Source organism: Oncorhynchus gorbuscha, linkage group LG03 (genome assembly GCF_021184085.1).
Source record: "Oncorhynchus gorbuscha isolate QuinsamMale2020 ecotype Even-year linkage group LG03, OgorEven_v1.0, whole genome shotgun sequence".
Taxonomy (NCBI): Eukaryota; Metazoa; Chordata; class Actinopteri; order Salmoniformes; family Salmonidae; genus Oncorhynchus; species Oncorhynchus gorbuscha.
In genome coordinates, this window is record NC_060175.1 from 62,053,554 (window position 1) to 62,123,420 (window position 69,867).

General features: G+C 44.8%; 1 protein-coding gene across 2 annotated transcripts; it reads left to right on the top strand.

Annotated features, from left to right (window-relative positions):
- The first annotated feature begins 28,857 nt into the window (after positions 1-28,857).
- Positions 28,858-59,098, top strand: LOC124031668 (sodium- and chloride-dependent taurine transporter-like). 2 transcript variants are annotated; one of them, XM_046343198.1, is made up of 14 exons: positions 28,858-29,050; positions 31,390-31,619; positions 31,806-31,940; positions 33,915-34,149; positions 42,926-43,058; positions 46,549-46,683; positions 47,522-47,625; positions 47,771-47,895; positions 49,427-49,539; positions 51,907-52,044; positions 56,826-56,928; positions 57,992-58,092; positions 58,233-58,403; positions 58,679-59,098. In XM_046343198.1, the coding sequence occupies exons 1-14, from the start codon at positions 29,040-29,042 to the stop codon at positions 58,832-58,834; spliced, it is 1,890 nt and encodes a 629-aa protein (XP_046199154.1). In that variant the 5' UTR covers positions 28,858-29,039; the 3' UTR covers positions 58,835-59,098. The 2 variants fall into 2 exon arrangements, with proteins under 2 accessions (XP_046199154.1, XP_046199155.1); XM_046343199.1 differs by lacking the exon at positions 28,858-29,050 and adding an exon at positions 29,062-29,170.
- The last annotated feature ends 10,769 nt before the right edge of the window (positions 59,099-69,867 follow it).

Consider the following 69,867-nt stretch of genomic DNA (forward strand, 5'->3'; position numbering starts at 1 on the left):
GTGGCAAAATGGCCTAAGGACAACAAAGTCATGGTATTGGAATGGCCATCACAAAGCCCTTCAATCCTACAGAACATTTGTAGGCAGAATTAAAAAGCGTGTGAAAGGAAGGAGGCCTACAAACCTGTCAGCGTCGTGTGTATAGGTGGCAGGGAAGTCAGGCGCAGGAGAGTCAAAATGAAGTGTAAATGGAGTCTTTTAATAAATGTCAACAGAACATGCTCCATAACACTAAAACGTACAGACATGAAAAAACATGGGTACGAGGACCCGTCACGCACCAACACAACAAAATAACAACACTGACAATAAAACAATCTCTGACAAAAACATGAGCGGAAACAGAGGGTTAAATACCCAACAGGTAATGAATGGGATTGAAAGCAGGTGTGTGGGAAGACAAGACAAAACCAATGGAAAATGAAAAATGGATCAATGATGGCTAGAAGACCGGTGACGTCGAACGCCGAGCACCGCCCGAACAAGGAGTGGCAACGACTTCGGCTCCAGCCGCGCGTCGACACCGGGACGACCCGAAGGGCGAAGTGCAGGGCGATTATTGAATTGAATGATATTATTCAATAGGATCACCAGGATCAGCGAACTCCTACTGTATATGGGACAGGAAGGTATGACCACTCTGACATGTTTGCCAAGGTAGCCCCACTGCCACCAGACAAATTGTTGATTGGCACAGTATCTGAAAGGTGCATATTGTTATATTAGCAGAATACTTTTCTATGGTATTATGTAAAGGGTTGTTAATTCTACATGGACCTTTTAATACATTTGAAAGTTATCAAAACACTTAGTTTAGAATATCTACATAAATGCAGCAATTGCATTCTTCTTGTATTTCTCTGCAGGCTATTGACCTGCAGTCAACACTTCCTCTGGTATCGCACCATACATCTGCCTGTAGTTATTGAACTCAACCTGCAGGAGGTTTTGCTGTGGTTGAGTGGGGGGGGGGGACAGCTGTGGGCAAGGTTCTGAAAGATCGGTGTGTCTTAGGGGTGGCAAGGAATTGCCCAAGAAACCCCCACGTCAAACCACACCCCCCAAGCCAACTCACATTTAGCTTCTGTCGTGGTCGCCAGCATTTCTTGACGAGCTAGCCAAAAAATGTGGCCAAATCAGAGGGTGCTTAACTATTTGACAATAGTCTCACATGCAATGAATCAAGTGGTGAATTATTTATTTTGTTCCATTTGAAAACCTTGGTTTGTCTTTTTCCTGAAATGTTAGGCTTTTCTTTCTGAGAATAAGGAGGAACTTCGCACTCTAGTTGTGTTCAGGCTCTCTCAATCTCAGCAGAAGTGAAACAATTGCCATGGCAACAGGCAGGAAGAGGGAATTGGAAGTCTGAAGGAAAAATAACACAGGGACTTCGACAAAATGTCTGCTTCATTGTCCTGATATTTCTTATTATAAATATGATTATTTCTGTACCAATATTCAGTGATGCCAGCATACAGTGCATTTGGAGGGTATTCAGACCCTTTGAGTTTTTCCACATTTTGCTACCTTAAAGTCTGATTCGAAAAGGATTATATATTTTTTCTCACTAATGTACACACAATACCACATAATGACAAAGCAAAAACAGGGTATTACATTTTCTTTTCAATTGAAATAAAAATAACAACATAAATACCTTATTTAAGTAATAATTCAGCTCAGGTGCATCCTGTTTCCATTGATCATCCTTGAGATGGTTCTTCAAATAGATTGTAGTCCACCTGTGGTAAATTTAATTGATTGGACACGATCTGGAAAGGCACACACCTGTCTATATAAGGTCCCACAGTTGACAGTGCATGTCAGAGCAAAAACCAAGCCATGAGGTCGAAGGAATTTTCCTTTGAGCTCCGAGACAGGATGGTGTCAAGGCACAGATTTGGAGAAGGGTACCAAAACATTCTTAAATGTGAACCCGATGGTCAGTCTGACAGAGCTCCAGAGTTCCTCTATGGAGATGGGAGAACCTTTCAGAAGGACAACCATCTCTACAGCACTCCACCAATCAGGCCTTTATGGTAGAGTGGCAGGACGGAAGCCACTCCTCAGTAAAAGGCACATGACAGCCCGCTTGGAGTTTGCCAAAAGGCACCTAAAGCACTCTCAGACCATGACAAAACAAGATTCTCTGGTCTGATGAAACCATAATTGAACTCTTTGGCCTTAATGCCAAGGATCACATCTAGTGGAAACCTGGCACCATCCTAACGGTGAAGCATGTTTGTTGCAGCATCATGCTGTGGGAATGTTTTTCAGTGGCAGGGACTGGGAGACTAGACAGGATCGAGAGAAAAATGAACGAAGCAAAGTACAGAGAGATCCTTGATGAAAACCTGCTCCAGACCAGTCAAGTCCTCAGACTTGAGTGGCATCGGCACAATCCTCTGAATCTCCTTGAATGTCCCAGCCAGAACCCGGACTTGAACCCGATCGAACATCTCTGGAGAGACCTGAAAATAGCTGTGCAGCGACGCTCCCTATCCAATTTGACAAATCTTGAGAGGATCTGCAGAGAAGAATGGGAGAAACTCCCCAAATACAGCTGTGCCAAGCTTGTAGCATCATATCCAAGAAGACTCGAGGCTGTAATCACTGCCAAAGGTGCTTCAACAAAGTACTGAGTAAAGGGTCTGAATACTTATGGAAATATAGTATTTCTGTTTTTTTCTTTTAATAAAATAGCAGATTTCTAAAAACGAGTTTTTGCTTTGTTATTATGGGGTATTGTGTGTAGATTGATGAAAAAACAACAATTTAATACGTTTTAGATTAAGGCTGTAACCTAGCAAAATGTGGAAAAACGCGTCTGAATACTGTTCGAATACACTGTATTTTCAATCCTTTGTGCATTTATCCTTTCACCAAACCATGTAATTGATAAACCCAAAAATGATTATACGACACTATATAAAAAAATATATATATATTTCAAACCTGTTTCTTTTACTCTTAAAAGCAGGACATCAAGACAATAATGCCAAAGTGACCTCTGAGCACAACCCTGACCCCGCTCCAAAAACATTGTGTTCTTTAAAAACAACAGCATTTTGTTTTCCTCCTCACTGTGGTGATTAATCATTTGTCCAATTAGAGAAGCAACTGAGGCACTGTCCTCGTGCATCTCCTCCATCATCTTAGGCCATTGTTTACAAGCATCATTTCCACTGTTTTTATACCAGAGAAACAGGAAGAAGCAAGGCAAAACAGACAGAGAGGAACCAAGAGGGGAAGAGGATGATTTCTGGGCCTGTAGCATGCCATTGAGGTTTTAAAGTTGGATGCAGAAGTAAGTAATGCAATGGGCCCAGACTTCTTGGCTTTGTGGCATGAAGCATAGACAACACTTAGCCCTATGCGGTTTTGGTTGCAATAACACCCTCTTCCCCTTGACAACAGAGCCGGTAGAACGTTCCCTTTTCTCATGTCTGCAGTCCCTCCTCAGAACAGTATATGGGAGAAGAGAGATATTGTTTTCAATTAAGGTACATTTCCTTATCTTCACTCTTCAGCAATAGATCCTTTGCAGAGATGTGATTCAATTGCCATGTTTTGTGTTTGGAGGACATGCAGTGCTGTTCCGTACAATACATAGCCTACCATCTGTCTGCCTTTCATGCCAGGGAACAGCTCTGCTCATTTTAACGTACATAACAAAATTAGTTCATATGGAAGCTTCAATAGACACCAAACAGATGTACAGTGCTGCAGATGGTACTGGGCTTAAATAGGGTATGGTTAGTGAAACAGCATATTTGTTGGACATGAAAAGCAGACTTCAGTGCATTATGAGTAACATTGCTGTCCCGGGATACCACCCCCCTCTTGTGCAAGCGCCACATCTGTTTCTATGGGGTGGCAGGGTAGCCTAGTGGTTAGAGCGTTGGGCTAGTGACTGGAAGGTTTGCAAGTTCAAATCCCTGAGCTGACAAGGTACAAATCTCTCATTCTGCCCTTGAACAGGCAGTTAACCCACTGTTCCTAGGCTGTTATTGAAAATAAGAATTTGTTCTTAACTGACTTGCCTAGTTAAAGGTTTAAAAAATAAATAATTAAAAGTGCTGTTCATGACACAAACTGTTCACACTCTGCTTATTTCCTGCAATTCTACAAATGTTGTCATTGGGTGCAGAGAAAATGTTGCAGTTTAAAAGCACATTTTCTCAAAATTCTATACATTTTGCCTTGTGTAATGTGTGTTCGTGTGATATTTAAGTGACTTGAACATTATGGAAAATATACATTACTATATGGGCTAAAAACCCAGCTAAGGAAAGTCAGATGACATGGGCTAGTTGATCTGGTCGTTTCTGACAAGTTATAAATAGCTCTATGGTATGCAATGACTGACATGATGAGGAAAACTGAAGATGCAGTATCCAATTTCAAAATGGCACTTTGTGCATTCTACAATTACAACTATCAAGAGTAAATTGAAAGCCGGACAGAGGTTACATTTTTTTAAATAAATGTTATTGCCACACAGTTTGGGAACCACTGGACTAGAGTAAGGGACATAAATAACATCCTGACCTCTGCCCATGTCTGTGTGTTTATCTGTCCTCCCAGGAGACATAGGGACAGGCAATAGAAATCATTCACTGCTGCTGTCAATGTCAATATCCTAATTTGCTATTATTTACGGATTACTACCAGAGAGATAGTGGTAAGCCGCCATACTTAGCCAGAGACTGACCTGGAAAGCTCTCTCTCTTCTTTACTCAGTCCCTTACCATCTCTCCTTTCTCTCTCTCTCTTTACTATGTCCCACTCTCTTTTTTAATTTATTTTTAATTTAATCTTTATTTATCCAGGAGAGTCCATTAAGATTTTTTTTAAATTTACAACAATGGCCTGTCTCCCTCACCCCTCTCTTGCTCCCTCCCTCTTGCGCTCTCTTTATTTCTAATCTGTTCTCATGTCATCTCAATCCCCTTCCAATCCCTAATGCCAATCGTCTCATTGCTCACACACAGAGACACACACGACACCCATCCTGCGACCTTGACACCACATGAACGCAGTGGCACTCTCTTTTAGAACATTTAATCAGTATTTGCCTTGAGTTTTAACGGCACAGTATCAATCAATCAGTAATCATGATCAGACCCTCTCTGTGACATCTGAGACCTGATCTTCAAACAATGTATGTTATTTTGTGATTAAATTACAATGCTTAGTGGGCACGGGTCCAGGGATTATTTAATAAAAGGTCATATATGTTGAGCTAAGCTTTTTGTCAAGAGGATCACAAGATTGTGTCCTGAAAGGCAAGGGATTTAGGCCCAAGTGTGGGGAGTCCTTTCATATTCTTTCTTTCCCTTTCCTCAATGTCAAACCATGACCAAGGCCGTGCTGAAGTTGAAGATGAAGATGTATATACAATTTCAATGACAGTGATTATAGTGTAGGAGGCTTATCTACTAGGAATTATGTTTATTTCCATGCTCTGCGATGAAGCTCCTCTTAGGCCAAGTATTATGGGATTAAACCTACATGCTCACTTAAAGCATTAGTCACCAAAACACACACATCAGGCTCCCCTTGAAGAACATCTGATATTCATGCATACAGTGTGTGTTTATATATGTGTGTTCTACATGCATGTTTCTACTTTTTTAAACATTTAATTTCCAGACAAGTGTGAAATTTCACACATTCATTTTTCAGGTGTTTTTCTTTTTTTCACACATTTATTTTTCACCACTTCCAGGTATATCTGGTCTCCCATCCAGGGACCACCAACCAGAACTGACCCTACTTAGCTTCAGAGGCAAACCAGCAGTTGGATGCAGGGCGATACAGTATGTTGCTGCAATGAATGTGTCAAAACTTGCAACTGGAAAAAAGGCAGCGAAAGCAAAGGCCAGGGTAACAACCAAAGACAAGGAAATTTGCAGGAAAGAGGGAGGAGTTTTATGTCATTGTTTCTTTTTTTAATCCATTTACAATAATTTGCTCTCGCATTTAAAATGTATTTCTTTGCAATATTTTTGTTTTGCTATCAATACTTTTGGGTTTATGTTTTGCTTTCAATATCATTATTTTTGTTTGCAATACTAATAATTTTGTCCTCGGCTTCAGAAATGTTGCTTGATATTAATGGCACAAAAATAACTAACTAAGTACCATACCACCACCATGCCTGACCGTTGGTACAAGGTTCTTACTGTGGAATGCAGTGTTTGGTTTCACCAGGCATAATGGGACCCATGTGGTCCAAGACGTTATACTCTGACCATAGAACATTCTTCCAAAAGTCTTAATGATCATCCAGGTGCCTCCAGGTGCTTTTGGCAAACTTCAGTCAACCTTTTGGACAAGATGGGTCCCGTTATGTCTGCCAGAAACCAAACACTGCATTCCACAGTAAGAACCTCATACCAACGGTCAAGCATAGTGGTGGTACTTTGAAGGTTTGGGAATGCTTTAATGCCTCAGGACCTCAACAACTTACCTTAATAGAAGGAACCATGAATTCTGCTCTGTATCAGATAATTCTACAGGAGAATGTCAGGCCATCCATCTGTGAGCTGAAGCTGAAGTGCAGCTGTGTCATGCAGGAAGACAACAGTCCAAAACACATAATAAAGTCTACATAAAAATGGCTAAAAAGTAACAAATTTGAATTTTTGGAAAGTCAAAGTCCAGACCTAATCCCAATTGAGATGTTGTGGCAGGACTTGAAATGAGCCACAAATGTCGCTGAGTAAAAGCAGTTCAGCATGCAAGAGTGGGCCAAAATTCCTCTGCAGCGATGTGAGAGACTTTTCAACAACTACAGAATGCATTTTGATAAAGTCATTGCAGCTTAAGGTGGCACAACCAGTTATTGAGTGTAAGGTGGCAATTACTTTTTCACACAGGGGAATTGGGTCTTGCACAACTTTGTTAAATAAATAAATAAAATAATTATATATTTGTGTGTAAATTCAGGTTCCCTTTATCTAATAGTAGGTTTTGGTTGAAGATCTGATAACATTCAGTATCAAAAACATGCAAAAATACAGAAAATCAGAAATGGGGCAAATATGGGTCTCAATTTTATGTGTGTACTGTACGAGTTATTAATAATGTTTGTGTGTGCATTTGTAGCTGTGTGTGTTTATGTATTTGTGTGTACATGCTCTCTTTGAAGTGAGTCACAAGTTTGATATTCGGGGAACAGGCTGGCCAGCTGTGAAGGGAAGATTCAGACAGCAAGCGTCTGCATGTGAGAGACAAAGCGGATTACATCGTCACCATGTGACTGCCCTCAGACAGACCTCTAACAATAGACAGACCTTTAGGACCAAGCTGGTAAACATAGGCAACAACCCATGCATGGAAAATCACTGGAGGACATCCCTGCCTACACTACCTCCATAGTCAGATAACACTTCTTGTCGTGACTTAACCCTTAAGTGGTGTACATCTTTTTGTTATTCACCAATGTTTGCGGGTCTGATGAACCCACAACATTATCGGGTTTTTAAAACAATACAGCCATAACAATTTACGTAAAAAATACTTAATACTTAGATGTTGACTTATATGAATTACAAACAATTATAGACAGCATACATGGTTAATATTTGCTATTTACCTCTGCTAGATCACATTTATCAATAAAGAGCTATTTATTTTTTGATCAAATTTGATTTTTGGAAATAAAAATCAATGATAATCAAGAGATGGGTGGAATAAATCAAGTTTATCTTGAACAAATATAAATTAAATAAGGTTTTCATCACTATTGATGTTCATTGTTTTGAACTGAACAAATTGGAAAGACAAATTTGACATGGTATTTTATGGAAATGATAAATGAGCCCCATTGAACACAAATTTAAGGCCGGTCTGCACACCACACGAGGGACAGAGTTTTACTGTATACTGTAAATGTATTTCTTGCACTTGATGCATGTGTATGGTGTTTTCCTGTTCCGCTTGGGTCCACAAACATTGCAGCACTTCTTGTTGCTACTGGCTGCAATCTAGAATGATGAAAACACTTTGTTCAGAAATTTTACTAACATCTCACTCAAATATATACTGTAATTATAGCTCCCGACTGGCGCTGCAGTCTATGGCACTGCATCTCAGTGCTAGAGATGTCACTACAGACACCCTGGTTCAAATCCAGGCTTTATCACAACTGGCTGTGATTGGGAGTCAAATTGAGAGGTGCCAAGTGTTGTCTGGTGTAGGCCATCATTGTAACTAAGAATGTGTTCTTAACTGACTTGCCTAGTTAAAATAAAAAATGTTTTAAAGCAGGCCAAGGTAGGAGAGTCAGACACACACGCAACAACATCACACACATTTCCGGTTTTGGAATTATTGGTTCTGTGGGTCGGGGGGGCACCAGCATCCTCCTGAATCCTCCTCACGATGGCTGCAGAAGCTGGGGTCCTTAGGATATTTTGTGTCCTCTGGATTTGAGATCTTACCAATGCCTTGCCCAGCTCCTCAAGAAAGAGCCATCTCCTTTGGAGCTTCCCTCTGTTCCAATCTGGGTTCAACACCATCCTGATGACAAACGCGTTGTACGCAGAGATGTCCAAGATGTTGAAGAATATTACAAGAGGCCAGCGTAGGGTTCTTCTTTTGCAGCTGTAGCCAGTCACCAGCTTGTCTAAATTGTCCATCCCTCCTTTTGTGGCATTGTAATCCACAGATTATCACTATGCAGCGTACTCATGAGTACCACATTTTTGCCTTTCTTTGGCACGTAGGACACTAGGGACGTGTCGGCCGTGAACACAAACTTCGTACTGTTCCTACCATAGTCAGCTTCCTCTTGAGGAGCTCCTGTCCTAGCTTGTGTGAAGGAGTCCCTGTATCATGTACAGGCTGGATCCAGGATGTCTCTAGCGGGAACCCAGTACCCCTCTAAGTCAACCAGGTGCTGTAAACCCCTGCCCCATGGTTGAACACCCAGGAGACATTTTACCGTGTAGGCCAGATGGGGGGGGGGGGGGCTGGGGGACACAAGACAAAGAACAGTGAGACACGGGCTTAATCTTAGACACATGGAAGGTAGGGTGACTACGGAGGGTACGGGGTAACACAAGATGGACAGCAGTGGATCTCAGGACTCTGTAGATGGGAAAAGGACCAATGAAATGAGAGGAAAGTTTGCGGGACTCTACCCATGTCGACAGCCATACCCTCTGCCCAATGCGGTAGCGGGGAGCTGGGGTCCGGCAACGGTCCACTTGTTGACGATACCTGGAGTTGGTCTTGAGAATAGCCTCCCCTGGCTCTTCTCCAGGTATGTCGACAGTGGTGGACAAACATCTGGGCTGAGGGTGCGCTGACCTTCTGCTCTAGTTCAGGGAAGAGTAGAGGCTGATACCCCATCGAGCACTCGAAAGGGGAGAGTCCCGTGGCAGAACTGGGAAGAGTGTTCTGGGCATACTCCACCCAGACCAGTTGACGGCTCCAGGTAGTGAGGTTGGTTGAGACCAGGCACATTAAGTTGGTCTCCAGGTCTTAATTGGCTTGCTCCAACCGACCGTTAGTTTGGGGATGGAATCCGGATGACAGGCTGGCTGACAACCCAATAAGGGTGCAGAATGCCTTCCAGAACTGAGACGAGAACGGAGGACCCCGATCGGAGACCATGTCTACCGGGAGTCCATGGTTCCGGAAGACATGCAGCACCATAAGCTGGCCGTTCCCTTGGCAGAAGGTAGTTTGGGGAGAGGGATGAAATGGGCAGCCTTGGAGAACCGGTCGACTAACATCCGAATGACAGTGTTGCCATCAGACGGAGGGAGCCCAGTGACAAAGTCCAGAGATATATGAGACCAGGGACGATGAGGAACTGATAGTGGCTGCAGGAGGCCAGAAGGAGCTTGCCGTGGAGTATTGTTTTGAGCACACACAGTGCATGCGGTGACGAAGGCAGAGTCGTCAGGGACCATTGTGGGCCACCAGAAACGTTGTCGAAGGAAGGCTAGGGACCCTGGATGACAGGTCAGCCTGGAAGAATGAGCCCATTCCAAATACCCCAATCCACAGTGGCAGCAAGGCATGAGGTAGGGAGAATGGTTTCAGAGGTCGAGGGTGTGGCAGAGGAACTGTATAGGCAGGAGAGTGCGTCGTGCTTCACATTCTTTGACCCTGGGCGGTAGGAGATGGTGAAGTTAAATCTGGTGAACCAGGAGGGCCCACCGGGCCTGCCTGGAGTTGAGGCGCTTTGCTGTATGTAGATATTCCAGATTATTATGGTCGGTCCAGACCAGGAATGGCTGTTCTGCTCCTTCCAGCCAGTGCCTCCACTCCTTCAATGCCATCTTGACTACCAGGAGTTCTCGGTTGCCAACACTGTAGTTCCTTTCAGCAGGATTGAGACGATGGGACAGGAAGGCACAGGGATGAAACTTCTGGTCCTGGGCAGATCGCAGGGACAAGATGGCCCCCACTCTAACATCCGAAGCCCCCACTTCCATCACAATTTGACACAAGGGGTCCGGATGGATGAGGATGGTTGCTGTTGTGAACCGATGCTTCAGGTCCACAAAGGCTTTGTCGACAGCTGGAGACCATTTGAACGGTACACTGGGAGAGGTGAGTGCTGAGAGGGGAGCCGCCAGGGTGCTGTAGTCCCAAAAGAAATGGCGGTAGAAGTTTGCAAACTGAAGAAACCGTTGCAACTGCACCCTGGATGTTGGTTGAGGCCAATCCACCACTGCTTTCACCTTTCCAGGATCCATCTGAACATTGCACTCAGCAATGACATATAGCAGAAAAGTGATACTGTGGTAAAATTCACACTTCTTAGCTTTCACGAACAGTTGTTTCTCCAGGAGGCACTGAAGGACATTTCTGACATGAAGAACATGTTATTGTGCAGATCGGGAAAAAAACAGGATGTCGTCAAGGTAGACGAACACAAACTGGTTTAGCATGTCCCAAAGCACATAATATAATAATATATGCCATTTAGCAGACGCTTTTATCCAAAGCGACTTACAGTCATGTGTGCATACATTCTACGTATGGGTGGTCCCGGGGATCGAACACACTACCCTGGCGTTACAAGCGCCATGCTCTACCAACTGAGCTACAGAAGGACCACATCATAAACCAAAGCCTGGAAAACAGTGGTGAGTCCAAATGTCATGACCTGGTAGTCATAATGTTCACTGGCTGTGTTGAAGACTGTCTTCCACTGATCACGTATCCGAACCAGGTGGTAGGCATTTTGAAGGTCCAACTTGTAATGGTGACCCCCTGGAGAGGTTCAAATGCCAAGGAGAGGTAGGGGGTAACAATTCTTTACAGTAATGTCATTAAGTCCCCGGTAGTCCATGCATGGACGCAGGGTCTTGTCCTTCTCCTCCACAAATGAAAACCTTGCGCCAGCAGGAGAGACAGACGGACGGACGTCCCCAGTGGCCAGAGACCCCTCTTTGTATTACTCCATAGCTTTGGTCTCTGGACCAGACAGAGAAAATAATCGACCCCGAGGTGGTGTAGTGCCTGGGAGAAGATCAATGGCACAATCATAAGGACGGTGCGGGGGAAGGGAAGTAGCACATGCCTTACTGAACACTTCCAGGAGGTCATGGTATTCTGTGGGGATAGCAGAGACATCCACAGTCTTGCTAACATCCTGAGGAAGATGACTTGAGGAAGGCTGTGTTGCTTGAAGGCAGTGGGAATGGCAAACTGGGCTCCAAACCAGGATGGAGCTTGTGGTCCAATCAATCATAGGATTGTGCTTTTGAAGCCAGGAAAATCATTTACATTACATTTACATTTAAGTCATTTAGCAGACGCTCTTATCCAGAGCGACTTACAAATTGGTGGATTCACCTTATGACATCTAGTGGAACAGCCACTTTACAATAGTGCATCTAAATCTTTTAAGGGGGGGGGTGAGAAGGATTACTTTATCCTATCCTAGGTATTCCTTAAAGAGGTGGGGTTTCAGGTGTCTCCGGAAGGTGGTGATTGACTCCGCTGTCCTGGCGTCGTGAGGGCGTTTGTTCCACCATTGGGGGGCCAGAGCAGCGAACAGTTTTGACTGGGCTGAGCGGGAACTGACTTCCTCAGTGGTAGGGAGGCGAGCAGGCCAGAGGTGGATGAACGCAGTGCCCTTGTTTGGGTGTAGGGCCTGATCAGAGCCTGGAGGTACTGAGGTGCCGTTCCCCTCACAGCTCCGTAGGCAAGCACCATGGTCTTGTAGCGGATGCAAGCTTCAACTGGAAGCCAGTGGAGAGAGCGGAGGAGCGGGGTGACGTGAGAGAACTTGGGAAGGTTGAACACCAGACGGGCTGCGGCATTCTGGATGAGTTGTAGGGGTTTAATGGCACAGGCAGGGAGCCCAGCCAACAGCGAGTTGCAGTAATCCAGACGGGGGATGACAAGTGCCTGGATTAGGACCTGCGCCGCTTCCTGTGTGAGGCAGGGTCGTACTCTGCAGATGTTGTAGAGCATGAACCTACAGGAATGGGCCACCGCCTTGATGTTAGTTGAGAACGACAGGGTGTTGTCCAGGATCACGCCAAGGTTCTTAGCGCTCTGGGAGGAGGACACAATAGAGTTAATATAATAATAATAATATATGCCATTTAGCAGACGCTTTTATCCAAAGCGACTTACAGTCATGTGTGCATACATTCTACGTATGGGTGGTCCCGGGAATCGAACCCACTACCCTGGCGTTACAAGCGCCATGCTCTACCAACTGAGCTACAGAAGGACCAGACAAGACGGGACTGCCCGACTGCCCGTTCCATGATCTCGCCATCAACCGTGATGGCGAGATCATGGAACGGGCAGTCCTTCCCCGGGAGGAAGAGCAGCGCCGTCTTGCCGAGGTTCAGCTTGAGGTGGTGATCCGTCATCCACACTGATATGTCTGCCAGACATGCAGAGATGCGATTCACCACCTGGTCATCAGAAGGGGGAAAGGAGAAGATTAATTGTGTGTCGTCTGCATAGCAATGATAGGAGAGACCATGTGAGGTTATGACAGAGCCAAGTGACTTGGTATATAGCGAGAATAGGAGAGGGCCTAGAACAGAGCCCTGGGGGACACCAGTGGTGAGAGCGCGTGGTGAGGAGACAGATTCTCGCCACGCCACCAGGTAGGAGCGACCTGTCAGGTAGGACGCAATCCAAGCGTGGGCCGCGCCGGAGATGCCCAACTCGGAGAGGGTGGAGAGGAGGATCTGATGGTTCACAGTATCGAAGGCAGCCGATAGGTCTAGAAGGATGAGAGCAGAGGAGAGAGAGTTAGCTTTAGCAGTGTGGAGTGCCTCCGTGATACAGAAAAGAGCAGTCTCAGTTGAATGACTAGTCATGAAACATGACTGATTTGGATCAAGAAGGTCATTCAGAGAGAGATAGCGGGAGAGCTGGCCAAGGACGGCACGTTCAAGAGTTTTGGAGAGAAAAGAAAGAAGGGATACTGGTCTGTAGTTGTTGACATCGGAGGGATCGAGTGTAGGTTTTTTCAGAAGGGGTGCAACTCTCGCTCTCTTGAAGACGGAAGGGACGTAGCCAGCGGTCAGGGATGAGTTGATGAGCGAGGTGAGGTAAGGGAGAAGGTCTCCGGAAATGGTCTGGAGAAGAGAGGAGGGGATAGGGTCAAGCGGGCAGGTTGTTGGGCGGCCGGCCGTCACAAGACGCGAGATTTCATCTGGAGAGAGAGGGGAGAAAGAGGTCAGAGCACAGGGTAGGGCAGTGTGAGCAGAACCAGCGGTGTCGTTTGACTTAGCAAACGAGGATCGGATGTCGTCGACCTTCTTTTCAAAATGGTTGACGAAGTCATCTGCAGAGAGGGAGGAGGGGGGGGAAGGAGGATTCAGGAGGGAGGAGAAGGTGGCAAAGAGCTTCCTAGGGTTAGAGGCAGATGCTTGGAATTTAGAGTGGTAGAAAGTGGCTTTAGCAGCAGAGACAGAAGAGGAAAATGTAGAGAGGAGGGAGTGAAAGGATGCCAGGTCCGCAGGGAGGCGAGTTTTCCTCCATTTCCGCTCGGCTGCCCGGAGCCCTGTTCTGTGAGCTCGCAATGAGTCGTCGAGCCACGGAGCGGGAGGGGAGGACCGAGCCGGCCTGGAGGATAGGGGGCATAGAGAGTCAAAGGATGCAGAAAGGGAGGAGAGGAGGGTTGAGGAGGCAGAATCAGGAGATCGGTTGGAGAAGGTTTGAGCAGAGGGAAGAGATGATAGGATGGAAGAGGAGAGAGTAGCGGGGGAGAGAGAGCGAAGGTTGGGACGGCGCGATACCATCCGAGTAGGGGCAGTGTGGGAAGTGTTGGATGAGAGCGAGAGGGAAAAGGATACAAGGTAGTGGTCGGAGACTTGGAGGGGAGTTGCAATGAGGTTAGTGAAAGAACAGCATCTAGTAAAGATGAGGTCGAGCGTATTGCCTGCCTTGTGAGTAGGGGGGGGGGAAGGTGAGAGGGTGAGGTCAAAAGAGGAGAGGAGTGGAAAGAAGGAGGCAGAGAGGAATGAGTCAAAGGTAGACGTGGGGAGGTTAAAGTCGCCCAGAACTGTGAGAGGTGAGCCGTCCTCGGGAAAGGAGCTTATCAAGGCATCAAGCTCATTGATGAACTCTCCGAGGGAACCTGGAGGGCGATAAATGATAAGGATGTTAAGCTTGAAAGGGCTGGTAACTGTGACAGCATGGAATTCAAAGGAGGCGATAGATAGATGGGTAAGGGGAGAAAGAGAGAATGACCACTTGGGAGAGATGAGGATCCCGGTGCCACCACCCCGCTGACCAGAAGCTCTCGGGTGTGTGAGAACACGTGGGCGGACGAAGAGAGAGCAGAAGGAGTAGCAGTGTTATCTGTGGTGATCCATGTTTCCGTCAGTGCCAAGAAGTGGAGGGACTGGAGGGAGGCATAGGCTGAGATGAACTCTGCCTTGTTGGCCGCAGATCGGCAGTTCCAGAGGCTACCGGAGACCTGGAACTCCACGTGGGTCGTGCGCGCTGGGACCACCAGATTAGGGTGGCCGCGGCCACGCGGTGTGGAGCGTTTGTATGGTCTGTGCAGAGAGGAGAGAACAGGGATAGACAGACACATAGTTGACAGGCTACAGAAGAGGCTACGCTAATGCATAGGAGATTGGAATGACAAGTGGACTACACGTCTCGAATGTTCAGAAAGTTAAGCTTACGTAGCAAGAATCTTATTGACTAAAATTATTAAAATGATACAGTACTGCTGAAGTAGGCTAGCTGGCAGTGGCTGCGTTGTTGAGACTACACTAATCAAGTCGTTCCGTTGAGTGTAATAGTTTCTACAGTGCTGCTATTCGGGGGCTAGCTGGCTAGCTAGTAGTGTTGATTACGTTACGTTGCGTTAAAAGAACGACAATAGCTGGCTAGCTAACCTAGAAAATCGCTCTAGACTACACAATTATCTTTGATACAAAGACGGCTATGTAGCTAGCTATGTAGCTAGCTACGATCAAACAAATCAAACCGTTGTACTGTAATGAAATGAAATGAAAATGTGATACTACCTGATACTACCTGTGGAGCGAAGCGGAATGCGACCGGGTTGTTGAGTGCGGTAGTTCTATTCTATTCGGTAGATGTTGGCTAGCTGTTGGCTAGCTAGCAGTGTCTCCTACGTTAAGGACGACAAATAGCTGGCTAGCTAACCTCGGTAAATTAAGATAATCACTCTAAGACTACACGCTCTAAACTACACAATTATCTTGAATACGAAGACAGCAAAGACAACTATGTAGCTAGCTAACACTACACTAATCAAGTCGTTCAGTTGAGTGTAATAGTTTCTACAGTGCTGCTATTCGGTAGACGGTAGACGTTTGCTAGCTGGCTAGCTGGCTAGCTGCTGGGCAGAAAGCAGTGTAGACTACGTTAGGACGACGAAATACGATATTTACGCAATTATCTTTATTATACAAAGACGGCTATGTAGCTAGCTAAGAAGAAATTGCTAAGATTAGACAAATCAAACCGTTGTACTATAATGAAATTTAATGAAATGTAATGAAAAAGTTATACTACCTGCGGACCGAAGTGCGGGTGCTACCGCTCCCTCCAACCCGGAAGTAAAATCCTAAAACAACCGGAACGTCCGGAGATGAGGAGGAACTGTATTGTTTCATTGTGGTTACCAAAAACCCGTAATTGAACGGGCACAGTACTATGGGTTATTTCCCCTATAGAGTGGCTGTCCAGTGCCCTAGCATCCATGGGCACAGAGTGAGGCTGAGCGGGAATACCAAGCTCCGAAGCTATCGTGGCATCCATAAGATTTTCATCAGCCCCAGAGTCAATGAGCACTCGGAGAGACTTAGATTGTTCTCCCCACAGCATAAGAGCAAAAACGGGTATACGGGTGATGGGAATTAGGGAACTCCCAGTCTGACTCACCATAGTACTGGTACCCACTAAAGACAAGGGTTTCCTAATAGGGCAGATAGCTATAAAATGTCCTGCCCCTCCACAGTACAGACAACAGTTACTGTTCATCCTCCATGAGCGCTGCCAAACTGATAGCCTAGTTCATCCCAACTGCAGAGGCTCAGGAGTATCCAACTCACCCGTCGTAGATTCACGAGAGAGCTTAGGTGGCTTCGACTCCTCTCGAAAGAGATTCCTTCGGAAACGTATGGATTCCACTGGAGGTGAACGCGCCATATTGAGTGCACAAGTGTGCCCGAGACAGACCTCCTCGCACTCTTGCGTTCCCTTAGGCATCCATCAATTTTAATGGTTAAAATGAACCTCCTCAGATAATCTGTGCAGAAAAGTATCGAAAAGAGACTCCTGATTCCAGGCACTCTCGACGGCCAACGTGCAAAAGTTCACCGCGTAGTCTGCCACACTACGGAGTTTTGACGTAAGTTAAGCAGTTTGCTGGCCGCCTTTCTCCCGGATACCGGAGTCTCAAAAACTTCTCACGTCTGCCATGAATTCCTCCAAATGCCATTCAATTTCAGATTGTTCTTCCCAAACTGCCGCAGCCCAGAAGAGCGCCCTTCAAGACATTAGCGTAGTTATATAAGCTATCTTCGATCGGGCTATAGAAAACAAAGATGGCTGTCGCTCAAGAATAAGCGAGCACTGAGAAAGAAAGCCCCGGCACGTACCAGGATTCCCCGAATATCGCTCTGGAGGAGGTAAGCGGGGTTCACGGGGAGTAGGAATAGGCTGTACAAACTCTCCACAAGTAGGGAAACAATTACTGGGTTATTGGAGTTTTTCAGAGGTGGCAGACAGTCTCTGAGCTAACTCCATGACTTTCTCCATAATAGCCTTTAACTCATGGTCGTTACGTTCCTTCAAGGAACTGAGCCCTTCCAAAAGGCCCTGTAGCAACTCCTGATGTCTCCCAATGGTGGCTCCCTGCTGGGAGAGCTGGTCCAAGTCTGCTGGGTATGTCATGGCCAGTTCTATCATAGCACACTATCATGACACAAGGCAAGACCCAGATGCAGACACAGGAGGCAGATGGTTGGAGGTCGGGAGACAGACAGGTTATTGGTGCTATGTTGAAACAGCAGGACCAGGGAGGAGGAAGATATAGTGAAGGCACACAGCAAAAAGTTTTGTTGTCAAGTGACGCAGTCCAGATGTATAATGGAATTTTTGTTTGGTTAGTGCACAAGGCTGCAGTACAGAAATCTATGAAACAGTTCAAGATAAGATTCAGACAGGATGGACATTTGCATCTTGGGCTGCACCACTTCCTGTGCCCCCCCTGCTTTGTTTATTTTCTTGTGTTCTTCATTTGAAGTAAAATGCAGCTAAGAAGTCATGGAATTGAAGAACTAATGGGATGGAAAATGGAAAAAAAAGCCTAAAATAAAATGTATTTAAAGTCGTTACTGAATTCACACTGCATGCACAACCCATATTCAAGAACCTGTCATATAAGCACCTTGTTACAGAACCTACAGCATGAAGCTTATTCATAATGACACCCTTGGCAGTTAAGTAAATAGTGGACTTGAACAATGTAGGCTATTACACAGCTACAGTATAAGGCTGATATGAAACAACACATATGATTTCACAAAGCAATCTCGTCAGGTGATCCAGATTCCAAATACAGCTTTAGGACTGTTCCCACCATTTTGTTTGTGTTTGTTTCCATTTCATATTCTGCAGCTACTTTAGATGAAAGTTCAGTTGCAGTCGCAGTCACAAACATCGGTACCAAACACTGCGGATCCTCTTTCTCGGCCATTTCCCTTTCGCTGAAAGAAAACAGTGGGTCCTGCAGACAGAGTGCATTGTTCTCTTATGGGAAAAGGGCGCTGAAACTCGGGACTGGTCGGACCAGCCTGACAACAGTATTTCCTTTGCAAGAGGCTGTTGCATGCTGGCAAAAAGGCTGTGCCAAGGTACCCAGAAGAGGCCACCATGGCTGCTGCCCATCTAAGGAAACAATAAAGAAAGGCTCTTTTGATTCAATTCTGAAGATGAAGAAATGACATGTAGCCTTGAACCGGCTGCTCAATGTTACACAAGAAATGAGTCTTGTTATAGAGAGCCCAAAATCACATAATTTCCTGTGATATTGGCCATATGTAAAGAAAAAAAACTCTTTGCAAACATGGAATGCTTTCCAAGGCCACATTGTCACGACATATCATGACATTCTTTGTTTGAAGAATTGAATTTGCATAGTGTAGGCCCCACACATTTGCTACACCACGCATCAAGGTTGCACTGAACCTCCAAACATAACTCTGCATGGAATATATACATTATGTCACAAACCACATAGCTACACAAAAGGTAAGTGATATGTCACTCCAAAACCAAAGTTTGTCAGATGATTGCAAAAGTGGTTTAATGCTGGGTAGTATTGTTGTGAAGATCCAGGTATATGTCTCAACCGGAAATGCATGGTATAGGCACAGTCTAAAAATTCATTACAGTCTAAAAAGCTCATTACCATAACGCAACGTTAACTATTCATGAAAATCGCAAATGAAATTAAATAAATATATTGGCTCACAAGCTTAGCCTTTTGTTAACAACACTGTCATCTCAGATTTTCAAAAAATGCTTTTCAACCATAGCTACACAAGCATTTGTGTAAGAGTATTGATAGCTAGCATAGTATTAAGTCTAGCATTCAGCAGGCAACATTTTCACAAAAACAAGAAAAACATTCAAATAAAATAATATACCTTTGAAGAACTTCAGATGTTTTCAATGAGGAGACTCTAAGTTAGATAGCAAATTTTCCGTTTTTCCAAAAATATTATTTGTGTAGGAGAAATCGCTCCGTTTTGTTCATCACGTTTGGCTAAGAAAAAACCCCGAAAATTCAGTCATTACAACGCAAACTTTTTCCCAAATTAACTCCATAATATCGACAGAAATATGGCAAACGTTGTTTAGAATCAATCCTCAAGGTTTTTTTCACATATCTATTCGATGATAAATCACTCGTTGCAGTTTGGTTTCTCCTCTGTTCAAAATGGAAAAATGCACGCACCTGGAGATTACGCAATAGTTTCGACGGAGGACACCGAGCAGACACCTGGTAAATGTAGTCTCTTATGGTCAATTTTCCAATGATATGCCTACAAATACGTCACAATGCTGCAAACACCTTGGGGAAAAATATCTTGTTTAAAACGGGAACGTTTTTCATCCAAAAATGAAATACTGCCCCCAGAGGTTCAAGAGGTTAATCTACCCATCGGGTCCGATTTTAAAAATGCTTTACAGCGAAAGCACAACATATGATTATGTTAGATCACCGCCAAGTTAAAAAAAGGCATTTTTCCAGCCAAAGATAGGAGTCACAAAAAGCAGAAATATAGATAAAATTAATCACTAACCTTTGATGATCTTCATCAGATGACACTCATAGGACATCATTTTACACAATACTAGTATGTTTTGTTTGATAATGTGCATATGTATATCCAAAAATCTCAGTTTACATTGGCGCGTTACGTGCAGAAATGTTGTGATTCCAAAACATTCAGTGATTTTGCAGAAATACTCATAATAAACATTGATAAAAGATACAATTGTTATTCACATAATTAAAGATAGACTTCTCCTTAATGCAACCACTGTGTCAGATGTTTTTTTAACTTTAGGGAAAAAGGAGCTCAGAGCCCAATCCAGCCAGAGAAATATCCACCATGTAGGAGTCAACAGAAGTTAGAAATAACACTATAAATATTCACTTACCTTTGATGATTTTCATCAGAAGGCACTCCCAGGAATCCCAGTTCGACAATAAATGACTGATTTGTTCCACAAAGTTCCATAAAGTCCATCATTTATGTCCAAATAGCCACTTGTTGTTAGCATGTTCAGCCCAGTAATCCATGTTTATGAGGAGCGAGCACTTCGTCCAGATAAAAACTTGAAAAGTTCCATTACACGTCGTAGAAACAAGTCAAACGATGTATGGAATCAATCGTTAGGATGTTAACATAAAACATCAATAATGTTCCAACCAGAGAATTCCTATGTCTAAAGAAAAGCAATGGAACGAGAGCTTACTCTGTCGGGAGCGTGCGTCACGAGCATGAGACACTCTGCCAGACCACTGACTCAAACAGGTCTCATATTCTTTATAGTAGAATCCTCATTCAAGTTTCTAAAGACGGTTGACATCTAGTGGAAGCCGTAGGGAGTGCAACTTGTCTCCGTAGGCACTGTGTATTTGGTAGGCCAAGCTTTGAAAAACTACAAACCTCAGATTTCCCACTTCCTAGTTGGATTTTTCTCAGGTTTTCGCCTGCCATATGAGTTTTGTTATACTCACAGACATCATTTAAACAGTTTTAGAAACTTCGGAGTGTTTTCTATCCAATACTAATAATAATATGCATATATTAGCATCTGGGACAGAGTAGGAGGCAGTTCACTCTGGGCACGCTATTCATCCAAAAGTGAAAATGTTGCCCCCTATCCCAAGACCAATTTTGGTCTTTAATGCAGGGCCGACAGACAAGTTCCTTACTTTTTCCCCCTTCCACTTGCCTCTTCCAATTTTGCAGTAACGCTGAAATTAGTTGGTTGAAATTTTGGGTAGTGCAGACATTTTCATATTTTTGTGTTAGCTGCTTATGTTTATTTCATTTTCAAATAATCGAAAGTGAGCCGTTGTAATCACAATAAAAGGAAAAGGCCATTCTTGAACATGGGGTGAGGCATTCCTACTAATTTGCTAGAGAACCAGTTCGTATTTAAGCATAACTTTTGTATGACTGATGCCTTTAGTGAGCGGTCTAATGCTTTTATATTTGATCATTTCTTCCCCCCAAAATCATATTCATTATATAAATATGCCCTTTTAATTTTGTCTGGAATAAAATATGGAATGAATATTTTTTGCTCATATCATTTTAAAAATCAGGTGTAGGCAAAACCATAAACACATATGTAATATATGATATGACTACAGAGTTAATCGGGGTGATTTTTCCACAAATAAACAGGTATTTTCCTTTCCATGGTAGCAAGATCTTATCTATTTTTGCAAATTTTCTATTAAAATGTATTGGAGAAAGATTCTCTTTCTTTATGGATATGTATACCGAGTATGCCCACTTCCCCATCAGACCATTTTATTGGGAAACTACACAGCAATGTAATAGTTTTATTTTTTTGTGATCTAATGCGTAATATAGTACACCTATCATAATTAGGTTTTTATCCAGAGGTTAGAAAAAGTATCTAGATCCTATTTGAGGCTGTGAAGGGATTATAATTGTGGATTTAAAAGAAAACATGAATCATCAGCATACAATAACACCTTTGTTTTTATGCCCTGGATTTCAAATCCCTTAATATTATTGATTATTGTTGGATCTGATTGTAACAGCTAACATTTCGATGGCAATAAAATAAATAAACTCAGCAACAAAAGAAGTATACTCTCACTGCCAACTGCGTTTATTTTCAGCAAAATTAACATGTGTAAATATTTGTATGAACATAACAAATTCAATAACTAACAAGTTCCACAGACGTGACTAACAGATACGGGGTAAAATCTGTTGAGAGACCGTTTGTCCTAGACTTGGCACTCCGGTACAGCTTGCCATGCGGTAGTAGAGAGAACAGTCTATGACTGGGTTGGCTGGGGTCTTTGACAAATTTTAGGGCCTTCCTCTGAAACAACCTGGAGTAGAAGTCCTGGATGGCAGGCAGCTTAGCCCCAGTGATATACTGGGCAGTACACACTACCCTCTGTAGTGCCATGTGGTTGGAGGCCGAGCAATTGCCGAACCAGGCAGTGATGTAACCGGTCAGGATGCTCTCGATGTTGCAGCTGTAGAACCTTTTGAGGATCTCAGGACCCATGCCAAATCTTTTTAGTTTCCTGAGGGGGAATAGGCTTTGTCGTGCCCTCTTCACGATTGTCTTGGTGTGTTTGGACCATTCCAGTTTGTTGGTGATGAGGACACCAAGGAACTTGAAGCTCTCAACCTTGCTCCACTACAGCCCCCAGGATGAGAATGGGTGCATACTCGGTCCTCCTTTTCCTGTAGTCTTTAGTCTTGGTTACTCTTTAGTCTTGGTGCATACTCTTTAGTCTTGGTTACTTTGAGGGATAGGTTGTTATTCTGACACCCCACAGCCAGGCCTCTGACCTCCTCCATATAGGCTGTCTCGTTGTTGTCGGTGATCAGGCCTGCCACTGTTGTGTCGTCAGCAAACTTCATGATGGTGTTGGAGTCTGGTTTGGCCACGCAGTGTTTTGTGAACAGGGAACACAGGAGGGGACTAAGTACACACCAATGAGGCGCCCCAGTGTTAAGGATCAGCGTGACAAATGTGTTGCTGCCTACCCTTACCACCTGGTGATGGCCCGTCAGGAAGTCCAGGATCCAGGTGCATAGGGAGGTGTTTAGTCCCAGAGTCCTTAGCTTAGTGATGAGCTTCGTGGGCACTATGGTGTTGAATGCTGAACTGTAGTCAATGAACAGCATTTGCAAATAGGTGTTCCTTTTGTCCAGGAGTGAAAGGAAAGTGTGGAGTGCAATAGAGATTGCAGCATCTGTGGATCTGTTGGGGTGGTATGCGAATTGGAGTGGATCTAGGGTGTCTGGGAGGATGCTGTTGATGTTAGGCATGACCAGCCTTTCAAAGCACTTCATGGCTACCGACGTGAGTGCCACGGGGCTGTAATCAGGTAGATTACCTTCACTTCCTTGGGCACAGGGACTATGGTGGTCTGCTTGAAACATGTTGGTATTACAGACTCGGTCAGGGAGAGGTTGAAAATGTCAGTGAAGACACTTGACAGTTGGTAAATGCATTTGTGTACACGTCCTGGTAAACCGTCTGGCCCAGCGTCTTCGTGAATGTTGACCTGTTTCAAGGTTTTGTTCACATTGGCTACAGAGAGTGTTATCACACAGTCATCCAGAACAGCTGGTGCTCTAGTGCATGCTTCAGTGTTGCTTGCCTGGAAGGCTGGTAGGCTTGTGGTAGGCTGGGCAGCTCACAACTGGGTTTCTAGTTTTCAAGCCCTGCCACATCCGACGAATGTTGGAGCCGGTGTATAGGATTCAATCTTAATCCTGTATTGATGCTTTGCTTGTTTGATGGTGTGTCTGAGGGCATAGCGGGATTTCTTATAAGCGTCCGGATCAGTCTCTCCTTGAAAGCGGCAGCTCTAGCTCGATGCAGATTTTGCCTGTAATTTTGCCTGTGATCCATGGCTTCTGGTTGGTAAAACATGCATTAATGCATTAATACTTAATACATGCATTAAACTCCACGGCCTCTAGGAGTGCCACTTCTGGTTGAGCATTTGCTTCTTTGCTTAGGGCCTTATAGAGTTGGTTGAGAGTGCCAGCTTCGTTCTGTGTGGTAAATAGACGGCTGCGAATAATATAGATGAGAACTCTCTTGGTAGATAGTGTGCTCTACAGCTGGTCATAAGGAACTCTACCTCAGGCGAGCAATTCCTTGAAACTCCTTTAATATTAGACATCGCACACCAGCTGTTATTGACAAATAGACACCCCCCCTCGTCTTAGAGGTAGCGTCTCTGTTCTGTCGGTGCATGGAAAATCCTGCTAGCCCTATCCTTCGCGTCGGAATTGAAAAAGGAAAAAGTTTCTTCCAGTCCGCAGTGAGTAATCGCTGTTCTCATGTCCAGAAGTTGTTTTCGGTCATAAGAGACGGTAGCAGCAACATTATGTACACAATAAGTTAAAAATAAAAAACAAGTTACACAAAACGCAAAAGAACTAACAAAATAGTACAATTGGTTGATAGAATGTAAATCGTCAGCCATGTTCTTCAGCGCCATATTCATAAGTTTGGACATGGACTCTACAAGGTGTATGCTGGCCTGTCGACTTCAATGCTTCCCACAGTTGTGTGAGGTTGGTTGGATGTCCTTTGGATGGTGGACCATTCTTGATACACACAGAATTTTTGAGAGTGAAAATCCTCACACAGCGTTGCAGTTCTTGACACACTCAAATATTTTGTCTTGCCCATTCACCCTCTGAATGGCATACATATACAATCCATGTTTGAATTGTCTCAAGGCTTAAAATACTTATTTATTAACCTGTCTCATCCCCTTCATCTATGGTGATTGAATTTGATTTCACAAGTGATATCAATAAGGGATCATAGATTCACATGTTCAGTCCATGTCATGGAAAGAGCAGATGTTCCTAATGTTTGTACAATCAGTGTACTGTACATATACCTCACATGTGACCAGTAATAAGACTATGCAATTAGCCTATTCAAATGTTTATCTGACTCCATCAAAATTATTTAGCAATATGCAAGGGACTAAAGTTGAGTTACAGTAATAGGAAATCAAGAAATGTCTGAGAAAGGAATTGTAAATACAAGTGTATTTAATTACATAGTAAAATATATTAAATCACATACAAGGCATGAAGCTTAAGTTACAAAGCATTAAACAGCATTATAAGGCATTATTCTAGGCATGATCAGAGAGGGAGAGAGAGACAAAGAAACCATACCTTGAGCCATGGCCTATAGCTCATAGGAGAGGAAGAGAGAGTGTAGGTATACCCCCAGTGCAGGTTTTATATTTTATTTTTATTTAACCTTTATTTAACTAGGCAAGTCACCAGTGCAGTTCAGATAGAGACAATGCATCTAAGACCATTTATAACATTTGATTTGAACCATACCCGGCTGAAACATAGCAATATAAAAACTGACATACAAACATAGAATGCCCACCCTGACCTGACCCTGACCATTATTCCATGGTGGCGACTCTGGCAGCTCCGGACAGGAGGGCGACTCTGGCAGCTCCGGACAGGAGGGCGACTCTGGCAGCTCCGGACAGGAGGGCGACTCTGGCAGCTCCGGACAGGAGGGCGACTCTGGCAGCTCCGGACAGGAGGGCGACTCTGGCAGCTCCGGACAGGAGGGCGACTCTGGCAGCTCCGGACAGGAGGGCGACTCTGGCAGCTCCGGACAGGAGGGCGACTCTGGCAGCTCCGGACAGGAGGGCGACTCTGGCAGCTCCGGACAGGAGGGCGACTCTGGCAGCTCCGGACAGGAGGGCGACTCTGGCAGCTCCGGACAGGAGGGCGACTCTGGCAGCTCCGGACAGGAGGGCGACTCTGGCAGCTCCGGACAGGAGGGCGACTCTGGCAGCTCCGGACAGGAGGGCGACCCTTGAGAGAGACAGCCTACTGCGTGGGGCTGCAACAGGGCCCACCAGGCTGGGGGGACTTGCCAGAGGCCTGGTGCGTGGAGGAGGCACCAGATGAACCAGGCTGTGGGGGAGCACTGGAGCTCTGGTGCACAGTCTTGGCACCACTCCTCCAGGCTGGATGACCACTTTAGCCCGGCCCCTCCAGAGTGCAGGTACAGGTCGAACCGGGCTGTGGGGGAGCACTGGAGGTCTGGTGCATACCAATCGCACCTCTCCCTTAGGCTCAATGCTCACATTCGCCCGGCATGGGCGGAGCGCAGGCATAGGGCGAACTGAACCCTCCCAACACCCCAGAGATACAGTACGCAGAGTCGGCGCAGGATACCCTGGACCGAAACGGCGCACCGGAGACCAAACGCACTGAGCTGGCACATACCGCCCTGGCTGGATACCCACTCTCGCATGGCACTTGCGGGGTGCTGGCATATAGCACTCCAGGCTATGAGCGCACACTGGAGACACCGTGTGCTTCATCGCATAACACGGTGCCTGACCAGTACCACGCTGCCTCCGGTTGGCTCAGTTCTCATGCCTGGCTACACCAATCTCCCCATGTGCACCTGCCAAAAAATGTTGGTGGCTACCTCTCGTGCCTGTTGCGCTGCCTTACCTCATATCGCCGCCACTCAGCTTTAGCTGCCTCCAGTTCTTCTTTGGGGCGGCGATATTCCCCAGCCTGTCTCCAGGGTCCCTTGTCGTCCAATATCTCCTCCCATGTCCATAAATCCAACACTCTCTGCTCCCGATTACCCCGCTGCTTGGTCTGTTTGTGGTGGGTAGTTCTGTAACGGCTTTCATCAGAAGAAGAGGAATCGTCAGAGCAAAATGCAGCAGGATACGTGTTCATCTTTAATATAAGGAACTGAACACTGAATACAAAAATAACAAAAAGAAAATCCGAAACAGTCCTGCAAGGTGAAACAAACACTAAACAGAAATACAACTACCCAAAACTAAAAGTGGAAAAACAGGCTATATAAGTATGATTCCCAATCAGAGACAACGATAGACAGCTGTCCCTGATTGCGAACCATACCCGGCCGAAACATAGAAATACAAAAACCTAGACATACAAACATAGAATGCCCACACAAATCACACCCTGACCAAACAAAAATAGAAACATACAAAGCAATCTACAGTCAGGGCATGACAAATAAAAATATTCTAAAACATGCAGTAATACTAGAACAAATCTGGCAAAGCAATCCACTTTTTTTTCCTGAATTTCCTGAATGTTCTTGAATGTTCCTGAATGTTTGGGGCACATCCAATACAACACATTACTCAGGTGCCACTTTGGATCATGTTATGGGTATGTTACGGGTATGTTAAGGGTATGCTTGTAATCGTTAAAGATTGGGGAGTGATTCAGGAATAAAAAGAAACTAAAAGGAGCTAAGCACAGGCAAAATCCTAGAGAAAAACCTAGTTCAGTCTACATTCCACCAGACACTTTCAGCAGGACAATAACCTTTAACAAGGCCTGATCTACACTGTCGTTGCTTACCATAAGACAGTGAATGCTCCCCAGTGGCCCAGTTACAGTTTTGACTTCAATCTACTTGTAAATCTATGGCAAGACCTGAAAATGGTAGCCTAGAAATGAACAACAACCAATATGACAGAGCTTGAAGAATTTTGGAAAGCTCTTAGGGACTTACACAGAAAGACTAAGAGCTGTAATCACTGCCAGTTGCTTCTACTAAAGGTGCTTCTACTAAATATTGACTCAGGGGTGTGAATACTTATGTAAATTAGACAATTCTTTATTTCATTTTAAAAACATTTGCTAAAATGTCCAAAAACATGTTTTCACTTTGTCGTTATGGCATACTGTGTGTAGATGGGTGCAAAAACAATTCATTGAATCCATTTGGAATTCAGGCTGTAACACAGCAACATGTGAAATAAGTCAAGTTGTATGAGTACTTTCTGAAGTCACTGTACTGCCTGAGCAATTCATGATGCTTTTAAATCGTTTGATCTTTACACTCTGATTCTGTCTTTGATGCTTCTATCTCAGAGAGTCAACAGTCTGAGACCACAATGCAGTTTAATATTAACCCCTGACACTGTGAAGAAGGAAATAAAATCCATTCTCAGATATGCGATGACGCCCCAACATTTCCTTCATCCTCGAGTGATATCCGGTCAAGTTAGGAGCTTACTGTTTCATATCTAAATTTGGCTTGACTTGACGCTGACGGACTATCAAAGTTCCCTCCCTACTCCTCTGTTGTCTGCCAATTTATAATGGAACACAAGACAAATCTCAACGCAACTCAATCACAGAATGCCTTTGATTTCTTTAACATTATTTAACAAAGTTATTATATTTTTCAAAAAGTGGCAAGGATATGCACAGTCAGCAAATATCATGTGACGTGACTACTTCTGTGTGAGCAAAAGTCTGCCAATAGCCAAGCTCTGTCCTCTGTCAAAAGTTTAAGACTGTATTTAATTGCCACTACCATGCCAGCAATTGTACATGTGACATCCTTGACGAGTATATTGTGTCTAAACAGAACCGGGTACAATACAGCACCTATCCCCCTATTAGGCAATGCTATACAGTAACGGTACCTGGTTTAAGTTTCAGAGATAACTCGGCACAAGTTATGTCTGAATGGAGCAGAAGGCTTCCAAATACAACACAGACACACATAGACACTTCCCTGGTTATATTCTGATGCCGATTAACAACACTTTATTTATATTCACAAATAGTTCCCATAGAGATGTTTGGAAATCTTTGCTGTGATGTGAAATGACACATAGTCATAAGGGGTTATAATAGGAAGTGTCGCACATTCCAATGCTGCTATGTGGGTGTGGGACAATAAGACAGTAACAAAATAAACTTAGCATGGTCAGCCAAGCCAGTCGTCAGCCCCTGTCCACCCACCACCTCTCACCCACATAATGATTTAAGAGGGGTCCTTTCTCCTGTCCAGAAGCTGTCCCATGAGGCTTGATTTCCCCTCCATGCTGTTGCTCACGCCCTCACGCCCTACCCCCTCCCTCCCTTGCCACCCTACCCTGTCATCTGTTTCAGTTACATGAATAAGAGGTGCCTGTAACACATGCAGGGCAAAGCATTCAGCCCCAGTCCCTCAGCCCCAGAGGAGTGTATGTGTGTGTGTGTGGGGGGGGGGGGGTGGAAGTGGTAAGTGGAAATTTACAGTCCCGAGTCAGTATCTGGATAGTTGGTCCGCGGCTATGAGGCAGTGCCCAATCTCCACATAGGATTTAATTGTCTTTATCTGAGGGGCGGGCCTCGCTGTCAACTCCACTTCTTGTGAGCTGTGTTGGCATAAAGGCATTCAGTACAGAGGAATGTAGACAGCTGAGAGAGAAGCACACTACACATAGCCGCACTATGAAGGAAATGTAAGTCCTTGGAATTACTCTAGTAGATTTAGAAAATAGCCTTATCTTAATATTTATGTCAAGTGATTATTAAGGTGTTTTGTTGGATGCTTTTTGTTTCAACTGAATAAGCAATTTCATGTAAGTACTTCAAAACCCTTGAATTAATGTAATTGAAATGTCTTTGGTGATGTTTGTGAGTGTGAAAATAGGAAAGACTATGGATTGCATTCTGTTCTTTATGTCTGTTTACCTTTTTACAGGATCTTTCTTTGTGTTTGACTGACTATCAGAGGCTAAGTTGGACATGTTTCTAATGCTGTGTTTACAGATAATGACAGTGTAGTGTTTTTAGAAGTGCTTGAGAATATCTGGTCATGGGTTTCTGGGTGGGCCACTTTGGCCATTCCAAGAACGGTTTGCCTTAAGTCTTACCCAACGGCAGACAGCATCCCAGCATCCAGCAGGTGAAAGCACAGAGAGAGAGAGAGAGATAGAGAGAGAGAGGCAGGGATAGAGAGAGAGCCAGGGATAGAAAAAGGGATAGGGAGAGGAAGATAAATAGAGTGGGCGATAGCTGATCCAGTTATGTAATGAGGTTTGCGAGTGGACGGCGGTTCAAGTTGACTTGTCATGTATAACAGAGACAGAGAGAACCTAGAATATTACAGTGCAGAATAAGTCCTGAGCGATGCAGAGGAAAATAAGAGTAGATGGATTGAGTAATGAGGGGCTGTGTTGTTGTAGCTCTAGCATCCTTTTAATAATAGAACAAAATAATAAGCAGTTATTTTACACTGCAAGACACTGTTAGACTCCAAAACAGAAGCACATAGTGGTCATTGGTCAATGTTTGCAGCTTTGCATTGCATTTTCATAATGTGGCATTTGTCTGTGAATAACTACAATGTGTGTTGAGTAGTTTTCCATCTTAAAAGCATCTCTGTTCTGTTTCTCACTCTGCCTGTACAGTTGCTACATGATGTTCCTGTATGGAGTGTTAGTCATGTGACATGGTGAATGAAGATACCTTTTTGAAGATTTATAGCTGCCTTTCAACTGAGAGTAGTTTGGATAGATTGTTCTTTAAACTGGTAATATGTATTGTCCAACTAGAAATCAACTTTGAATAATACTGTCACTTTCAGTGGCTAAAAGAGAAACATTTACTCATTGGAGAATAATTTGTTCTCCAGCTGTTCTTCTGTGAATCTTTTGGAAACCCAGCACATAGTCGACCGACTCGTAGGCTTTTGTTAGCAACGCAATCCCCGATAAAAGATTTCCATTGGAGACTGCAAGAGTAAAGGGGAAGCCTTTGATGTTTCTGTTTCTGCCAACTGCATTTCAGTGTGGGACAGCCTCAAAAGGAGAGGAAACCTTACCCCGGTACACCAGTATATCAGCCTCACGATTAATCATAGCAGCTTTCTTCCTTCTTCCTGTTTATTCATTATATTCCAGCAGTAAGTTGTACTATATTCCATCAATTTGTGTCTTTCTTACCTTCTGCCCTGCCATGGGTTGGGTGTTTTACAGCCCTTTGGCAAAGGCAGGGAAACGGCATACCTAAGACACTAATGACAAATCTTGTCTTTCTTGGAAAGGATGTTTACAATATAAACATTCAGGGAACTTAAGCTGTGGGATCTTCCTGGAACCAAGCCAAGCTTTCGGGAAAACACGGGGATATATTCTTCTGTAAATGTGGACTACATTAGCCAAACTGCTCTAAACATTAGGCAAATGATTTGAATGTGATTCGGGATATATATCCATCATGAGTTTGTCAGTGTTATTTAAGATGGTTTTTTTATTTGTTATGCTCGGTCTGAAAGGCATACAGTATATCATGTTCAAAACATTCCCTTAATGTATAAAAAATAATACATAATCAAGATGTTATTAAATTATTATATTATGTGCATAGAAATTATAGTTGTACAGTATAACTGTGCGCAAGTGAGTAATGCCATCAAGAAAAATGATTTTACCATAAGTTATCTAGTCCAACCCAGAGTGATTTTCAATGCAAGATTGAGCACAATATCCAAAGTGAAGTAATTTAAAGAGGACTGTGCTGAGGAAGTAGCCATACAGTAACTCCTGTTGCAGTTCTTATAGCTGAATAACTGTATCACACCATGGCTGGCTATACAGCACGTGAGACACCCTTATCATGCTAATGCTCCGTCCTATAGCGTTATCCGGCTCAAGTCTCTCTCTCTCTCCCCCTTCTTGCCCTCTTCCTGTTCATCTCGCTCTCGCTTTCTCTTTCTCTTGGTGACTCTTTTGCAAAAAAAATATCTTTCTCCTCTCTTTTTCCTTCTCCTTGTCCTCTCTGCTCTCTACCTCTATAGAATGGCACAGAAAGAGAAGCTACAAAGTCTGAAAGATTTCCACAAGGACACACTGAAGCCTTCGCCAGGGAAGAGCCCAGGCACTCGACCGGAGGATGAGGCAGAGGGAAAGCCCATCCAGAGGGAGAAGTGGGCCAGCAAGTTAGACTTTATCTTGTCCGTGGCCGGAGGCTTTGTCGGTTTAGGGAACGTGTGGCGCTTCCCGTACCTCTGCTATAAGAATGGTGGAGGTAGGCATTCAAATGAACATGGGCCCTTTCTCCATAGAAACCGTTCTTAAAATGTGCTGGGTCAATCAAGTTAGATATTCAACTCGGGGACTGCAATTACAGGATTTTGATTTGTGAAATGGCTGTGGGTAGGCACATACTGTAGACCCTGTAGATTAACTGTCTCTCTTTCTCTCCTCCACCCAGGTGCGTTTCTCATCCCCTACACCATCTTCCTGTTTGGTGGAGGCCTGCCGGTGTTCTTCCTGGAGGTGGCTCTGGGCCAGTATACCTCTGAGGGAGGCATCACCTGCTGGGAAAAACTCTGCCCCATCTTCACCGGTGAGTCACCGCACTTTCTATTGTCTCAATACCATTCTCCCATATTGCCCTTAGACCAGTCATCATCGGGGAAAGTAGGCAGGGAAAGGACGTGGTGTAAGCCTTCTTGGGCATGGTGTGATGTACTGTAGGTGGTAACGTCAGAGACGGAAAGAGGAATTAGTGAAGAGCCTAAACACTGCAGAGTTTCCATTAGCATTGCTTAGGCTGGGCCTGCTCTGTGCCAAGCCTGCTTAGTGATGTGTCCCATCGTAGAAAAAAATCTAAAATGAAAATGATGTTGCCAGCCCTTGATCTAGCCTTGAGGTTCTTCACACCCTGCTTTAAAAAAACTAAATCCAGTGACAATACCCAGCCTGTGGTTGGTATTGTTGTTCTGACTGCTCTTGCATAACTCACTAACAGCATCTAGCAGCACTGATTGTGTTGTCTGTCTATGGGTTGCTAGACTCAGTGTACAGACATTGTGTTCTACTGAGGTGTCCCTCGCTGGGTTCCAATAGGTAATTGGACCACACTTACTTCATTCATTAGCCGGCTCTGTGATGTGTAAAATACATTATTCAGAATAGCATGAGGAGTAGCCTAGTCCCAAATCTGGATGTCCCTCAGCCAATTTCTCTGACTATGCTTTTGTCTTCATGAGGATTTGACTGAAGCACATAAACCTACTGATCTGGGACCAGGCTAATTGAGGATTGCCTAATTTACATTAGAGACTGGACGTTGTCAAACACAAAACATTGAGACTGGCCTATTTTTGGCAGGTAAATACATACATACGTATTTTCAGCCTTGGGTGTGTAAAGGAATGCTGAGTTCTGTGTTACCATTGAGCGGAGAAGTGTGAGCGCTCCATAAATGACCTATCGATGGGATCTGTGTAGGTCTGATGAACAGACATTAGCATGATGTTGTTATTGCAGTCTTGGTGTCAAGTTATGGCCCTAAAACGTATCTCCTTATCAGTCAGGGTCCTGCCATAGATTTTCACTGTAATATACTATAGGAAGACCAGTTCTATCATGCAGACCAGTAAGTAGTGAGACAGCTGAACATAACAAAGCAGCAATAGACCCCCTTCAGATGTTTTAACACTTTAGTGAAGGCTCCCAGCCATGAGCTGCTATTCCATGAAGCCGGGAGCGACTGGTAGAAAGAGACAGCTGAAGACAAGGGCTGGGAGTGCAGCCGATCTTTAGCAGCTGTTTATGAACTTGAATAATCAAGGAGTGCTGAGGCAGCTGCCTGTCTGACTGGCAGGGTGTGTGACTGGCACAAACATGCACGTGTGCGCACGCACACACACTCACAAGTCCGCACAAGCTCACACACAGACTACAGAGAGACAGACACCCACCGGTGGCCTACAGGTGGCTTCAACTCTCCCTCTTAGTAATTTTTTTACACATTCAGAAGGCCTGCCTCACCCACCACACACACAAACATGGATTCATTTGTCGAACAGTTTGTCTGTGGAATGTGGGGGCTGAGAAGGGAGGAAAGGGGGAAGAGGCGGGAGAGAGGGGGTTACCGGAGGTGACGCCAGTCTAATAATAGTTCAGAGGAGTGGAAGAGTACAGGGGATTTCTGTATCTAGGTGGGGACCAATGTCATATCTAAAAATAACATACAAACACTAAGGTCATTATAACTGTAGTTAGTACACTCAAGCCAGGGAAACATCCTCTCTTTGAAATAAGTCGCTCTGGATAAGAGCGTCTGCTAAATGACTTAAATGTAAATGTAAATGTAAATAGGAGTGAGCTGAGTTGTGAACCATCTGAGTCAGTAGATTTGTTTCCATTGGTTATATATAAATCTCCTCAAAAGGCACTAGGTCAGTGTTCACTGAAGTGCTTCAGCTCCAATGTTGGCTTTACATTTTGTCGTTTACAAGGGGATTCAGTGTCACGTACTGTAGCCCCAATGACATTGTTTTGCTAGAGATTACATGTTTTCTCTTCTCTGTAGGTATTGGCTACGCCTCCATTGTGATCGTCTCTCTCCTGAACATCTACTACATAGTGATTCTAGCCTGGGGACTCTACTACCTATTCCAGTGCTTTCAGCCGGAGCTGCCATGGGCCAAATGCAATCAGCCATGGAACACAGCCCGGTGTGTGGAGGACACATTCCGCAAGAACAAGACCCTGATGCTTGCTGCCAACATCACCAACTTCACCTCCCCTGTCACTGAGTTCTGGGAGTGAGTACTCAATGTCCAACAGTTGGAATAACTCTGTTCTGACACACACACAGACAAACACACACACAGAAAAGCAGAAAAGCCTACACACAACATACACAAATCAATACACACACATGCAACTACGCACACACGCACACACGCGCATAAACACACACACATTCTGTCCACATATACAAGGTCAAAAACAAATTCAAATAAAACAGACAACATGAACACTACAGATACTGTACCTCTTCCTTGTTTGCTGTAAACATATGTTTGGATTGGCTACATTTCCAGAGCAGAAAGCACACTGAACTTTAATAAACTCCCCGCTTAGTCATGGGGTTCATTCTATCTAAATTGGATCTTTCACTGCACTATATTTGGATCAATGGGTATTATCGTTTTCCTTTCCTTTTAAAAGTACTGGCAAATATGTGTCCTTTTGGGGAGACACAATCACTTAACTTCAAATCCCAGTTCACTGTAAAATAATGCTTACTTACATTTGGTCAACACAAAATCCAACAGCATAGATTGTATCTACTTTCTACCACATCCATGGGCCAGACACTGATGAGGTAGAATATCCCACAGAAATATAACAAATAGAATGAAAATAACACAATGTCATCTCTTAATATTCTCTCAGGGCACAGCACATTCAGGCCCAGGAGGAGCTAGAGCAGAGGGGGGTTTGTGAAAACTTAACCTCACCAGATACATTATTTCTCCACCATCATATCGTCTGTCTATTTGCTTTTCACTGCTATGATGTTACCTCTGTTGGCATGAAACCTTGGTCAGGACCCACGGGAATTATGAGATGTCACACTTGCCCTACTTAAAAACTTCTTGATGCACCCATCCCGTTAGCGGGATCATTTCTGTCAACATCCGCTGAATTGCAGAGCGCCAAATTCTAATTAAATTATAAAAAATATTTAATTTTCGTGAAATCACAAGTGCAATATAGCAAAACACAGCTTAGCTTGTTGTTAATCCACCTGGCGTGTCAGATTTCAAAAAAGCTTTTCGGCGAAGCATACCAAGCGTTTATGTAAGGACATCTCTCTCAGCAGACAAAACATTACAAACAGCTAGCAGCCAAGTAGATTGGTCACTAAAGTCAGAAAAGCAATAAAATGAATCTTTGAGACTCACAGTTAAACAATAAATGTTCCTTTTGTTCCATAAATATTATTTTTATATCCAAAACACCTCCATTTGGTTGGCGCGTTATGTTCAGAAATCCACAGGCTCGAGCGGTCACGACCGGGCAGACGAAAATTCCAAATAGTATCCTTAAAGTTCGTAGAAACATGTCAAACGTTTTTTATAATCAATCCTCAGGTTGTTTTTACAATATACAGCGGTGCAAAAAAGTATTTAGTCAGCCACCAATTGTGCAAGTTATCCCACTTAAAAAGATGAGAGAGGCCTGTAATTTTCATCATAGGTACACTTCAACAATGACAGACAAAATTCGAAAAAAAATCCAGAAAATCACAATGCAGGATTTTCAATGAATTTATTAGAAAATTATGGTGGAAAATAAGTATTTGGTCACCTACAAACAAGCAAGATTTCTGGCTCTTACAGACCTGTAACTTCTTCTTTAAGAGGCTCCTTTGTCCTCCACTCGTTACCTGTATTAATGGCACCTGTTTGAACTTGTTATCAGTATAAAAGACACCTGTCCACAACCTCAAACAATCACACTCCAAACTCCACTATGGCCAAGACCAAAGAGCTGTCAAAGGACACCAGAAAAAAATTGTAGACCTGCACCAGGCTGGGATGACTGAATCTGCAATAGGTTAGCAGCTTGGTTTGAAGAAATAAACTGAGGGAGCAACTATTAGGAAATGGAAGACATACAAGACCACTGTTAATCTCCCTTGATCTGGGGCTCCATGCAAGATCTCAACCTGTGGGGTCAAAATGATCACACGAACGGTGAGCAAAAATCCCAGAACCACACGGGTGGACCTAGTGAATGACCTGCAGAGAGCTGGGACCAAAGTAACAAAGCCTACCATCAGTAACACACTACGCCGCCAGGGACTCAAATCCTGCCGTGCCTGTTATGCAGGTGAATGAGGACCCAAAAGCGACTTAACGAAAACAGAGTCTTTATTCCAGTATTTGACAAAAGTGATAATCCTGGATAATATCAAGGTGAAAACAAAACAGGAAAACTGAAATCCACTCGTCAGTAGAGAGGACTGACTGGAGACTCGACCATAGACTGCAGGTTGCTTCGGGAAGGCACCGGCTGTAGCAGACCTAGACACCTGCTCACACGCAGCATCTGAAGAAGGTAAAACACGACAGGGCGAGACAAGGACACAGAACAGCGAACATCATACAAGGATCCGACAAGGACAGAAGCGGAAAACAGAGGGAGAAATAGGGGCTCTAATCAGAGGGCAAAATAGGGGACAGGTGTGAAAAGAGTAAATGAGGTAGTTAGGAGAATGAGGAACAGCTGGGAGCAGGAACGGAACGATAGAGAGAGAGAGGGAGAGAGGGAGAGAGGGAGGGGAAGAGAGGGATAGAAAGAGGGAAAGAACCTAATAAGACCAGCAGAGGGAAATGAATAGAAGGGAAGCACAGAGACAAGACATGATAACCAATGACAAAACATGACAGTACCCCCCCCACTCACCAAGCGCCTCCTGGCGCACTCGAGGAGGAACCCTGGCGGCAACGGAGGAAATCATCAATCAACGAACGGTCCAGCACGTCCCGAGATGGAACCCAACTCCTCTCCTCAGGACCGTAACCCTCCCAATCCACTAAGTACTGGTGACCACGTCCCCGAGAACGCATGTCCATGATCTTCCGTACCTTGTAAATAGGTGCGCCCTCGACAAGGACGGGGGGGGGGAAGACGAACGGGGGCGCGAAGAAAGGGCTTGACACAGGAGACATGGAAGACAGGGTGGACGCGACGAAGATGTCGCGGAAGAAGCAGTCGCACAGCGACAGGATTGACGACCTGGGAGACACGGAACGGACCAATGAACCGCGGAGTCAACTTGCGAGAAGCTGTCGTAAGGGGAAGGTTACGAGTGGAAAGCCACACTCTCTGGCCGCGACAATACCTAGGACTCTTAATCCTACGTTTATTGGCGGCTCTCACAGTCTGCGCCCTGTAACGGCAAAGTGCAGACCTGACCCTCCTCCAGGTGCGCTCACAACGTTGGACAAACGCCTGAGCGGAGGGAACGCTGGACTCGGCGAGCTGGGACGAGAACAGAGGAGGCTGGTACCCCAGACTACTCTGAAACGGAGATAGCCCGGTAGCAGACGAAGGAAGCGAGTTGTGAGCGTATTCTGCCCAGGGGAGCTGTTCTGCCCAAGACGCAGGGTTTCTAAAAGAAAGGCTGCGTAATATGCGACCAATCGTCTGATTGGCCCTTTCTGCTTGACCGTTAGACTGGGGATGAAAACCGGAAGAGAGACTGACGGAAGCACCAATCAAACGACAGAACTCCCTCCAAAACTGTGACGTGAATTGCGGACCTCTGTCTGAAACATTCTCAATGATGATTTGTGCCGTCTCCTTAGCGGAAGGAAGCTTAGCGAGGGGAATGAAATGTGCCGCCTTAGAGAACCTATCGACAACCGTAAGAATCACAGTCTTCCCCGCAGACGAAGGCAGACCGGTAATGAAGTCTAAGGCGATGTGAGACCATGGTCGAGAAGGAATGGGAAGCGGTCTGAGACGACCGGCAGGAGGAGAGTTACCTGACTTAGTCTGCGCGCAGTCCGAACAAGCAGCCACGAAACGGCGCGTGTCACGCTCCTGAGTAGGCCACCAAAACCGCTGGCGAATAGAAGCAAGCGTACCCCGAACGCCGGGGTGGCCAGCTAACTTGGCAGAGTGAGCCCACTGAAGAACAGCCAGACGAGTAGAAACAGGAACGAAAAGAAGGTTACTAGGACAAGCGCGCGGCGACGCAGTGTGAGTGAGTGCTTGCTTAACCTGTCTCTCAATTCCTCAGACAGTCAACCCAACAACACGCCCATCAGGAAGAATCCCCTCGGGGTCGGTAGAAGCCACAGAAGAACTAAAGAGACGGGATAAGGCATCAGGCTTGGTGTTCTTATTACCCGGGCGATAAGAAATCACGAACTCGAAACGAGCTAAAAACAACGCCCAACGAGCTTGACGTGCATTAAGTTGTTTGGCAGAACGACTGTACTCAAGGTTCTTATGGTCAGTCCAAACGACAAAAGGAACGGTCGCCCCCTCCAACCACTGTCGCCATTCGCCTAGGGCTAAGCGGATGGCGAGCAGTTCGCGGTTACCCACATCATAGTTGCGTTCCGATGGCGACAGGCGATGAGAAAAATAAGCGCAAGGATGGACCTTATCGTCAGAATGGAAGCGCTGGGATAGAATGGCTCCCACGCCCACCTCTGAAGCGTCAACCTCGACAATGAATTGTTTAGTGACGTCAGGAGTAACAAGGATAGGAGCGGATGTAAAACGCTTCTTGAGGAGATCAAAAGCTCCCTGGGCGGAACCGGACCACTTAAAGCACGTCTTGACAGAAGTAAGAGCTGTGAGAGGGGCAGCAACTTGACCGAAATTACGAATGAAACGCCGATAGAAATTAGCGAAACCTAGAAAGCGCTGCAACTCGACACGTGACCTTGGAACGGGCCAATCACTGACAGCCTGGACCTTAGCGGGATCCATCTGAATGCCCTCAGCGGAAATAACAGAACCGAGAAATGTGACAGAGGAGACATGAAAGGCGCACTTCTCAGCCTTCACGTAGAGACAATTCTCTAAAAGGCGCTGGAGTACACGTCGAACGTGCTGAACATGAATCTCGAGTGACGGTGAAAAAATCAGGATATCGTCAAGGTAGACAAAAACAAAGATGTTCAGCATGTCTCTCAGTACATTATTAACTAATGCCTGAAAAACAGCTGGAGCATTAGCGAGACCGAACGGCAGAAACCCGGTACTCAAAATGCCCTAACGGAGTGTTAAATGCCGTTTTCCACTCGTCCCCCTCTCTGATGCGCACGAGATGGTAAGCGTTACGAAGGTCCAACTTAGTAAAGAACCTGGCTCCCTGCAGAATTTCGAAGGCTGACGACATAAGGGGATGCGGATAACGATTCTTAACCGTTATGTCATTCAGCCCTCGATAATCCACGCAGGGGCGCAGAGTGCCGTCCTTCTTCTTAACAAAAAAAAACCCCGCTCCGGCGGGAGAGGAAGAAGGCACCACGGTACCGGCGTCGAGAGAAACAGACAAATAATCCTCGAGAGCCTTACGTTCGGGAGCCGACAGAGAGTATAGTCTACCCCGAGGGGGAGTGGTCCCCGGAAGGAGATCAATACAGCAATCATACGACCGGTGAGGAGGAAGGGAGTTGGCTCTGGACCGACTGAAGACCGTGCGCAGATCATGATATTCCTCCTGCACTCCTGTCAAATCACCAGGTTCCTCCTGAGAAGAGGGGACAGAAGAAACAGGAGGGATAGCAGACATTAAACACTTCACATGACAAGAAACGTTCCAGGTTAGGATAGAATTACTAGACCAATTAATAGAAGGATTATGACATACTAGCCAGGGATGACCCAAAACAACAGGTGTAAAAGGTGAACGAAAAATCAAAAAGGAAATGGTCTCACTGTGGTTACCAGATACTGTGAGGGTTAAAGGTAGTGTCTCACATCTGATACTGGGGAGAAGACTACCATCTAAGGCGAACATGGGCGTGGGCTTCCCTAACTGTCTGAGAGGAATGTCATGTTTCCGAGCCCATGCTTCGTCCATAAAACAACCCTCAGCCCCAGAGTCTATCAAGGCACTGCATGAAGTAGCCGAACCGGTCCAGCGTAGATGGACCGACAAGGTAGTACAGGATCTTGATGGAGAGACCTGAGTAGTAGCGCTCACCAGTAGCCCTCCGCTTACTGATGGGCTCTGGCTTTTACTGGACATGAAATGACAAAATGTCCAGCAGAACCGCAATAGAGGCAAAGGCGGTTGGTGATCCTCCGTTCCCTCTCCTTAGTCGAGATGCGAATACCTCCCAGCTGCATGGGCTCAGTCTCTGAGCCGGAGGGAGGAGATGGTTGCGATGCAGAGAGGGGGAACACCGTTAACGCGAGCTCTCTTCCACGAGCTCGGTGACGAAGATCTACCCGTCGTTCTATGCGGATGGCGAGTGCAATCAAAGAGTCCACGCTGGAAGGAACCTCCCGGGAGAGAATCTCATCCTTAACCTCAGCGTGGAATCCCTCGAGAAAACGAGCGAGCAACGCCGGCTCATTCCAGTCACTAGAGGCAGCAAGAGTGCGAAACTCTATAGAGTAATCCGTTATGGATCGATCACCTTGACATAGGAAAGCCAGGGCCCTAGAAGCCTCCCTACCAAAAACTGAACGATCAAAAACCCGTATCATCTCCTCTTTAAAGTTCAGATAATTGTTAGAACACTCAGCCCTTGCCTCCCAGATAGCTGTGCCCCACTCTCGAGCCCGACCAGTAAGGAGTGAAATGACGTAAGCAATCCGAGCTCTCTCTCTTGAGTATGTGTTGGGTTGGAGAGAGAACACAATATCACAATGGGTGAGAAAGGAGCGGCACTCAGTGGGCTGCCCAGAGTAACATGGTGGGTTATTAACCCTAGGTTCCGGAGACTCGGAAGACCAGGAAGTAGCTGGTGGCACGAGACGAAGACTCTGAAACTGTCCTGAGAGGTCGGAAACCTGAGCGGCCAGGATCTCAACGGCATGACGAGCAGCAGACAATTCCTGCTCGTGTCTGCCGAGCATTGCTCCTTGGATCTCGACGGCAGTGTTGCGAGAATCCGTAGTCGCTGGGTCCATTCTTGGTCGGATCCTTCTGTTATGCAGGTGAATGAGGACCCAAAAGCGACTTAACGAAAACAGAGTCTTTATTCCAGTATTTGACAAAAGTGATAATCCTGGATAATATCAAGGTGAAAACAAAACAGGAAAACTGAAATCCACTCGTCAGTAGAGAGGACTGACTGGAGACTCGACCATAGACTGCAGTTTGCTTCGTGAAGGAACCGGCCGTAGCAGACCTAGACACCTGCTCACACGCAGCATCTGAAGAAGGTAAAACACGACAGGGCGAGACAAGGACACAGAACAGCGAACATCATACAAGGATCCGACAAGGACAGAAGCGGAAAACAGAGGGAGAAATAGGGGCTCTAATCAGAGGGCAAAATAGGGGACAGGTGTGAAAAGAGTAAATGAGGTAGTTAGGAGAATGAGGAACAGCTGGGAGCAGGAACGGAACGATAGAGAGAGAGAGCGAGAGAGGGAGAGAGGGAGGGGAAGAGAGGGATAGAAAGAGGGAAAGAACCTAATAAGACCAGCAGAGGGAAACGAATAGAAGGGAAGCACAGAGACAAGACATGATAACCAATGACAAAACATGACAGTGCCAGATGTGTCCCCCTGCTGAAGCCAGTATATGTCCAGGCCCGTCTGAAGTTTGCTAAAGAGCATTTGAATGATCCAGAAGAAGATTGGGAGAATGTCATATGGTCAGATGAAACCAAAACAGATATTTCTGGTAAAAACTCAACTCGTCGTGTTTGGAGGACAAAGAATGCAGAGTTGCATCCAAAGAACACCATACCTACTGTGAAGCATGGGGGTGGAAACATCATGCTCTGGGGCTGTTTTTCTGCAAAGGGACCAGGCCGACTGATCCGTGTAAAGGAAAGAATGAATGGGGCCATGTATCGTGAGATTTCTAGTGAAAACCTCCTTCCATCAGCAAGGGCATTGAAGATGAAACGTGGCTGGGTCTTTCAGCATGACAATGATCCCAAACACACCGCCCGGGCAATGAAGGAGTGGCTTCGTAAGAAGCATTTCAAGGCCCTGGAGTGGCCTAGCCAGTCTCCAGATCTCAACACCATAGAAAATCTTTGGAGGGAGTTGAAAGTCCATGTTGCCCAGCAACAGCCCCAAAACATCACTGCTCTAGAGGAGATATGCATGGAGGAATGGGACAAAATACCAGCAACAGTGTGTGAAAATCTTGTGAAGACTTACAGAAAACGTTTGACCTCTGTCATTGCCAACAGAAGGTATATAGCAAAGTATTGAGATAAACATTTGTTCTTGACTAAATACTTATTTTCCACCATCATTTGCAAATAAATTCATAAAAAATCCTACAATGTGATTTTCTGGAGAAAAAAAATCTCATTTTGTCTGTCATAGTTGAAGTGTACTATGATGAAAATTACAGGCCTCTCTCATCTTTTTAATTGGGAGAACTTGCACAATTGGTGGCTGACTTAATACTTTTTGCCCCACTGTATAATGTATAAACTATATCAAAAGACTGTTCACAACATGTGGAATCCATAGGAAAAGGAATCTGGTTGATATCCCTTTAAATGGAGCAAAGGCAGGCAATGGAATAGAGAGCTTTCAGGAAAATCAGCACTTCCGAGTTGGATTTTCCTCAGGTTTTCGCCTGCAACATCAGTTCTGTTATACTCACAGACAATATTTTGACAGTTTTGGAAACTTTAGAGTGTTTTCTATCCTAATCGGACAATTATATGCATATTCTAGATTCTGGGCCTGAGAAATAGGCAGTTTCATTTGGGTACTCAACAGGTTAAAAAAAATTGTAGAGCGAGAAACTGTACTATACACTATTGTACCATGCAGGGGTCTACATAGACTTCCAGTTCCATCAAAGCCTCAAAGACCGTAATTAACCTGTATCCTCTCTGTTCCCTCCCTCCTAAGACGCAACGTGCTGAGCATCTCTTCTGGGATCGACGACATCGGCCCCCTGAAGTGGGACCTAGCCCTATGTCTCCTGGCAGTATGGATTGTCTGCTTTTTCTGCATCTGGAAGGGAGTCAAGTCCACTGGGAAGGTTTGTGGAAGATTGCTGTGGTTGTTATCAGACTTGTTTGCAGTCTCTAAAAAGGTACGGTAGAGTAATGTTTTCCATGATATCCAATTGGTAGTTACAATCTTGTCTCATCGCTGCAACTCCACAGCGGACTCAGGAGAGGGAAAGGTCAAGAGCCATGCATCTTCCGAAACATGACCTGCCAAGCCACACTATAGACACACAGCCAGCTCCACCAATGTGTCTGAGGAAACACAGTCCAACTAATATCAGCTTGCAGGCACATGGCCCACCACAAGGAGTTGCTAGAGCACAATGAGCCAAGGAAATTTCCATGGCCAAACCCTTCCCTCACCCGGACAACAATTGGGCCAATTGTGCACCGCCCCATGGGGCTCCCGGTCACAGCCAGCTGTGACACAGCTTGAGATCAAACCCAAGGCAGTAGTGGCACCTCTGTGCTGCGATGCAGTGCCTTAGACCACTGCGCCACTTGGGAGGCCCAGGTGCTGGCTGTTTTCTGCTGTAGCCAACGTGTCGATATCACATTGTTGATGATATCAGAAACAGTCTGATCCCAGGCATGCTCGTCTGCTTTATTACCACTGTGATTTGTTGGGAGATCTATTTGGCAAATTCTTACAGAAATACCCCATTTGTGGTTTCAGCTCCTTACTTAAAGAAAACACAGAATTAACCCCTTTCATTATGTTAAACCGCTGCATATCCAGCATACACTACTGTACAGTGTATTTCCATGCACTCACTTCAGCCGCCCACCCCAACTGAAAATATCCCCACACAATGCAATCTACAGTCAACTTTCTTTGTGGAGTTGTGTTCTTCTGTATATTCCATGCTCCCTTTCCTATGTGTTTATCAAAAAAACTATTCAAAGCAAGAATCATTCCATTCTGTAAAATGGCCGACTACGCCACCTATTAAAATTCCATGATGAAACCTTGGCTTCAGCTGATGGGCCATCTCTGGAGCCCCCACAGCAGCCATGCACAATAGGCATCCGGACCCAGAATAGTAGAATGCACAAGCTGCAATTTAGACATTTGGATGTGCGTCAGCAGTTTCCCTTTTATTATGTCAGTCATTGCAGACCTTAGAGAGACCTTATTTATGAGAGTTCATCAACTGGCCCATGTCAACTAAAGTTTTGTTTTAGCCCATTGATTCTGTTAAGAATGGCAAAATGTGTAGAATTGCAAGAAATGAGTTTCAGAACTGCCAAATTGTCTTTCCACCCCAAGGCAAAGTGTGTGTGTGTGTGTGGGAGGGGGGGGGTTGAACAGTTTGTGTCAATGACAGTGCTTGCGCCCATATAAATACATGTGGCACAGCTTGCTGAGGGGTTGGGGGGATGTTGCATGGGTTACGAGGTGGGGTTTGATACTACACTCATAATTACAATATCAATACGGATTTTTGCCACCTAGGACATTTGTGTGACCAGACCTTCTCAAATAATATTTGAGTACCCCTCCATAATTGTTTTTTTTTAAACACATCAAATTTGCATTTTGACATTTCACATATCAGAAAACACCTCGCGAGAAACTCACTTTATAATGTTATTTCCTCACTTGTGAAAAGATTGAAAATATGTTTCATCAATAATGTTTCCACCGGTGGAATTAGGGTGACCAAGCCCAAATGTGGGACAAGGGAACAATTTTGCAAGACTTTTGCGGAGTAGTGGACAGGATCATTTTTGAGTGGACAGGTTAATGGATTACGTTCAAATGGCGACGTAGTTTTGCTGAATGAAGGTTACTGCCCCCCAATGAGTCCCACCGCGAAGCTGGCGCAATATGGACTAACCCCTTTCAAACATTGTGTTTTGACATACAGACACCTGGGTTGTACCATTAGATTAGTCTATTTCTTCTGAATCAGTGTGATTAACAGGGGCTGAGATAAAGTGGTGTTTGTGAAACAAGTGTGGAACCTGAAAGGACCCGGGGGCCAGGTCTTATTACAAACATTTCTGTAGTATCCAAATGGTTTGAGCTACAAATTATTAAAAGCTATCTATGAAAATCGGAGACTGTCACAAACCAGCACATACAAACACTGTATAGCCTAAAAACATGGTTAAAACTATAATTTTCATATCATGGATGGTCAGTCCTTGCATATATAGCATAGTTTATGGATTTTGTATTTCTCCAGCCACATCCCTCAGCTTTTCACTGAAACTGTGGCGGAGGAAACACATTGTTAATGTTTCTTTTTTTTCTTTTTTTTACCCCTTATTTCTCCCCAATTTCATGGTATCCAATTGTTGTAGTAGCTACTATCTTGTCTCATCGCTACAACTCCCGTACGGGCTCGGGAGAGACGAAGGTTGAAAGTCATGCGTCCTCCGATACACAACCCAACCAGCCGTACTGCTTCTTAACACATCCAACCCGGAAGCCAGCCGCACCAATGTGTCAGAGGGTACACCGTGCACCTAGCAACCTTGGTTAGCACTCACTGCACCCGGCCCGCCACAGGAGTCGCTGGTGCGCAATGAGACAAGGACATCCCTACCGACCAAGCCCTCCCTAACCCGGAAGACGCTAGGCCAATTGTGCGTCACCCCACAGACCTCCCGGTCACGGCAGGTTACGACAGAACCTGGGCGCGAACCCAGGGACTCTGATGGCACACCCTTAACCACTGCGCCACCCGGGAGGCCCATTGTTAATGTTTAAATTAAGAATTTGTTGGAGTTCTCTAGTGAGCGAACCTCTGAAGTGAAGAAGAAAATTATTAGTATTGAAATCAGAAATTATATTGAAAGCAAAACATAAACCCAAAAGTATTGACAGCAAAACAAAATATTGCAAAGAAATTCATTGTAAATGGATGCAACAAAAAAATGTCTTCAGTGATTTAAAAAAATATATAACATAATTAAATAAAACACCTCACTCTTATCTGTTACCTTGGCCTTTGCTTTGGCTGCCTTTTTGCCAGTTGCAACTTCTTGGCCCATTCCAGCAACATAGCACCCTTGTATCCCACTGCTGGTTTGCTTTTGACGCTAAGCAGGGTCAATAATGGTTGGTCCCTGGATGGGAGACCAGATATAGCTGGGAGTGGTGAAAAGAAACAAGAGGAAAATAAATGTCACAAAAACTTTAATGAGAGGAAACTGTGTGAAAACTGTACATTATAGCAACTTCACACATGTCCGAAAACCATGTCTGACTGTGAAAATCCTATAAACCACATCTGTATTGTTGTTGTTGTAAAGGCTGCCCTATGGAGTGGGTAGAAGTTACCCCTAAACTAACCACAGACTGACGATCAGATATCACCTTTCATCACCTGATTGATGGGGGATAGTAGATCTGTAGTTGGGGGCAACATCTACCTAAAGCATCCTCTCCAAGATCCATTCCATTACGGAACCTTTACATCAGCGGATGGAACTATCTCTGTCCCATTGCATCATGGAACCTTGACATCAGCTAATATGTCTCTACCTGTCTTTATCTGTTTTTTCTAGGTGGTGTATATCACAGCAACTTTCCCTTTCATCATGCTTATCGTGCTGCTGGTGCGTGGAGTGACTCTGCCAGGGGCATCCGAAGGGATAAAATTCTATCTCTACCCCAACATGACCCGCCTACAGGACCCAGAGGTAGAAGCCAGAACCCAGAATCCTAATCCCCACCCCTCTACCCATCTTTACTGTCTCCATACAGTCCCCTCCGCCCACCCCTAATGACCTTATCCCACATCAATGCATATCTGTTTACGTACACGTCCATCAAGGGCCTCTTACTGATATCTCTACAATGCAAAGTCATCTAGACTGCGGAAAAGGAACCAGTCCACAGCCTTTGTTAGGTCTTAGGTCTGGTTGAGTTATTAGTGGTGCTATAATTGAGAGAACATGTGTTCACAATGCAAGACCCGCTAGAACTCGCCAATCATCCAGGTTTATGACATAATTCAATTAGCTCCCTCCTCTGGATTGATGTGACTAACTATGCCTGGCGGACCTGAAAAGTTCAATGACAATTATTTTGCAACATCATGTGCTTTTGGGATGTTTTTTATTACATTTTCGGCACCAAAAGCTAAGAGTTACTTTTGTTGGATAAATTTGATTTGCAGCATGGCATCCCACGTGTTCTTTTTTATTTCCGATGTTATAACAATAGGCAGTTCAGTTTTGATGGAAATGTTCCTTTTTATTCCCCAAAATTGTATTTGCGATCGCAACATGTTTAATCAAGTAGCTATTTGTCTTAGACTAGGAAGCTTAGCTAGTTTTGCATTCAATTAAACAGAGATAGAAAAAGTAATAATAAAATGCTTTATCACATTAAATGTCAAATCTGATCACATTAGGTTAATCTAACCCAATTATGTCCCAGCAAAGATGAAAAAGGTTGCCAACCAAGTGACCAGAAGTGTATGATGAATGGTGAACTGAACAGACTGGCGTCATGTTGTTGCTGTTGCCGCCTCAGGTGTGGATCGACGCGGGAACCCAGATATTCTTCTCTTACGCCATCTGTCTGGGGGCTATGACGTCACTGGGGAGCTACAACAAGTACAAATACAACTGCTACAGGTGAGTTTTGTTGTCATGGGGATGGGGGACGGCTGTAGTAGTAGTGAGATCAACTCGTGCCAAAGGCGGTTGGTTAAGAAAAAAAATGGGAACTTCGGTTCCGTCTGTGTAAATTAACATCCTCCATGACATATGTGTGACATAGGGACTGTTTGCTGCTGGGAGGCCTGAACAGCGGTACCAGTTTTGTGTCTGGCTTCGCAATATTTTCCGTCCTGGGCTTCATGGCACAAGAGCAAGGGGTGGACATTGCCGATGTGGCAGAGTCAGGTACGAGGGTCAAAGGTCAACAGTGAACATAGCAGTGATGGTGGGCACTGCTGAAATGGCAATGAACGACAATGCTGAAATGTAGAGGTATCGGCATTTGCATACTCCTTGAATAAAGGCCTGAAAGAAAGAGACGTGTTGCTTTTTATATGATGTGTTTTCCACAGTGAATTTGGCCCTGGTTGAGTGTTGTGCCGTGTGTCTGAGCTACTGCTGAACCATGTAAAGCTGGGTTAAATAAAGAGCCACTCTAATCAACCATACTTATAATCACAGCTGTACTCTACCATCCACAGCCACCTGGGCTCAAAGGCACCAGGTGGGCCAATGTTCCACTCTAGGGTTTAAAATCTATTTATGATATTAGTGTTTAATTTTTTTTTTTAATCATGCCATTCTATATAATTACATTTTAGAAGATGGAGTGGCACGATTAAAAAAATAACATAAAAAATATCAATATTATCAATAGATTAAGTGTGGCAAGTGTGGATTGAATTAAGACATTGTCTAGAGGAGTTGCTGTAATGTGCAGTAAGCCAAAATAAGACAATCTTGTTCCAATAAAATTGGTAATTGTTATAATTTGTGTTATAACGACCAGTGCTCACGCCCAGTGAAATAGTTGTGGAAAACAAATCTGCCAAGTATTGTAAGGTAACTGTGTGTTAAGTACTTTACTGTAATGAGCTGTGGATCCCTGGACTCTAGCTAGCCCAGCATGATATTATATTCCACATGGATTTCGAAGGAGATGCATCTTCTTTAAGCATGCCCGCTCTGTTCAGTTCAGTGTTGCTAAACAACAACCTGGTTTAGAGAGAACCTGTTTCCATGTACTGCTCCTTTAATAATTACGGATAGAGAATGCTATTTTACTGTGACTGTTATAGCTATGTTTATGTCAATTGGAATGAAAGAAAATAAATGGTAGATCCATTTTTTTTAAATGCTATAATTCATGCATATTTATTGGAAAGGGATTGAAAAATAACTTAGAAAATAGGTCATATTTGCGAAAAGGTTACACTAAATGTAAATTGTTGTTGATATAACAGTAAATAATAATTTAACGAATCTGTGCAAAAGTTCATGATGTTATTCTGCCTAGATGGACTTGGCAAGATTTAATGATAGTTTATTGAGTTGAGTTTTCTGTAATTTTGTATATGTTCAAGTGCCCTTGAAATCCTGTTGAATTAGCTTTTGAGCAAACCTCTACCTGCTTTGACAATATTTGTTTAGCTTGTAAACTAATGCAGGATGCTAGAGTCACACACAGCATATGATCAGTAGCAGATACCTAATGGATAGTTCCTCCACCTACCAATCCAGTCCTTACATAAGACAAACATAAAGCATACAGAAAGGTTTATCACTTAGTCACTTCCAGTACTGTAAATGTAACATTACCATTTGAATGTGTTTTATTTTAACGTTTTTACCCCCCTCTACCGTCCAAGCTCAAATTAGATGGGTTGGTTCATTCTCTTCTCCGTCTCTCCCCCCTGCCCTCTCTTCACACCTCTAGGTCCTGGCCTGGCCTTCATTGCTTACCCTAAGGCTGTGTCCATGATGCCCATGCCCACGTTCTGGGCCATCCTATTCTTCATCATGCTTCTGCTACTAGGCCTCGACAGTCAGGTCAGTGCTAAAGCAATAATTAATATACATTTCTATTGGTAACACAGTACTTGGTACATGTCTCTAGTTTCAATGATCCTGTAACAATATATATCCACACTGTACATACACTATGTAGTTAGTGTATCTACATTGTAATTACACTATGCCTATGAAGTTACAATATAAATATGCAGGTAGTAGGGACACATACAGTAGTGTAAAGTATACTGAACAAAAATATAAAGGCAACAAGCAACAATTTCAAAGATTTTACTGAGTTGCAGTTCATAAAGGCAAAACAGTTGAGAACTCTTGACATTACAGTAAACTTATAATAAGATACAAAATCCAGACAAGAAAAGCAAACCAGGGTGGAAAACAGTTCAACCATGTCAAAACAGTTATTACATCTTGAAGGCTTGAACGTAAATAGTCAATTGTTTTTGTAGAAGTTTGTGAACCAGTAATAAATTCATTTCTGGGAATAATTGAATAGATAGAACCAAACAGTTTAGTCTCATAGCTTTCTCTTGGGGTGTCCATTGCAGCCCAGACTCCCGAGGTGTTGACTAAGACGAACGGAGGCGAGGCCAGGGATGCATCAGCGGGGTTCTCTCACTATCACATTTCCTGCTTTCAAGTGTAATTTTACTTTCTGCTAACTTAGTCCTCCTCGTGGCCAATGACATCTCAGCCAAACACCAAATACTTATGCTTCAAGTACGGTTATTTCCATTGGCAAGCAGATCAGTGGGAGAGTGAGTGGGCATAATTCTTGACCACACATTTTACGCAGATTAGTGGTGCTGAATACAGTATTGTTTCATGGCTCTTATGTGCATGCCATAGTTATGAAGGAGAGGGCTTGTGAAGGAGAGACTGGATGTGGAGAGAAAGATGCTGGAGAAAAAAATGCTTAACTAAATAACAAGGTTTACTCCAGATACATTTCCACGACAACAACAGCACTGCCCATAAATTATTCAACCAATGGCATTATAACTGGACAAGCCCGAAATGGAAAGGGTTTCCATGAAGAATAGATAGATAGAGAGATAGATAGAGAGAGAGACTGTTGTTTTACATGAAATAGCCAATTGGCTGGCCCAGCCAGTGTTCCCAAGAGGAGCCTTGAATAAAATGTCTCATTATTGCACAACAGAGACAGCAGTGATTCTTGAGTGGAATCAGTGATTTGAGGAAAAAGAAGTCCATGTATGGAGACAAACTTTGCCTCTTTTTTTCAACTTTCAACTGACCACTGAGAAGTGGAATTGGTCCCACATTTCAGGTATTCTTCCATATTTGGAACCTGTGTACATGCTCGATTGACAGTTTATTAGATACACCCATCTAGTACCGGGTTGGACTCCACTTTGCCTACTGAACAGAGAACAGTCTGAATTCTTCAGGGCATGGAAACGTTACTCAATTGGTGTCAAGGGACCAAACCTGTGCCAGAAAAACATTCCCCACACCATCGCCACCAGCCTGTACCATTGACACCAGGCAGGATGGGGCCATGGACTCTGGACTCCTCTGCCATCAGCATGATGCAACAGGAACCAGGATTCGTTGAACCAGGCAATGTTTTTCCACTCCTCAATTGTCCACTGTAGTTGCAGCTTCTTTTTTTTAGCTGATAGGAGTGGAACCCGGTGTGGTCGTCTGCTGCAATAGCCCATCCGTGACAAGGACTGAATTTATTTAACTAGGCAAGTCAGTTCAGAACAAATACTTATTTTCAATGATGGCCAAGGAACAATGGGTTAACTGCCTGTTCAGGGGCAGAACAAGAGATTTGTACCTTGTCAGCTCGGGGATTTGAACTTGCAACCTTTCGGTTACTAGTCCAATACGCTAACCACTAGGCTACCCTTCCACAGAGTTGATGTTCTGCACACCACTGTTGTACTGCGCTATTATTTGCCTGTTTTTGTCCAGCTTGCACAATTCTAGCAACTCTCATTTGACCTCTCATCATCAAGCTGTTTTCGCCCACAGGACTGCCGCTGACTGGATGTTTTTTGTTTGACGCACCATTGTCAGTAAACCCTAGACACTGTCGTGCGTGAAAAGTCCAGGAGACCGGCCATTTCTGAGACACTGGAACCAGCGTGCCTGGCATCGATGATGATACCATGCTGCCTGCTTTATATAGAAAGCCCCGGTCCTGTGACTCACTGTCTGTAGAAGTGATCCATTTTCGTGAACGTGGTGGTGTACCTAATAAACTGGCCAACTGAGTGTTGGCTGTTACTTTATAATGTATTTAGCATTCATGTTTGTGCAATAAGGCCTAAAAGCAATACCAATTATAATGGTAATGGCCATCAGCTTTCTGGTAGGACACTATGGTTATTGGCTTTCTTTATGTCTCCCCAGTTTGTGGAAGTGGAAGGACAGATCACCTCCCTGGTGGATCTGTATCCATCCGTCCTAAGGATTGGTTACCGCCGTGAGATCTTTATAGCTGTGATGTGTTGCATAAGCTATCTTCTGGGACTCACCATGGTAACAAAAGTAAGTACACTAACAGCACTCCAGTGTAACTTTATGCACTACATGTTGTTCTTACCTTACAATTATTGTATTACAACTTGACATACTATAATTTCTGGGACCATTGTAATGAAAGTAAGTTCACCTACAGCAACAGGTCCATAAGTATTGTCACCCTTGATAAAGATGAACAAAAACTACTGTATAAAATAAATAATTAAATTGATTGTATGCTAAAAAGAATGGGCAAATAATATTATTATACACTAATACAATTGCTCAGAGAAAGAGATTTTGTTTACGTAATAAAGCAATTATATTAGTGTCGTTTTCCTAGCAGGGGAGGGTGCTAGATTATTGAAAACAGGGGTGCCAATCATTTTGAACCCTTCCCATCTTTTTTAGATTTTTTTGACTTACTTGTTGAACAAAATCTCTTTCTCTGAGCAATTGTATTAGTATAAATTCATATTATTTTCCAATTTTATTGAGCATACTGTACAATTTATCTCAAAATTTGTATTATTTATTACCATATTTTTTGCTCGTCTTTATCAAGGGTGCCAATAATAATGAACCTGACAGTATATAAAAGACCTTGAGATTCTATCATTGTAATTCAGGTTAGCGTACAAAATAGATAACACAGGACATTTTCCCACATGCTTTGCCGTTGTCACACATTTGCAACCAAATAGGAGGGGGGTTCTACTACCGAGCTCTCATAGCACATCCTGTGTATGTTATGCTGGTGAATGAGGACCCAAAAGCGACAACGAAAACAGAGTCTTTATTCCAGTATATGACAAAAGTAATAATTCTGGAAAAATCAAGAAGAAAACAAAACAGGAAAAAACTTAAATCCACTCGTAGTAACGAGGACAGACTGGAGACTCGACCATTGACTGCAGGTTGCGTCGGGAAGGCACCGACCGTAGCAGACTAAGACACCTGCTCACACGCAGCATCTGAAGGAGACAAAACACGACAGGGCGAGACAAGGACACAGAACAGCGTACATCATACAAGGATCCGACAAGGACAGAAGCGGAAAACAAGGGAAGAAATAGGGCTCTAATCAGAGGGCAAAATAGGGGACAGGTGTGAAAAGAGTAAATGAGTGAGTTAGGAGAATGAGGAACAGCTGGGAGCAGGAACGGAACGATAGAGAGAAGAGAGAGAGGGAGGGGGAGAGAGAGGGATAGAAAAAGGGAACGAACCTAATAAGACCAGCAGGGGGAAACGAACAGAAGGGAAAGCACAAGGACAAGACAATATATGACAAAACATGACAGTACCCCCCCACTCACCGAGCGCCTCCTGGCGCACTCGAGGAGGAACACTGGCGGCAACGGAGGAAATCATAGATCACAAACGGTCCAGCACGTCCCGAGAAAGAACCCAACTCCTCTCCTCAGGACCGTAACGGAAGACGAAGAAGAGGGAATCTAGGGCTACTACTCAAAAAAAATGAGACACGGGTAGAGAACTGTAAGCTTTAGAGCAAACAGGACCAAACAGGCCAGGAGAGTAACAACTAGGGACAGACTGAGACACAGCAAGGCTAAGACCAGGAACAGGAGAGAGGCGGTGGCTGTGGACAGACTGAGACACAGCAAGTGCAGGAGCAGGACCAGGAGAGATGCGGTGGCAGGGAACAGACTGAGACACAGCAAGGGCAGGAGAGATGCGGTGGCTGGGGACAGACTTAGACCCAGCAAGACCAGGAGCAGAAGCAGAAAAAAAGTTAGACTTCTTCTGCGCGCAGTCCGAACAAGCAGCCACGAAACGGCGCGTGTCACGCTCCTGAGTAGGCCACCAAAACCGCTGGCGAATAGAAGCAAGCGTACCCCGAACGCCGGGGTGGCCAGCTAACTTGGCAGAGTGCGCCCACTGAAGAACAGCCGGACGAGTAGAGACAGGAACGAAAAGAAGGTTACTAGGACAAGCGCGCGGCGACGGAGTGTGAGTGAGTGCTTGCTTAACCTGTCTCTCAATTCCCCAGACAGTCAACCCGATAACACGCCCATCAGGAAGAATCCCCTCGGGATCGGTAGAAGCCACGGAAGAACTAAAGAGACGGGATAAAGCATGAGGCTTGGTGTTCTTAGTACCCGGGCAATAAGAAATAACGAACTCGAAACGAGCGAAAAACAACGCCCAACGAGCATGACGCGCATTCAGTCGTTTGGCAGAACGGATGTACTCAAGGTTCCTTTGGTCAGTCCAAACGACAAAAGGAACGGTCGCCCCCTCCAACCACTGTCGCCATTCGCCTAGGGCTAAACGGATGGCGAGCAGTTCGCGGTTAGCCACATCATAGTTACGTTCCGACGGCGACAGGCGATGAGAAAAATACGCGCAAGGGTGGACCCCATCGTCAGTATGGGAGCGCTGGGACAGAATGGCTCCCACGCCCACCCCCGACGCGTCAACCTCGACAATGAACTGTTTAGTGACGTCAGGTGCAACAAGGATAGGAGCGGATGCAAAACGCTTCTTGAGGAGATCAGAACAACAATCATACGACCGGTGAGGAGGAAGGGAGTTGGTTCTGGACCGACTGAAGACCGTGCGCAGATCATGATATTCCTCCGGCACTCCTGTCAAATCACCAGGTTCCTCCTGTGAAGAGGGAGCAGAAGAAACAAGAGGAATAGCAGACATTAAACACTTCACATGACAAAAAACGTTCCAGGAAAGGATAGAATTACTAGACCAATCAAAAGAAGGATTATGACACACTAGCCAGGGATGACCCAAAACAACAGGTGTAAAAGGTGAACAAGAAATCAAAAAGGAAATGGTCTAACTATGGTTACCAGATACTGTGAGGGTTAAAGGTAGTGTTTCACATAATATACTGGGGAGAGGACTACCATCCAAGGCGAACATGACCGTGGGCTCCCCTAACTGTCTGAGAGGAATGTCATGTTCCCGAGCCCAGGCTTCGTCCATAAAACAGCCCTCCGCCCCAGAGTCTATTAATGCACTGCAGGAAGCTGCCGATCCGGTTCAGCGTAGATGGACCGGCAAGGTAGTACAGGTACTTGACGGAGAGGACAGTCTAGTAGCGCTTATCAGTCGCCCTCCGCTTACTGATGAGCTCTGGCCTTTAACTGGACATGAAATGACAAAATGACCAGCGGAACCGCAATAGAGACAGAGGCGGTTGGTGATTCTCCGTTCCCTCTCCTTAGTCGAAATGCGAATACCCCCCAGCTGCATGGGCTCAACACCTGAGTCAGTGGGGAAAGATGGTAGTGTCGGAGAGAGGGGGGACACAGTTAACGCGAGCTCTCTTCTATGAGCTCGGTGACGAAGATCTACCCGTCGTTCAATGCGAATAGCGAGTTCAATCAAAGAATCCACGCTGGATGGAACCTCCCGAGAGAGAATCTCATCCTTAACCTTAGCGTGGAGTCCCTCCAGAAAACGAGCGAGCAACGCCTGCTCGTTCCAGTTACTGGAGGCAGCAAGAGTGCGAAACTCTATAGAGTAATCCGTTATGGATCGATTACCTTGACATAGGGAAGACAAGGACCAGGAAGCTTCTTTCCCAAAAACAGAACGATCAAAAACCCTTATCATCTCCTCTTTAAAGTTCAGATAATCGTTAGTACACTCAGCGCTTGCCTCCCAGATAGCTGTGCCCCACTGCCGAGCCCGACCAGTAAGGAGTGATATGACGTAGGCAATCCGAGCTCTCTCTCTTGAGTATGTGTTGGGCTGGAGAGAGAACACAATATCACACTGGGTGAGAAAGGAGCGGCACTCAGTGGGCTGCCCAGAGTAACATGGTGGGTTATTAACCCTAGGTTCCGGAGACTCGGAAGACCCGGAAGTAGCTGGTGGCACGAGACGAAGACTCTGATACTGTCCTGAGAGGTCGGAGACCTGAGCGGCCAGGGTCTCAACGGCATGCCGAGCAGCAGACAATTCCTGCTCGTGTCTGCCGAGCATCGCTCCCTGGAACTCGAGAGTAGAGTAGAGAGAATCCATAGTCGCTGGGTCCATTCTTGGTCGGATCCTTCTGTTATGCTGGTGAATGAGGACCCAAAAGCGACTTAACGAAAACAGAGTCTTTATTCCAGTATATGACAAAAGTAATAATTCTGGAAAAATCAAGAAGAAAACAAAACAGGAAAAAACTTAAATCCACTCGTAGTAACGAGGACAGACTGGAGACTCGACCATTGACTGCAGGTTGCTTCGGGAAGGCACCGACCGTAGCAGACTAAGACACCTGCTCACACGCAGCATCTGAAGGAGACAAAACACGACAGGGCGAGACAAGGACACAGAACAGCGTACATCATACAAGGATCCGACAAGGACAGAAGCGGAAAACAAGGGAAGAAATAGGGCTCTAATCAGAGGGCAAAATAGGGGACAGGTGTGAAAAGAGTAAATGAGTGAGTTAGGAGAATGAGGAACAGCTGGGAGCAGGAACGGAACGATAGAGAGAAGAGAGAGAGGGAGGGGGAGAGAGAGGGATAGAAAAAGGGAACGAACCTAATAAGACCAGCAGGGGGAAACGAACAGAAGGGAAAGCACAAGGACAAGACAATATATGACAAAACATGACAGTGTATTTCGCATCATGAATGGAACAATTTGGAATGTAATTTCCCAGTTAGCAGTTAACTTTACTTCAATGACATCTCATCACCTGTTGAAGTCTCCTTTCATTGGCCCAGTGCCCGCATTCTTATGTAACAACCCCTTTTTCCTATCCACGTCCAACCCCATCTCTCTCTGTCTTTGAGGAAACTAACTTTTGCTATCTGCTTTCTTTTCAGGGTGGCATGTATGTGTTTCAGCTCTTTGATTACTATGCAGCCAGTGGTGTGTGCCTTTTGTGGGTTGCATTCTTTGAATGTATTGCCGTAGCCTGGATTTATGGTAAGTTTGTACCTTTGTTTTGCCAAATAAGGTTTTTAGCCTACATTTAGGAACAAACGTTAGTAGTTTGTTTTTAAAGGAGAAAACAGCAACAACGCATGAGTTATGACCTCGCTTGGAGTACACAATACCCTTGCTGTTCCTTTTCACGCTTATCGTAAAACACTTGAATTGGCTTCCACATATGTCCCATTGTTAAGGTTTTCTTCCGTCGTAAGAGAGGAGGACCAAAATGCAGCGTGGTTATGTTGATACATCTTTAATAAAGATAATAACAAACAATACAAAAACACAACGTGAAAAACCAAAACAGCCCTATCTGGTGCAAACAAACACAGAGACAGGAACAATCACCCACGAAACACTCAAAGAATATGGCTGCCTAAATATGGTTCCCAATCAGAGACAACGATAAACACCTGCCTCTGATTGAGAACCACTCCAGGCAACCATAGACTTTCCTAGACTACTATACTACACTACAATCCTATAACCTACAAAAAACCTAGACAAAACACACCACATAAATACCCATGTCACACCCTGGCCTGACCAAAATAATAAAGAAAACACAAAATACTAAGGCCAGGGCGTGACACCCATTGGCTTCTATGGACTTCTATTGAAGACAAATTAAGAACTATGCCACCTTTATAATGAAGAGGTGAACAGGAACACAGCAACCCACATGCCTTTTCTAGAGGTGTTGTTAGTAGTGCTATGATGGACATTGCTGTTATTAAGAGAGCAAGCATGCTGGTTTTGTAAATAATTGTTTTGTAACAGTTAACAGTAAGCTAAAGAGAGATTGTTCATGCCATATGACTTCATGGAACAACAAATAGGTAGATGAGGGTATTTATAGAGGTTATGATGGTGTCACACCCGTAACTCTTCTCATGGTCGAGAGATGGATACTGATTCTGTTTATAGTTGATAGTGAGATGTCACCCTGTTTTACCTTGAGAAAATGCACAGGTCTTATATGATGTTTTAACTTTACTGTATAGGAGACTAGGAGTGTGTCTCTAACAACAAGTATGTTCTTCTGTATTGTTGACAGGTGCTGATAATTTCTATGATGCAATTGAAGACATGATTGGCTACCGACCTAACCCGTGGATGAAATGGAGCTGGACATTTATCACTCCCGTCCTCTGTGCGGTGAGTATTCGACAGCCTTCCACTGTTACAAAGTGTTAAACAGATAACACTGTTGTGCTGTGGTTTTGAAAACATGAGGAACCTCTTGGATCAGAGTGAATATGTACTGTGAAATAAACCATTTTTCTTGTTGTTCCCAGGGTTGCTTTATCTTCTCTTTGGTGAAGTACAAGCCCCTGACCTATAACAAGGTGTATGAGTACCCAGACTGGTCTATTGGCCTGGGCTGGTCTCTGGCCCTCGCCTCCATGATCTGCATCCCCATGGTAATGGTCATCAAGATCCTCCAGTCCGACGGACCGCTTATAGAGGTACGCAGACACAAACAAATTATGCTAGATAGCTCCTAGTTGTATGAATACAAAAACTGCCTGAAAGGGAGTGCAGCATTGTGGTAATGGCATGCAGTATGCAATTGCATAACTTGTATTATATTACACACATGATATAAGCCGTCTACATGATGCAGTATACCATGTAATGTGATTTTAAGGCATGGTACAAGGACTTCTACAAAGTGGCTTTTTATCGTTGCATTATTTTCATGTCATGTGGGTCATTTGACATTCTCCTCTACACCCCACAGAGGATTAAGGCAGTGGCGGCCCCAGTAAAGGGAGGTGCGAGTTCTCGCCCCAAAGAGTACAGCGTGAAGGGCAGCGAGCTTACCCAGCCTCTGAACCCCAATGGGGACAACATCCTGATCAAGCCCACCCACACCATTGTAGAAACAATGATGTGAGCACTCTCTGTGAGAGGAAATACTGATTGGCGTGCTGTCTACGTTATTATCATTTATTTGCTAACTTTGATAGTGGTAGAACCAGGTTTACATTGTTCTATATATCCGCACTAGGAATATTCTGGTTTGGTTTCTATGATGATTATTAAGAGAGTTATATATATATATATATATATATATACAGTGCCTTGCGAAAGTATTCGGCCCCCTTGAACTTTGCGACCTTTTGCCACATTTCAGGCTTCAAACATAAAGATATAAAACTGTATATTTTTGTGAAGAATCAACAACAAGTGGGACACAATCATGAAGTGGAATGACATTTATTGGATATTTCAAACTTTTTTAACAAATCAAAAACTGAAAAATTGGGCGTGCAAAATTATTCAGCCCCTTTACTTTCAGTGCAGCAAACTCTCTCCAGAAGTTCAGTGAGGATCTCTGAATGATCCAATGTTGACCTAAATGACTAATGATGATAAATACAATCCACCTGTGTGTAATCAAGTCTCAGTATAAATGCACCTGCACTGTGATAGTCTCAGAGGTCCGTTAAAAGCGCAGAGAGCATCATGAAGAACAAGGAACACACCAGGCAGGGCCGAGATACTGTTGTGAAGAAGTTTAAAGCCGGATTTGGATACAAAAATATTTCCCAAGCTTTAAACATCCCAAGGAGCACTGTGCAAACAATAATATTGAAATGGAAGGAGTATCAGACCACTGCAAATCTACCAAGAACTGGCCGTCCTTCTAAACTTTCAGCTCATACAAGGAGAAGACTGATCAGAGATGCAGCCAAGAGGCCCATGATCACTCTGGATGAACTGCAGAGATCTACAGCTGAGGTGGGAGACTCTGTCCATAGGACAACAATCAGACGTATATTGCACAAATCTGGCCTTTATGGAAGAGTGGCAAGAAGAAAGCCATTTCTTAAAGATATCCATAAAAAGTGTCATTTAAAGTTTGCCACAAGCCACCTGGGAGACACACCAAACATGTGGAAGAAGGTGCTCTGGTCAGATGAAACCAAAATTGAACTTTTTGGCAACAATGCAAAACGCTATGTTTGGCGTAAAAGCAACACAGCCCATCACCCTGAACACACCATCCCCACTGTCAAACATGGTGGTGGCAGCATCATGGTTTGAGCCTGCTTTTCTTCAGCAGGGACAGGGAAGATGGTTAAAATTGATGGGAAGATGGATGGAGCCAAATACAGGACCATTCTGGAAAAAATCTGATGGAGTCTGCAAAAGACCTGAGACTGGGACGGAGATTTGTCTTCCAACAAGACAATGATCCAAAACATAAAGCAAAATCTACAATGGAATGGTTCAAAAATAAACATATCCAGGTGTTAGAATGGCCAAGTCAAAGTTCAGACCTGAAACCAATCGAGAATCTGTGGAAAGAACTGAAAACTGCTGTTTTCTCCATCCAACCTCACTGAGCTCGAGCTGTTTTGCAAGGAGGAATGGGAAAAAAATTCAGTCTCTCGATGTGCAAAACTGATAGAGACATACCCCAAGCGACTTACAGCTGTAATCGCAGCAAAAGGTGGCGCTACAAAGTATTAGCTTAAGGGGGCTGAATAATTTTGCACGCCCAATTTTTCAGTTTTTGATTTGTTAAAAAAGTTTGAAATATCCAATAAATGTCGTTCCACTTCATGATTGTGTCCCACTTGTTGTTGATTCTTCACAAAATAATGCAGTTTTATATCTTTATGTTTGAAGCCTGAAATGTGGCAAAAGGTCGCAAAGTTCAAGGGGGCCGAATACTTTCGCAAGGCACTGTACATACACACACACACACTGTATATATTGCTGTTGGGTTGTTTTTTATCTTGGTAATTTTTTATCATATTGTTGTTGTTAAAGTTTTTGTTGCCGATGTCAGTTTGGGCAGTATTTTGACATAGAACAACATGTTCTACGTTAACTACCTTTCTGTTGATTGTGGAACATTTTCACTCAACAAAAAATACAGTAAACTGAATGTGTAACTAATCGTGTAACGTGTTAGGTAGCAAACTATTAAGATAATATCCTTACGTTATTGTGGCAGTATCCTTGTCTGAGGTCATTTGCAATCTGCTGTCGTCGCCATTTGTTGTGGGATGCAACTGAATGAACCTTCTTTGCGCAAGCGGCGGACGCCAGCCACTCACACCTGCTGGTAGAGTAGCCATCTGTACCACCTAGGCTGAACAAGCGTTGGGCCATTAACCAAAAGGTTGTTGGCTCGAATCCCTGAGCTGACTAAGTGAAAAATCTCCCGGCGTGCCCTTAAGCAAGGCACTTAACTCTAATTGCTCAAGTAAGGTGCTCTTCTGGATAAGACCTAAATGACTCAAATATAAATGTAACATGCTGTGTAGATATAGTAGTTCATAGGTAAGTCCTTATGGCCAAATACTGTACAAAATGTTCACGGAAGGATAAGGTGTTCCTAGGAGGGAGGTGAGGAAGTGAAGGAGAAAAGGGAAGAAGCATTTTAAGAGTATTTGTACATTGCCTAAGACCGTCACAGTCAGTCCCGGTGCATTTATTGAAACCTCTTTTTGCACTTCATACGTTGAGTTTACCGTTATTTTAGTGATCTGTTCCGAAAATTGTCACAAGAACCTGCAGTTACATTTGCAACATTCATTTCAAAAGAAACACGATATTGCTTCACACCTTTGTGATGTTGTTCATATCTATCCGTTCAAACATGAGCATTATACTCTCACTCACTTGCTATACATATAAAATATAAAATAAAGGTGGAACATTGCCATGCAACATTCTGTCTCTCTATGCCTAAACCTGCGATAGTTGTGAGAACCATCATTTAATTGGAGCCAAAAATGAATTCAAGAATGTTTTGAAATAATAGTTCTTTCTCCAGTGATCTCATTTTAATAGCAGTAACGGTCAGTACATACCTGTATCATACATTTCCATCAGACTCAATTGTATTTTTAGTATTTTACTTGTTTGTGAATCACATATGCCTTTTTGTATTAACCATTTTATACTGTACAGCATATGAACACTGTCACTGATGACCTATTTCTTCTGAATACAGTCAACTATTCACATTTAATGTTATGACCCTGAATGAAATTTGTAGTGTGCAATATTCATCAAATAAAATGGCCTTTACCACTCAAATTATTTCAGTTTGAAAACAGATGTAAAAATACTAAACATATGTGACCAACATACATTTGAACGTCTAAAGTTAAAGTGATATTCCTTAACCCAAAGCATGTACATGAACATCCACAGTACAGTGCTTGGTCAACCAAATTCCTTGTCCAGAAGGCAATAAAAAAATATATGTAATATATGTAATACCTGTTGTAATACCTGTTGGAAAGTGTATTTTTGTCTAACATCCATTGAGATGCACCTTGCACCATCTCTTCCTGGATTGAAAATAAACATATTTTTTCTTTACATGTCTTGGAGTGAATTATTCATTTGTTCTGTGAGAGCATTTAAGGGCCTACTGGCCTGTTTCTTCTGGCCTACTTCTTCCTCATAAAGACAGCTACAGTCAGTATTAAAAAAATACTATAGTATATTATGGTATACCATAGTATTCACTGTAGTGTTTTTGCGGACTTTACTATAGACTAATGTTTGCAAAAACACTACAGTGAATACTGTAGTGTTTACTGTAGAAGTTAGTCAACTATAGTGTAAATATTGTAGTAAAATAAAACTGTAAAATATACTATTGTAATTGTGGTGTTTTTGCAGATTATGGTACACTGTAATATATACTGTAGTGTCTTTGCTGAATACAGTATACTGTAGTATTTACTGTAGTGTTTTTTGCAGAATGCAGTATATTGTGGTATTTACTGTAGTGTTTTTGCTAACATTAATGTAGCATTTACTATTGCTTTTTGTTTTTATTATCTTTGACATAGAAGCGGAGGCTTTCTCCTTGAGGAAACTAAAATAGCACATTTTCCATAACCTATAGGTAGGTAGGACTGGGAAGGATATCGATAGTTAAAGAGCTTCTGCTCTTTTGAATAACATGTACGGGTGTCATGTTTTGTCTTTGATTATCATGCCTCTATTGCGGAGTTGCTGGACATTTTGTTAATTCATGTCCAGTAAAAGCCAGAGCTCATCTGTAAGCGGAGGGCTACAGGTGAGCGCAACTACTCAAGTCTCTCCATCAAAATCCTGTACTACTTTGTCGGTCCATCTACGCTGGACCGGTTCGGGTGCTACATGTAGTGCCTTGATAGACTCTGGGGCTGAGGGTTGTTTCATGGACGAAGCATGGGTTCGGAAACATGACATTCCTTTCAGAGAGTTAGAGAAGCCTACGCCCATGTTCGCCTTAGATGGTAGTCATCTTCCCAGTATCAGATTTGAGACACTACCTTTAACCCTCACAGTATCTGGTAACCACAGTGAGACTATTTCTTTTTTTATTTTTCGTTCACCGTTTACACCTGTTGTTTTGGGTCATCCCTGGCTAGTATGTCATAATCCTTCTATTAATTGGTCTAGTAATTCTATCCTATCCTGGAACGTTTCTTGTCATGTGAAGTGTTTAATGTCTGCCATCCCTCCCGTTTCTTCTGTCCCTACTTCTCAGGAGGAACCTGGCGATTTGACAGGAGTGCCGGAGGAATATCATGATCTGCGCACGGTCTTCAGTCGGTCCCGAGCCAACTCCCTTCCTCCTCACCGGTCGTATGATTGTAGTATTGATCTCCTTCCGGGGACCACTCCTCCTCGGGGTAGACTATACTCTCTGTCGGCTCCCGAACGTAAGGCTCTCGAGGATTATTTGTCTGTGTCTCTTGACGCCGGTACCATAGTGCCTTCTTCCTCTCCGGCCGGGGCGGGGTTCTTTTTTGTTAAGAAGAAGGAGGGTACTCTGCGCCCCTGCGTGGATTATCGAGGGCTGAATGACATAACGGTTAAGAATCGTTATCCGCTTCCCCTTATGTCATCAGCCTTCGAGATTCTGCAGGGAGCCAGGTGCTTTACTAAGTTGGACCTTCGTAACGCTTACCATCTCGTGCGCATCAGAGAGGGGGACGAGTGGAAAACGGCGTTTAACACTCCGTTAGGGCATTTTGAGTACCGGGTTCTGCCGTTTGGTCTCGCCAATGCGCCAGCTGTTTTTCAGGCATTAGTTAATGATGTTCTGAGAGACATGCTGAACATCTTTGTTTTTGTCTATCTTGACGATATCCTGATTTTTTCTCCGTCACTCGAGATTCATGTTCAGCACGTTCGACGTGTTCTACAGCGCCTTTTAGAGAATTGTCTCTACGTAAAGGCTGAGAAGTGCTCTTTTCATGTCTCCTCCGTTACTTTTCTCGGTTCCGTTATTTCCGCTGAAGGCATTCAGATGGATTCCGCTAAGGTCCAAGCTGTCAGTGATTGGCCCGTTCCAAGGTCACGTGTCGAGTTGCAGCGCTTTTTAGGTTTCGCTAATTTCTATCGGCGTTTCATTCGTAATTTCGGTCAAGTTGCTGCCCCTCTCACAGCTCTTACTTCTGTCAAGACGTGTTTTAAGTGGTCCGGTTCCGCCCAGGGAGCTTTTGATCTTCTAAAAGAACGTTTTACGTCCGCTCCTATCCTCGTTACTCCTGACGTCACTAGACAATTCATTGTCGAGGTTGACGCTTCAGAGGTAGGCGTGGGAGCCATTCTATCCCAGCGCTTCCAGTCTGACGATAAGGTTCATCCTTGCGCTTATTTTTCTCATCGCCTGTCGCCATCTGAGCGCAACTATGATGTGGGTAACCGTGAACTGCTCGCCATCCGCTTAGCCCTAGGCGAATGGCGACAGTGGTTGGAGGGGGCGACCGTTCCTTTTGTCGTTTGGACAGACCATAAGAACCTTGAGTACATCCGTTCTGCCAAACGACTTAATGCCCGTCAAGCTCGTTGGGCGTTGTTTTTCGCTCGTTTCGAGTTTGTGATTTCTTACCGTCCGGGTAGCAAGAACACCAAGCCTGATGCCTTATCCCGTCTGTTTAGTTCTTCTGTGGCTTCTACTGATCCCGAGGGGATTCTTCCTTATGGGCGTGTTGTCGGGTTAACAGTCTGGGGAATTGAAAGACAGGTTAAGCAAGCACTCACGCACACTGCGTCGCCGCGCGCTTGTCCTAGTAACCTCCTTTTCGTTCCTGTTTCCACTCGTCTGGCTGTTCTTCAGTGGGCTCACTCTGCCAAGTTAGCTGGTCATCCCGGTGTTCGAGGCACTCTTGCGTCTATTCGCCAGCGCTTTTGGTGGCCGACTCAGGAGCGTGACACGCGCCGTTTCGTGGCTGCTTGTTCGGACTGCGCGCAGACTAAGTCGGGTAACACTCCTCCTGCCGGTCGTCTCAGACCGCTCCCCATTCCTTCTCGACCATGGTCTCACATCGCCCTAGACTTCATTACCGGTCTGCCTTTGTCTGCGGGGAAGACTGTGATTCTTACGGTTGTCGATAGGTTCTCTAAGGCGGCACATTTCATTCCCCTCGCTAAACTTCCTTCCGCTAAGGAGACGGCACAAATCATTATCGAGAATGTATTCAGAATTCATGGCCTCCCGTTAGACGCCGTTTCAGACAGAGGCCCGCAATTCACGTCACAGTTTTGGAGGGAGTTCTGTCGTTTGATTGGTGCGTCCGTCAGTCTCTCTTCCGGGTTTCATCCCCAGTCTAACGGTCAAGCAGAGAGGGCCAATCAGACGATTGGTCGCATACTACGCAGCCTTTCTTTCAGAAACCCTGCGTCTTGGGCAGAACAGCTCCCCTGGGCAGAATACGCTCACAATTCGCTTCCTTCGTCTGCTACCGGGTTATCTCCGTTTCAGAGTAGTCTGGGTTACCAGCCTCCTCTGTTCTCATCCCAGCTTGCCGAGTCCAGCGTTCCCTCCGCTCAAGCGTTTGTCCAACGTTGTGAGCGCACCTGGAGGAGGGTGAGGTCTGCACTTTGCCGTTACAGGGCACAGACTGTGAGAGCCGCCAATAAACGCAGGATTAAGAGTCCAAGGTATTGTTGCGGCCAGAGAGTGTGGCTTTCCACTCGCAACCTTCCTCTTACGACAGCTTCTCGTAAGTTGACTCCGCGGTTCATTGGTCCGTTCCGTGTCTCCCAGGTCGTCAATCCTGTCGCTGTGCGACTGCTTCTTCCGCGACATCTTCGTCGCGTCCATCCTGTCTTCCATGTCTCCTGTGTCAAGCCCTTTCTTCGCACTCCCGTTCGTCTTCCCTCCCCCCTCCCGTCCTTGTCGAGCGCACCTATTTACAAGGTACATAAGATCATGGACATGCGTTCTCGGGGACGGGGTCACCAATACTTAGTGGATTGGGAGGGTTACGGTCCTGAGGAGAGGAGTTGGGTTCCGTCTCGGGACGTGCTGGACCGTTCACTCATTGATGATTTCCTCCGTTGCCGCCAGGATTCCTCCTCGAGTGCGCCAGGAGGCGCTCGGTGAGTGGGGGTACTGTCATGTTTTGTCTTTGATTATCATGCCTTGTCCCTGTTCTTCTCCTTCTATTCGTTTCCCTCTGCTGGTCTTATTAGGTTCTTTCCCTCTTTCTATCCCTCTCTCTCCCCCTCCCTCTCTCACTCTCCCGCTCTCTCTTCTCTCTATCGTTCCGTTCCTGCTCCCAGCTGTTCCTATTCCCCTAATCAATCATTTAGTCTTCCCACACCTGTTCCCGATCCTTTTCCCTGATTAGAGTCCCTATTTCTCTCCTTGTTATTCGTTTCTGCCCTGTCGGTTCCTTGTCTAGAATTCACCGTGCTGTGTTTGTGTATCGCCCTGTCGTGTCGTGTTTTCCTCAGATGCTGCGTGGTGAGCAGGTGTCTGAGTCTGTTTGGTTCAAGTGCCTTCCCGAGGCAACCTGCTGTTCACCTGCTGTTCAAGATCGAGTCTCCAGTTTGTCCTCGTCATTTCGAGTGAAAGTTGTGTTTTTTTGATTGTATTTACTTTACTGGATTAAAGACTCTGTTTTCGCCAAGTCGCTTTTGGGTCCTCTTTCACCTGCATGACAACGGGTCTATACTTACCATGTATACCCACTTATGGGTGGCTAAATTTGGATATGGGCGAGGGGAATGGGCAGGGTATATGAAATACTGTAGTATTTACAATAGTTTAAAAAATGTAGTGTTTTTGGACATTACTGCAGTATTCACTATAGTATTCTACAGTATACTACAAAATTATACAGTAAGTACTACACATGATCGAGGGATGGTGTGTAGTATAGTATTCTACACTGTACCACAATTTGATAGTAATGTAGTATTATATGGTAAACTGTAATATCTTTGTCATGTTTTGTCTTATATTGTCTTGTCATTTTGCTTTTCCCTCTGTTCGTTTTCCCCCTGCTGGTCTTTTTAGGTTCGTTCCCCTTTTTCTCTCTCCCTTCCTCTCTCTCTTCTCTCTATCGTTCCGTTCCTGCTCCCAGCTGTTCCTATTCCCCTAATCAATCATTTAGTCTTCCCACACCTGTTCCCTATCTTTTTCCCTGATTAGAGTCCCTATTTCTCCCCTTGTTTTCCGTTTCTGCCCTGTCGGATCCTTGTCTATTGTTCACCGTGCTGTGTCTGTGTATCGCCCTGTCGTGTCGTGTTTCCCTCAGATGCTGCGTGGTGAGCAGGTGTCTGAGTCTGCTACGTTCAAGTGCCTTCCCGAGGCAACCGGCAGTTCATGATCGAGTCTCCAGTCTGTTCTCGTCATTACGAGTGGAATTGTGCTTTATGATTGTATATTTACTCTACTGGATTAAAGACTCTGTTTTCGCCAAGTCGCTTTTGGGTCCTCATTCACCTGCATAACAGAAGGATCCGACCAAAGAATGGACCCAGCGACTACAGACGCTCGTAACACTGCCGTCGAGATCCAAGGAGCCATGCTCGGCAGACACGAGCAGGAATTGTCTGCTGCTCGCCATGCCGTGGAGAACCTGGCCGCTCAGGTTTCCGACCTCTCTGGACAGTTCCAGAGTCTTCGTCTCGTGCCACCTGTTACTTCCTGGCCTGCCGAGCCTCCGGAACCTAGGGTTAATAACCCACCTTGCTACTCCGGGCAGCCCACGGAGTGCCGCTCCTTTCTCACCCAGTGTGATATTGTGTTCTCTCTCCAACCCAACACATACTCTAGAGAGAGAGCTCGGGTTGCTTACGTCATTTCACTCCTTACTGGCCGGGCTCGAGAGTGGGGCACAGCTATCTGGGAGGCAAGGGCTGATTGCTCTAACAATTACCAGAACTTTAAAGAGGAGATGATTCGGGTTTTTGACCGTTCAGTTTTTGGTAGGGAGGCTTCTAGGGCCCTGGCTTCCCTATGCCAAGGTGATCGATCCATAACGGATTACTCTATTGAGTTTCGCACTCTTGCTGCCTCTAGTGAGTGGAACGAGCCGGCGCTGCTCGCTCGTTTTCTGGAGGGACTCCACACAGTGGTTAAAGATGAGATTCTCTCCCGGGAGGTTCCTTCAAGTGTGGACTCTTTGATTGCTCTCGCCATCCGCATAGAACGACGGGTAGATCTTCGTCACCAGGCTCGTGGAAGAGAGCTCGCGTCAACGGTGTTTCCCTGCTCCGCATCGCAACCATCTCCCACCTCTGGCTCAGAGACTGAGCCCATGCAGCTGGGAGGTATTCGCATCTCGACTAAGGAGAGGGAACGGAGGATCACCAACCGCCTGTGCCTCTATTGCGGATTTGATGGACATTTTGTCAATTCATGTCCAGTAAAAGCCAGAGCTCATCAGTAAGCGGAGGGCTACTGGTGAGCGCTACTACTCAGGTCTCTCCATCTAGATCCTGTACTACTATGTCGGTCCATCTACGCTGGACCGGTTCGGGTGCTACATGCAGTGCCTTGATAGACTCTGGGGCTGAGGGTTGTTTCATGGACGAAGCATGGGCTCGGAAACATGACATTCCTTTCAGACAGTTAGACAAGCCTACGCCCATGTTCGCCTTAGATGGTAGTCATCTTCCCAGTATCAGATTTGAGACACTACCTTTAACCCTCACAGTATCTGGTAACCACAGTGAGACTATTTCTTTTTGATTTTTCGTTCACCTTTTACACCTGTTGTTTTGGGTCATCCCTGGCTAGTATGTCATAATCCTTCTATTAATTGGTCTAGTAATTCTATCCTATCCTGGAACGTTTCTTGTCATGTGAAGTGTTTAATGTCTGCCATCCCTCCCATTTCTTCTGTCCCCACTTCTCAGGAGGAACCTGGCGATTTGACAGGAGTGCCGGAGGAATATCATGATCTGCACACGGTCTTCAGTCGGTCCCGAGCCAACTCCCTTCCTCCTCACCGGTCGTATGATTGTAGTATTGATCTCCTTCCGGGGACCACTCCTCCTCGGGGTAGACTATACTCTCTGTCGGCTCCCGAACGTAAGGCTCTCAAGGATTATTTGTCTGTGTCTCTTGACGCCGGTACCATAGTGCCTTCTTCCTCTCCGGCCGGGGCGGGGTTTTTTTTTGTTAAGAAAAAGGACGGTACTCTGCGCCCCTGCGTGGATTATCGAGGGCTGAATGACATAACGGTTAAGAATCGTTATCCGCTTCCCCTTATGTCATCAGCCTTCGAGATTCTGCAGGGAGCCAGGTGCTTTACTAAGTTGGACCTTCGTAACGCTTACCATCTCGTGCGCATCAGAGAGGGGGACGAGTGGAAAACGGCGTTTAACACTCCGTTAGGGCATTTTGAGTACCGGGTTCTGCCGTTTGGTCTCGCCAATGCTCCAGCTGTTTTTCAGGCATTAGTTAATGATGTTCTGAGAGACATGCTGAACATCTTTGTTTTTGTCTATCTTGACGATATCCTGATTTTTTCACCGTCACTCGAGATTCATGTTCGGCACGTTCGACGTGTTCTACAGCGCCTTTTAGAGAATTGTCTCTACGTGAAGGCTGAGAAGTGCTCTTTTCATGTCTCCTCCGTTACTTTTCTCGGTTCCGTTATTTCCGCTGAAGGCATTCAGATGGATTCCGCTAAGGTCCAAGCTGTCAGTGATTGGCCC

Coding starts and splice junctions, on each gene's coding strand:
- LOC124031668 (XM_046343198.1), top strand. Junction 34,150..42,925: donor CCTGTCACTGAGTTCTGGGA/GTGAGTACTCAA, acceptor CTCCCTCCTAAG/ACGCAACGTGCTGAGCATCT. Junction 49,540..51,906: donor TACTAGGCCTCGACAGTCAG/GTCAGTGCTAAA, acceptor ATGTCTCCCCAG/TTTGTGGAAGTGGAAGGACA.